The sequence below is a fragment of the Catharus ustulatus genome, chromosome 3 (assembly GCF_009819885.2).
Source record: "Catharus ustulatus isolate bCatUst1 chromosome 3, bCatUst1.pri.v2, whole genome shotgun sequence".
NCBI classification, from domain to species: Eukaryota; Metazoa; Chordata; class Aves; order Passeriformes; family Turdidae; genus Catharus; species Catharus ustulatus.
Window position 1 is genome coordinate 25,244,520 of NC_046223.1, and position 71,811 is coordinate 25,316,330.

Here is a 71,811-nt window from a genome sequence, read left to right on the forward strand (position 1 = left end):
CAAAAAAAAAGTTCACTCTCTGTTAGGCTGCACTGGGAACCAGATTTGCCTGGGACATGAAAGCATGACTGCTTTCCCAGACCTAGCAGAGATTTTATCTCTCTTCTGTCCAGCACTGCCATGGCAATGCTCTCAGGGCCACCAGCACACAGCCAGCCAGGACTGGCTCAGCAGTACAACACTTTGCTGCAGCAAGGTGGGGTCAGACTCCCCTCCCAGGTAGCAAGGGATAGAACAAGAGGAAATGGCCTCAGGTTGTGCCAGGGAGGTTAAAACTGGATATTAGGGAAATTTTCTTCCCCCAAACAGGTTTTCAGTGATTGGAACAGGCTGTGCAGGGAAGTGGTGGAGTCAACATCTCTGGAGGGATGTAAAACACATGTAGATGTTGCACTTAGGGACATGGTTTAGCGGGGGACTTAGCAGTGCTGGATTATTGGTTGGACTCAGTCTTAGAGATCTTTTCCAACCTTAACAATTCCATGGTTCCATGAAGCATCTCGGACTCCTTTGTGTACCAAAGGCAGAAAGAAGACTATTGAAAGCTGTCTTCCAGATTTCAACTAAAAGTACTGAGCCTGTTCTTAATATTTATTTAGTTGTATTTACTTGTATAAAAACATGCTATCTACTGAACTATCCCCTTTGGACCTGAATTATTTTTGCAGTTTGTCTTACATGTGTCTGTTTGATCAAATGCTACTGATTTGGTGACAAAAATCTGACAAAAATTCATCCTGGGGTAATATGGCTGGAGGATGCTCTGGCTGACTGATTTACAAATTAGGTAAGGGCTTGTTTTTTTCACTAAATACAGTTTAAAATTATTTTCTTCCTATATACACAACAGCCTTAGCAATTTCCCTTTTACCACTGGCCTTTATTGGCAGAAAAGTCAGCCCACTGCTGCAGTGCAGCCAAGGAGCACAGGAGCCTCATGGTAAAAGGTGCTCTGCCCATCAGCAGCCAGGGCCACAGCACTCCAGCACAAGGAGCAGGAAGGCTTGGATCTGCAGGCACCCAGCATGTGTGGGGCAGTCTCTTCCACCAGAACATACAGATTGCTTCCCAGCCGCGTATAGAACTCATTTTTTAAAAATTGTTTTGGCAGTTTCTATGTGCTTTATACCCCCAAAAGACTGAAATGATCCAGTCAGCTTATTCCAAAGGAAAATGTCTGAATTTCAGCTCCTATGAGCAATTGTCTTGTAAAGGCAGGCAGCTTAGTATTTCATCTTTTTGACTAAAGCAGCTTTTAACAATCTTGTTCTTGGCAGAAGGTTTTGGACTTAACCATGACTGAAATACATCATGTGCCTTAAGAGCAGGCTTTGTGTGAGCTGCCACCCTGCTTGGCAGAGGATGTAAAGAAACACTGGTTCTGGGGTGACCTGAACCCTCACAGTGTGTCTTCTGAGAGGTCAGCAGGGAGGAGTAAAAGAGTGCTGCATCACTCTTCATGGGACATCTGCTTGCTGGGCAGGGGAGATAGTTTACAGGGCTGTTCCTTCACTGGACACAAAAATGTCACTCCACAAATCCTTGGTCTCATCCTCTTCTCTGCCTGAGAAGAGGAACACCCTGAACACCCTGCCAAGCAAACCTTCCACAGTCCCTTCTGGGTGGATGTGGATGGAAAACACGAATGCAACAACCCCGTGTTCCTCACCACCTTAAAAGGCACAGCGACATCAGCAGAATTAAACATGAAGCAACAAGACCTCTGGGTACATGCTCAGTCTAAGAGTGTGCTAATAAACCTCCCCAGCCATGGAATTCATGCTTTCTTCTGCCTGCCACTTGCTTCAGCTGAGCTGCTTGGGTTTGAGGCTCCATGGTATTTTTAATTATGTTGCCCTTGGTTAATGGGTGCCACTGTGATCCTGGGGTGTCTCAGCACAAACTGTGTGATGGAAGTGGTGTGTTGGGGCCAGAGGGGTCAGTACCCAGCCTCAGGGCTGGGAAGGCCTCCTGCACCCCCCTGCCCTGCAAAGGGTGTACTGGCCCAGCCTGAGACTGGTCTCTGCTTTTTCCCAGTGCATGGTACCTCACTGTGGTGGTAGTGCCCTGGGTCAGCAATTGACATATTCTTCAAGCTAAGCAGGTTCATGCTTTTCTGACAGTGTAGGAGATCTTGGGTCTTTTATGAGAGTACTTTTATCAGATGCTGGCCAAGAGAGGTCATTACATAAGCAAGAAGTGGACCCAGTCTGTGCAGAAAGGGCAAAAGTCTGTCCATAGATCAACTTTCAATAAGCAATGGAACTAATTTAAGCCTGCTTAACTGTGTTACCTTGAAGTTCTAAAAAGTTGCAAGAGGCCTCTTAGTTTCAGATGGGATAAAAAGAGAGAGTGGAAAGCGTTATTTCAAGGCTAAATCCTCTATGCCTGTCTCTGAAAAACCAGATCTGAAGAGCTCTCAGATGGAGTATTAACCCTGAGATGTTCACTGGGCACACTGGGCCAGTCTGGTGCCCTGTCAGCCCCCCAGAACACACACATTGAGAGTTTGTATTATCCAGACTAACAAGAATTTGCTGCCTTTATGAGTGTCTGCCATCTCACCAACTTTACAGAAGCCTGGCACAGGGGAGCTTTTGACTTGCAGACACTTCAGGCTAAGCTGGGGCCACCAGCCCTGGTTGGTATTTGCCAGTGCTGGCTCCATGTGGCCCCACCAGTGCTTGTGCTGGTGGAGAGAGCAGCAGGGAGGTGGGGTGGCTGGGGCAGGGGAAGGAGTCGCTGCCTCAGTGGCTGCTGGGCTCACCTGTGCTCATTCACAGAGCACAGCATTACAAACATGCTGCCTTGATGCAACTTGGTGCAACTTTTCCATTGACAGATTTTTGGAGCAGATCTTTGTCCAGGATGAGCAGGGAAAATGCCAATTTACTTGTGATGCCTTACTGCCCATTGCATGAATCCTGCATACAAAAAAGAGCTTACATCTGAGTGAGCAGTGGTTTCCTCCTCTTGTTTAAGTGAATTCAAGTGCTCAGCTTCCATTTCCCCATCAGCCAGCCCTGTTTGTGCAAAAGCCAGCAAAGATGTTCCAGCCAGTGTGGGGTATTAATGCAGGAAGCCAGCACTGGGTTGGTTCTCCTTGCTCCTCTTGCTATAGAGTTTCACAGCCTGGGATATTAGTAAATATTTATGTTTAATTACTTAAGAAAAACAACCACAGCCAAGAAAACTACAGAGCAATTTAATGGGTTTTAACTTGCCACACTAAACTGCCTTCTTAAACATAATGAATTATATGAAGTCATCCGGTTTCAGACTCTCTTAAAGAGGTAATTTAATTCAAATAAGGTTGCATGTTACCAGCTTCAGAGCCTGAAAACATTTACAGTGCCAGTAACTGTTCCATTGCTCTGACTTACTCTGCAGACTGAGAGACAATAACAAGCTAAACTTAGAAAAGTGTGCTGTGGTTTGGTGTAACTGAGAGATGAAACTGCTGTGTTCATTGCCTCAGGTGAGAAGCGCCAGGTGAGTGTGCTGGAGTCTCCTTTTACATAAGACAACCTGTGTTAAAACAGAAACAGGAAAAGAAATATGACATTAGCTGCTCAACAGCATTTAAAAAAAATCTTTTCCATGACTGAACATCTTATGAAAGGGCTTCTTCCTTCTGGTTACCACATACCAGGTTGCCTTTCTCACATATGGCATTTAGATTCAGGTACATGTACTTTGGTCCATTGTTGCAATACAACATAAAGATGTTTCTGTTCTCTGGCAGCACTGCAGAGCTCATATTCAGGGAGAAAAGAAGGGGAATGTTTGGTTACCTACACAACTCGTTTTTTTTCCCTGACAGGTACCTAACAGAAGGAACTAACGACATACCTGAACCATTCCACCCATAGATCCCCAGCTGCTGAATGATGTGTAGGATTAGAAACATCCATCAGGGCATTTTTTCCTCTGAGAAGACAAATGGTTATCATTGGATTGCGTATGGCAGTTAAGAGTCAGAAGGTCTTGCCACAAAAGCTATAAAACTTTGTGAGGCTTTCAGTGTCCTTTAAATGGTCTTCCTTTAAAGTAATTGCATACTCTAAAAGCTCCTTATGGGGCTTAAGGGCTTTATTTGCCAGGACAATTGCACACCTTGTGAAAAAAACCGTAATCCAAATCCCTGCCAACTTTCCAGATGTGGATAGTTAAACTTGCAAAGCTGCTGGATGTTGATTACTAAGTATGTAGCCTGCATGTATGCCTGTCAACATGGTAGACAAAAGATACTCAGGGAGAGCCCTTCTATTCCAGATATATCTCTAAAGTTGGATACACAACTCACACTTCACAACTTTGCTCCTCTGTTAGAAGCCCATGCAATGACTGCAACACTGAGCAAAGATTACTGTACTAGAAAGTGCTGCAAGTGCAACAGTCCCCACGCAAAAGCATTGCCATCATCCTTTAGCTGCCCACCATGGCCAGCTGTGGAGATAATATTTTCCAGATTTTAAATAGGACTTGTGAGAACTTCAGAGCTCATGAGGTCCCAGTGAAATCACAGCCCAAGGTTATTTAACACTATGTTTTCCAGTCATCTCCTAGTTTAGACACCATTTCCCATCAATTATCTGAGAATACACTAATTCCTCTTGATTCATACTCCTGCCTTGGAGCAATTCAATGCCTTTCAAGCCAACTGATTGAACTGAGTGAACTACTGATCAGTCTTTGTATGGGTAAAAATCTCAGCTTTTGGATTGCCTGAAATCCTTGAAGATCACAGAATGGTGAAGGGTTTCCTTCCCATACTCTTGGAATAGGGACTCTATCCTTCCTGGAACTGTAAGTGTGCAGGCACTGCAAACTACGTGACTGCTAACTTGTTCTGATTGCAAGCTCTTCATGTCCATTCACATTCACCTAGCTCTGACTGCTGATTAATTATGTGCTTAAAGTTTTACTCTCATAATACAAAAGTCACCCCTGGGAGAACATTGCTGAACATGCTTGGTGAATGTACAATCTCTTCTTTAAAAGAAACCATGTATGAAGTTGCTCGGGTGTTCTTACAGAAGATTTCTGATAGGATTATACGTGAACATACAGCAATGGAAAAAAATTCATTAGAAGGGATTACATTTAAACTTTTCAAGATGACTGATGTATTTTCCCTTTTAACTCTGACTTGAGTGAGCTGCTGAATGGAGCTCAGAGATTATTTCTTGTCAGAACCTATCAAAAAACCTTGAGCTTACTAACGCATTTGAGCATGTTGAGCATGAAATTTTCATTGCCCTCTATGGTGAATTTTAACTATGTCTAAAAACCAGTATTCACTGCTAAGGGTACTTAGTAATCTTTTAGGAGAACTAATTTAATTTAAGTTCATGGTCAGTAATCAGTCTGGAAATGAAACCATTAATTTTAATGCAGTAAGTGCATGTATACATTAAATTTTATTGCTTTGTCTGAATTTAAAAGGGCAAAAGTAGGGCAATTTCAGGTCAGTGTAAAGTTGCAGGTGCCTGTAATTTACTGCTCACTTCTTAAGAAAGGAGACCTCAGTGTTTCAAACTTTTAGTCCTGCATATCAGTGAAATAAATTTCCATGCTGTATATTTCAGGAAGATTTGGATGAAGCTTTTGGATGATACCATTGATGTGTGGGGACCCTCTCACCTAAAGACACAAAGTACACAACAGACTCAACCGTGTGCTGCCATTACAGCCAGGAACAGCACAGATTTCATGAGTCCTGAAACTTGCTACCCAAGCTTGATATACGTAGAGATCTATTGAGCCAACTATAAATACGTTAAAGAAAGCATAATAATAAGAGTGCAAGCAAAGCCAAGAATATTTCCGTTTTTTCAAAGGCTTCCAAACATTTTATACGCCGCAAGATCATGTGCAGACTCAAGGCATCACATTTCAAGTTAAAGTCAGGCATTCATCTGTAACTTTGAATATATGGGTTGGAATCAAACACAATATTTTCACGTTACTTGAGTTTAGGCTTTCTTTGTGTTTTTATGTTCCTGTTCAAAAGAAAGGAAATCCCTGATACCAAGACAAGTAATCTGTGTTCTGAGCCAATAAATCCTCAGGGAATTTGAAACAGGTAGATTGTAAGAGGCCCTTTTTGGAGTCTGAAAAGCAATGGGTGACATTAGGCCAATCTTAATGAGAGTTGCAGGTGCTCGGCTTTTAGGAAGAGGTCATTTCCTGTGTGTTGGCACAATGACAAAGATGGGAGATTGAATGGTTCTTCTGATTCACAACTCAGTAATACAGACTCCTTAACTGGAAATGCCTGAAAAGATACCCTTGGAATGCTCTCGGTGCCCTAACACATCCTAAACACCTAAGGCACATCTCAACATCATTAAAATAATAGATGAAAATAAGAACCTGCTAGCTGGTAATCAACAACAGCTCCTCTCCCAGTCCTTATTGTTTGGTTTCATGTTCAACACACATATCCCGTGGCTTTGTTGTCATCCTGACTGCAGGAAAAAAAAGAAACAAACCCAAAAACCCCAACCACCAGTGCCAATGCATGTCTTTGTATCTGATTTTAACAAGAGCAATTGATCAGGTGGAGACTGGAGAGCCTGACATATTTCTCTTAGCCTGCTGGGAAAGCACAATTTTGACAACATGTTCAGCCTTGGGCTGGGCCTAAAACCTCATCTAAAATCACCTAAATTTTCTTGTTTGTCTCTTGACCTCTAATTTCAGTCACAGCCAAGTGATTCAATGCAAATTCCCTTGTATAAACATGCAAGTAAAACCAGATATTTACATTTGAAGTGGATCATCATTAAGGTTTCAAGCTGTCAATAGGACCAGCACAGGAAAATGTTATTATTAGACCCTTAAAGTCTTCAAGGGAATGTGTGAGAAGAAAAGCTAATATCAGGGGACCAGTAATCTGTTCCTAGCTGGCTTTTAATTCCACTTAGCAAACATGAATGATTTTGAGTGTTGAATGAAGAAGCAAGCCACAGAACCTGCACCAGGCATTTAAACTACAGCTGGCTGGAACACGATTTGCCTGAAGGCAACATTTTTAAGTTCAAAGGTAAACATTTGGCTTTTTATAGAGAAAATTAGTTGTACAACATATTTGATTTAGTATACTGCTACCCAGTCCAACCTTTAATTGAAATGTATTAAAAAAATAACCCTTCCTTCACTGACAGTGTGCAGTTTCCTAGAGAGCTGCATACTTGCTAGTAAACATTGGTCCTCTGGGCCAGGTCTAGAAGACAGAGGTCAGAACTTCTATAACTTAATATTTTCCAAGGCGCCCTAAAGGCTTCCTATTACCTTCCCATGTAAATTGTTTACAGCCAGCTCCAAAGAGGAGCTCTCCTGCAGGACTTTGACCATGCCCGTAAACTGATAAAAAACCTCCCCCTGGAAAATTCCCCTGGCGAATCTCATCATAATATTTTATTCTCTTCAATCTTAAGCATATGCACAGGGATCCTTTCTGGCAAAAACACAGGCAATAAATAATGCTGAGAAGGAGAGGTCTATACATTGAACTTATTAAACAGTGATGGTGGCATTTTGTAGCTTTTCTTGCTGTTGGACTAAATGGAACTTTCTAAGGCTGCTCCAATGTCAGCACACACTTTCCTGCAAAGCTGTCACATAGCATTTGCATGCAATTTTGGACATTTTGGTCTGACCTGTTTAGGTTTTATTTCTCATAATTGTGGGCTTTTTTTTGTTTAAGTAAACCTTTTTAAAGTGAGGAAAGCCTATTCTGTACAATGAGGTATTGAGAACCATGTGTTCCATGGTACAGAAAGATATGTTATGATTCTTATCTTTGTGAGACTGTGAAAAAATAGTTCTTTGTCCTCAAACTCATTAAAAAGTTATTGAATAAAGAACTTGAAACCATTATCAATATTTACAAAAGAAATGCTTGAGAGCTGAGTTATGTGTTTTGAAATTCACAGAAGGCTCAGTGCATTGAAGCAACAATATATATGATAGGAAGTATAGCTGACATTTTCCAAATATAAAAACCAGATGATGGAAGGTTTAATTTCTGTAAATTGGAGCAGTAGCTGAGAGCCTAATAATCTCTCAGGAATATTTTCAACCCATTGGGGTGCTCAAAGAATATAAAGTTCTCAGCACTTCTGTCAAAGCAGATGAGATCAGTGTGATTTTACTAGATTCAGAGGTGGCTCCAGAATTATCCTAGATTTGAGAATTAAAACAATTTTTAAGTTTTTTTGGGGGGTGGGGGTGTGTGGTTTTATTTTTCCCCTGAATAACAGCCTGTGTATGATGTGAAGAATCTTCAGAAATCCCTTTAACCCTTTGACCCAGGGGTGCCCAATGCTATTGGCAGCTCAGTCTCCACCAGCCAAGGTGCTCCTGTCCCTGTGCTGAGCCATGCAGGTGTGAGCAGCCTGACTCTGCAGCCAGAAACCCACTGGGCATCTTCCCCCAACTGTGTGCATTAAATGTCCTAAAGTCAACACCAGCAAAATGGGCTTTAAAGCCACCTTCTGTGTTATATCTGCCCCAGCTGCTGGAAATGCCAGTGTTGTGTGTCTGTTTCTTTCATACATATCTGAATCAGGGAATGACTAAATGCTTCTGTGCAGCAACTGATAAAAAGTATTGCAGTACAGAATAATTTCTGCAATAATATTTAATACTCAGCCCATTGTGACTATTCATGGTGGAGGGAAACTCATCATATGGTCTCCTGCCAGCATACTCCAGTAAGAAATGAGGGACAAGGGATAACTCTGGTCCCTCTGGGATTCAGATATGTAGGTCTCCTGGATTGCAGGACAATCCTAACCACCAGGCTTGGAACCAGGACCAAAAGTTTGTCAGTAATAACTACAGCCTCGGGCATCAGGTTTGTACATGTGATTCCTTCTACCCACATACTCACTGTTAATGAAGGCATACTTATGTCTGAGAAATTCCCATCTGGGGTCCAACCACACACAGAAATAATCAATTCGTAAAAGCAGTTTTGTGGGATATTCATCCACATGATGTATGAAAATCCCAAACTGTTTGTGAGGTTGTTTAACATGATGCAAGTGGTTTTTATCAATGATGCAGTGTTCATGTGAGTGGACTTCACTGCTCATGCTAACAGGGCTATAAGTTCCCTAAACTATGTAAACAGTTGATTTAAAAATATTCAGGCAAAAGACAAAAAAAACCCCAAGTAATTTATTTCTTACTTTTAATTACATACCAGGGACTTTAAATTTATACTTTAGCAGGCTTGAAAGTGGTCTAATTGGAATGAAGAGATGGCAAAAGGGTCATGAAGCAGATGAAGTGACCAGTATCATATTAAAGGCAGGAGCCTGACCACTTTAGTTTCCCCAGAAGTTTCCAACTTGGTCCATGCATAGTCTCAGGCTGAGCTGTAAGCAGTAGTTGGATGAAATCTAATCCATACATCTGGAAACAGCCTGTGTATCACAGCGAATACGTGCAGAGGGGGCTGCTCTTGTATTTGTGTCCCATGTGTTTGCTTTTATTTGATTTTGTATTTGGGTGGGAAAGGGAAAGAGGAAATTCTCTGACATTTTCACATGCCTTTTTTTTTTAAGTGACTCTGAGAAACAATTCAAACATCTTGTCTATTCAAAGGAAAGGCTGTAAAGGGACCTGACATCTTTCCTTTTCTCTCACAGAAAGTACCACATTCCCATCTCTTGAAACCACTACTGCAATTATCCTGCCTGCCAGCATCCTTGGAGGTAGATACCAAAGGCACAGGAATAAATTACAGATCTAGGCCTTCCCCTTTGCTCTGTCTTTATGAACTGGTTGATAGCAAGAAATCACCTCCTGAGTAAAAAATTCTCTGCTTCTGCTCCTTTCCATTGTTCTGTGTTGCTGGAACAACTAAGATTCAGACAGCCTCCTTCTCTACCTCTCCAGTCTGACCCTTCTATATCTGTGCTGATTTCAATCCAAAATTCTTTAAGTCCCCTAAAAAACTATTGCTGCTGCAAAAGATTTTATGGCATGGCAAAATATCTGCATCTGTATCTTCTACAATCATGCACAAAATCTCTCAGCTCCTAAACCTCTTCAACACTATGTAAACAGATGAATTAAAATAAAAACATTGGTGGTGATTAATTATGCCTGGATGAACAAAATGCCAGCCTTTGCTTAATGCTCTGGGAGTAAGGAGAAGAACCAGCACTGCCCTGCCAGAAGTGGAAGAATCAAAAGGGGCAGCTGGGGTGGCTTCATGGAGGAAAAAGGGGGTGTGCTGGGAGAAGCAGGCTCGGAGGTGAAGATGGGAATGACAAGAAGACCTCAAGCAGAGACTGAAGAGATGAGTGGTGAAGGCACAGTGGAGGCAGCCATACCTCTCCCCACTACAGGGCAGCGAGGCAGGCAGAGGGCAGTCACTTCCAAGGAATGCTAGGGCTCTGCCTCGGTGGTTTGGAGTCACATATTTGAGTTTTAGTCCTTCTTGCTTTAATTCTGCAGCTGCCCAGGGCCACAGGTTGCCCTAGACTCCAGCCTATCCCGATTCTCAGAACAAGCTCCCAAAGCTTATCTTTGCATGGAGAAAAGTGACAGTGCTGATCGTGAAATGTTCCAATTTTGAGCCATAAATTCCAAGACATTTAGTGACCTCTGTTTGCATGACTGCACACGATGCTCGTGTAGTATCCTAATTACTGCAAATATTACCATGGTGTTGCCTGAACATTTTCCCTCCTGTAAAAACTGTGTGAGCCATGGCCACAGAGAATTGTGTCTTATGAGCCAGAGGTTTAGGAGCACAGCACCCATCCCTGGCCTGTAAAATTGCTCCTTTCCTGCCTGATCCCCAGCAAAACCCCTGGTTCCACATGCTGAGTGATTAGACCAGTGCTTCTGAAGGTGTTTCCTCACTTCTGAGCAGGTCATCATTTGATGTCAATTCATAAAGCTTCACAAATGAAGCCTATTCACACTGGGAGCCCACTCCCTGCATTAAAGGATTAGGTTATTGTTTATTAGGCTGACCAGATGTTATGTGCATGTGTAGTGGTTTTCCATTTCAGACTATGAAAAAAAAGTAAAGATCAGAATCCCAAGAGTTCCTACCAGCCATGGAGAGAGCTTGGATTGAGCTACAAACATGGGGATAAGGCAAGGCAGTGTGATCAGTGAGAGGGGAGAGCCTTGGCTTGTCTCCTGGGTGCTGCAGAATCAGAGGTAAGGCACTTCCCACCTGCATGAGGACTTCCCGCCTGGGGTGTGACACCTTCCAGTTCCCCGTGGGTATAGAACCCCACCTACTCCTCTGGGGTTTCAATACTGGGGACACAGGGCATTTCCAATGTAATATAAATCATCAAACGAAAGAGGGGATTTAAAAACAATTTTTTTTGTTGCTTGTACTTCAAAATACTTTACAAGCCATATCAAGAGGATTTAAAAAAATCTTTCTTTATGAGTTGCTCTCTTTTCCAGAATAGTATCCTTGGAAATGACCCACTGGGTAAAAACAAAACGCTACATACTAAATCCCTGTGAAAACCAGCCATTCAGATTTCCATGGATGTCATTACCTTCAAAAGCCTGCACTGTGTTTGGGTGGCACTGTGGGGACAGAAGGGTTGGGGCTGAGGACTGGCAGCACTGAGATTCCAGGAGGTGCCATGGATCACCATGCAGAGTGCTGTGGGTGCATTTGTCTGTGCAGCAGGCTCAAACACAGACCTTGCAGTGTGAGCCCAGGCCTGGGCCAGCTCAAGGTGCCACAGGTCACATCAGCACAGCCCAGGTAAGGCACAGCCACACCACAAAAGAGAAATCAGTGGGAAGAAGAAGCCACAGAGTAAAGAACTCCTCCAAACAACTCACCCAGTTGTCCAGGTAGCTGCTGGTGGCTTTACCCCTTATTTTATGCACTAGATAATGTGACCATTATGTTCACATAGATTTTTGCACCCCAGCTATGCTGGCAGGTTTTGTTTTTCCAGGTACCAGGCACCACTCAGCAGCTTACATCCTCAGACGAAGTGGACTTGAGGCTTGTTACCATGTCATGCTCGTCAGACCGAACATGTAATTTTTAAAATGTCTGTGAGAGGTGACCTCCAGAGTTTTTGGCATGTCCTTAGGGAATGATCAGCCATAGAAATTCACAATGGGTTTTTTTTAAACAATTACTGGGAGAGCTGTGGAGACACTACTCAGAAACCGGTAGAGGGGCCATGTGGGTGCTCGCTCTTTGTTCCTGACATAACTAACTAGGGGAGCTGAACAGCGACTGAGAAGAGACAAAAAGTACTTGAGATGCTTTGTAATATCTGCCTGTCCTCTGCCTACCCACCCCCAGCTTTGCTGAGAAACACCCTCATGCCAGAAGGAGCAAGAGAGCTGCTATAGGTTTTGAAGGCACTTCCCAAGCTGCCCTCATACTTCTACATATGGTCCTGCCATTTTATTAAATTCTTCTGGAGTTGCTCCTGACCTAAGCTAAGTACTTTTCTATTGACATCAACTTTTGCCACTTCACTATTCACCCCCAGGTTATTAATAAAGCATTAAACAATATTGGTCTGAGTCTCGCTCTCTAGGGCACCTCATTATTAATCTCTTTCCCTACTAGAATTGGCCATTTATTCTACACCCATTTATAACCAGATTTTAATCCATGACAGGACTTTACCTCTCACTTTGTGGTTACCAAGTTTCCTTAACAGTTTCTTGTATGGGTGTTTATCAGAAGGCTTTTGAATGTCCAAATAAATTATTTTTTTTCTGGTTGTTCTTTACTCACTGTTTTATTAACTCTTAAAAGTGTAAAAGGTCTGACTGGCAAGATTTATTCTTCTAGCAGCTATGTTTCTTTTTCTCTTTTGCCTGAGACTTGATATTTCCCTGCAGATTGTAAAATATTTAAAAGAGTGACCCTCTGAATCTAGTGGCTTGAAGCAGTACCAGATGTGTTGTCAATGTTTAATTAAAAAAAAAAGCAAATGTAATATACTGCTGACTTTCTCAACTACTTCCTTCTAATGAAGTTAAGCTAATAATGTAAAATTTCCATGAGCTCGTCTGTCTGTGTAAATATTTACAGGGTCTTTATCGCTGCAGTACCAGATTTCCACATACATTAACAGAGTTATCCTTATAACACCTCTCTGATACAGGGAAGCTTTAATCCCAATTGCCTGAAGAATCAGGACACACTGACATCTGGCACATAAAACCTGAACTGCTGTGCTTTGAGAATAACAGGTTAGGAGATAAAACACTTTCTCCCACTTACAGATGCTGTATTCATGAAAAATGCAAGAATCATCACAATTCACAAATGTAATCAAAAAGGCTCAGTGCCCCAGCATCTCTTCCCAAGCTCTCTAAATCCCAAAGTTCATTTTTCCCTTTGGAAAAATTCACAGCACTGCAGGTAAAATTCAAGCTGTTTTTTTTTTTTTTTTTTTTCACAAGCTATCTGAGCTCGTAGGTTTTTGCTGGCTCTGCTAGTGACCATTTATTTTGGACTCATACCCCTCATCCAGTGTTTCATTACGCATTTTTGCTCCAGCCAGAACTAATACAATTGGCTGCAATCTCAGCTCGCTTCAAATATACAAGGAAGTGAGTTTCCTCAGAGAAAAGAAAGAACATCAGAAAAAGAGATCCTGTTTAAAGTAAAAAACACTATAGAGATTGTAAGAAAACTATAAAAAGGCTACAAAATGTACATGTGTGCAAGGGTCCACTGCTGGCCCCACATCCCTGAGGAAAGAGAGGATTTCCACCCTGCCCTGCAAGCTGACAAGTCCTTGGCAAAGCAGGGAATGACGGAGAGGTTGCCCATGGGAGACCCCTCAGTGAAAAGGCATGCAGTCCTCAGACTCTGTTTTCTAGAGACTTCTGGCCTCACGTCTGCAGATGGACTTTCCAAGAAAGCTCTTCTTCCACATAAGCAGCCAGAATAGATGGCCAGGAATTCAAAAGGTTATGATGTAATCTAAAATTTAAAATTAAATTAATTCTTTAAGTGTCAAAGAGGAATTGTGTGAGCACAGGACGGTTCTGGAAGAACAAACTTCTTCAGCACAAACTCTGAATTATTCCAGCTGCAAGCTTCCATTCGTGTTTTTTAAAATGAGGTCTTGAAGCTACCTGTGTTTGAAAATGTGGGGGTTCTCTTTTGGGGCCTGGAGTGAAAATCCCTTGAGGCCATCAGTGGGACTCACTTGAAGATGCCTGCTGGTGAGAGTGAAACAGGGATAATGGAGCTCAGCATAGCAAATTTCACTGATTCCATGGAGAAGTGATGCCCAAGCAGCTGGGCTGGGAGCAGAAGGGCACAGGAGCACGGGCACTTGAAGTGGCTCCTGGTTGGGTTTGGAGGCCAACTCCCAACCGTCTTTCCCATCACTCATTCCTGAAACACAAGCTTTGCCTCCGGGATGGCCATGGCTCCTGTAGCAACAAAATTATTTCCCTAAGGAGCAGCCAATGTATTGCCACAATCTTAATCTTATTTAGTGTGGTAGCATGGTTTTAATTTTTCCTTGTTTGATCTCTCAGCTTTAGGAATATTGATAGAAATAGGGGCTGTGAGGATTAAATAAAGAGCAGCTTGTTGCATATGAAAAAATACCCCTCAGTCCTCACTTTCTCCGCGGTGATTCAGCTTTTCCAACAGCGCTGCCGAGATAAAAGGCTCGCATGTGAGCAGAAGTGTTAGCAAGGGCTGTAATGCTTTCAGCGCAGCCTCTTGCAGAAGGGCTTTGGCTGCGGGAGCAGATCCCGCCTGCTCCCAAACCTCCTCCAGCGGCGGGGAGGCGCTGGGGATGCAGCAAAGGCGGCTGCCCCTTCTCGTGCCGGGGCTCGCTTCAGGGCAGCTCTGCTGATGCACCCGTGCCGTTCTCTCTGGCCGGCGGCTGCAGGAGGCGGATCCGCCCTCCACGAAACCGGACCGGGCCGTGCCGGGCCGAGCCCCCGCGGGCCGCCCGCCTCGGCATCACCCCGGCACCGCCGCCCTAATCAGTGGCAGGCCGCGGCCGCGGGGTAATTAGAAACATCGAAGGGACTCTCTATCTTTTGAAATCTGTCTCTCAACATCAAAGTGCTCCGCGCAAGTCGTCCTCCAGAGGCCGGCTCCCATATCTAAATGAGTGATGTATTTCATGGTATCTGTCGGGAAGGATATAATGAAGAAAACCGGCTTTGAGACGGGGCATGATGTGAAAAACAGGTGGCCCGCTGTTGCGGAGCATCTGTTTTGCAGTCCGGTTGTGTTCCTGTAAACTGCGCGAACACGGCGGGCGCGCAACCTGCGGGGCGCCGGGGATGCTCTCGGGAGAGCCCCGTGTCGCTGCCGTCCCGCTTCCTCCCGGCCTGCAAGAGAAGCAGGCACTGCCCCCGCCTCGGGGAGATGTGCACCTTCCCCAAACACCCAGGGCTGCCACACTCCGCTCCCGGCCCCTCGGAGCAGCCCGCTCCCCGCTCCATCGGGTCACCCCCGGCCTGCCTGCACACCGCATTCCGCTGAGCTCGCCCCGCTCGCTGGGAACCATTCGTCTATGGGCTCGCACAACGGAGCGTGGCTATATTCTGACTCTTATCTGCGCAATAATAAAAAGTGTTGGCTCGTATCAACCAAGCCGTAAATCCAGCCGAGCGTGCACGCTTCAAAGGCACGGACAAATCGCGGTGATTTCCCCGGAGGACGCGCAGGACGGCGGGCAGCGGGAGGAGCGCACCGCTGGTCCCTCCGCGCTGGCCTGGCCTGCAGCGCTGGGAATGGGCTGGGAAAGAATGCCCCGAGTCTCTCCAAGAGCCCCGTGCCCTGCCAGGGGCCGGCGGAGGAAGGGCTCGGCAGCGGGGGAGGTCCGGGGCGTTCAGATCTCCCGTTCTGACCGCGGGAAGGCAATCCGAGAGGGATGGGGGGATCCCTCTCAAAATATGGAGGGCTGCAGGTGCCACAATATCTTTGGAAATGCATTTCCTACCGTTATGAACGTCCTTACTTTGGGGGGAAAAAAATAAATAAAACCAGCTTGCTACCCGTCCTCTACACGCGTGAAAATCCCACTTATTGGAGCGGGAATGGGCCGCCTCTGGAGGGTAAAACGCTGCTCCCGATAGGTAAGAACAGAAACGATGAAGGAAAAGAAAATAAAAAATTTAAAAAGCCACCCCACAAAAAGAAACAAAAGAAGACCCGGACCCCCAACCAACCAAAAAACCCAGCCCATCCGTAAAAGCTTTTTGCCCCGCGGTAAAGCCCCGTGCCCAGAGCCGTGGGCAGGTGGCACCGCCCCGGCGGGCGGAGCGAGCACCGCGGGGCTGCGCGCAGCGGGATGCGGAGCGCCCGCGGAGGCTGGGCTGGGCGCCCGGGAGCCCGTGTCCCTGCGGGGCAGACAGCCCCCCTCGCTACAGTTGTTATTTTTATTTTAATTGGTGATTACGCTCCCTCCCGTCATTTTTCTGCGGAGGTTGGTGCCAGGCTCGGGAGTCCCGCGGGGATGGTCCGGCAGCAGTGCGAGCCTGTGCCCGCCCCGTGTGCGGGGCCGCGGGCGGGCCGTGCTCCCGCTGCCTGCCGAGGGCTCTCGGCAAGCGGCCACTGAAAGGCTCCGAGGCTGCTGGGAGGGACGGTCGGTCTCCACATGCCCTGCCAAGGCTGCCTCCTCCCGGTCTCGCCGCTGCCTCCGGTCCCCGGGCGCTTCCCGCGGGTCTGGGCGCCGGCAGCGGACGGGCGGGGTCTGGGGCCTGAGTTTCCCCGAGCTCCGTTTTTGTCAGTGCTGGAGGAAAAGCTGACGATCACTGATCGCTAGTTCCCGGGAGCCGCGGCGGCTGGATTTTATTTATTTATTTATTTATTGTTAGTTTTTTTTTTTCTTGGTGTTGTTTTTTTTCCCCTACGGTCTGTCCGATGTGTATTAGCGAAATGTCCCGTCCCTTTCCCTCATTGGAAATGATTTCCCACTTCCATTGTGGTGAACTTTGCCTCGCCTGACTCTTTACGTCTTTTCTCTTGCTGATGGTCTCTCCTTTGTGGAAGTTTCGCGGGCTGATTGTATTTGTTAATTAGTTGCTAACAGCATCGTAATGTGGGTTTGATGGATAACCATGTCATTAGCGCTCACCCCTGCAATTCACATTTCCAGCAGGGCAGGGGCTACCCCCTGCCGAGCCCGTGATTTGTGGCTGCTCTTTCCCGTGGGTGACACGCAGCCCCATCCCCTCCGTGCTCTGCTCTCCTCCGCGCTGTGCCGCGGCTGGAGGGGGCGCGACCGCTGCAATTTTCACTCCGAATGACGAACCCACAGCTCCGGGCTGCTGCAGCCGCCTCCTTTCTCTTTACTTTGGTGTGGAAAAGACATCGAACCCCTCTCCTTTGTGTGGCTCTGTGGGTGCTCGTACAACACGCCCCCCCCCCCAAACCCCTTGGCTGCCGGGGAGTGGGATAAGAGCATCCCTGCCAAGCCGCTGCCGGCGCGATTTTCCCCGGGAAAGAACCACATCCACCCAGCTCCCTCCCCGCCCGGCGGCAGCGCCCGGGGCCCGCCCTGCCCGGTAGCGCCGTCGAGGGGGTCCGCCCGCCCGTCCCGCCCCTCTCCGCGCCTTCCCCGCCGGGGGGCTCGGCCGAGCCTGGGAGATGTAGTCCCGGCTCCCGGGCTCGCCGGCGGCCGGCGGGGCTCCTGCGGGGGACTACGTTTCCCAGGCCCCCCTGCTGCTCGGCCGGGCCGCGGGAAGGGCCGGGCTGTCAATCAGCGCGCGTCGGCGGGGGCAGCGGGACGGGGATCCCCCCCGCCCGCCCCGTGTCCCGCTAATAATAAGTGCTTCAGAGCCTTAAAAGCAGGGAGGCAAGTGTCATGCGGGCGCGCCGCAAGGGGCTGAGCTCCGGCTGAGCGCCCGGGGCCGTTCTGCCGCCGGCATAGCCGGGAGGGGGGAAAAAAGGGGGGAGAAAAAAAGGAGGAAAAAAACCCCCTCGGAGCTGGTTCCCGGGGACGGGGCGAGAGGAGAGAAGCCCGAAAGGCTGGACCAGCCGCCAGCGAAGTGGCGATGAGGCGCAGGAAGACTGCGGTGGCGGCCGGCTGCTGCCTCGCCTTCCTCCTGGGCACCCTGCTCAACCTCCTCTTCATGCCCGGCTCCGAGCACCCGCCGCCGCCCCGCGAGGAGCTGCCCCCGTCCCCGCCCGGCGCCCCCCTCTACCCGCCGGAGGAGGAGATCGGCGGCGGCCCGGCCGCCCTGGCGCGGCAGATCCGCGAGCGCTACGAGGAGGTGCTGCGCTACCGGCAGCACCGGGCGGCGGCGGGGCGGCGGCCGCTGCGGCCGCGGGAGCGGCGCCTGATGGACCTGGCGCCGCCGCGCACCTCGGCGGAGCAGCCGCGGCCGCCGGGGCCGCGGGGCCGAGCGGCGGCGGGGCCGTGGGCCGGCGCCTCGGCCGAGCTCTCGCTGGAGCCGCCGCTGCTGGGCTGCCGCGACATCCGCGATGTCAGCGGCGTGCAGTACCTGGGCTCGGGCTACACCAAGGCGGTCTACAAGGCGGTGCTCAACCGCACGCTGGCCGTGGCGCTGAAGGCGGTGGACTTCGGCGGGCACGACATCGCCCACTGCGTGCGGCAGTTCTCCGCCCTGGGCGACTGCTACCGCCTGGCCGCCTACAAGATCGTCAAAGAGATGATCCTGCTGCAGCGGCTGCGCCACGCCAATGTCCTGCAGGTACGGACGGGGCGGGTGGGTCGCGCCGCTTCTCCCCGGCTCTCTCAGTCCCGCCGCGGGCAACCTGTCGGAGCTACCGCCGAGCGGGCCGGACCGCGCACAGACCCCCGTGTTCCGTGGGGATCCGCACCCTCTCCGGCAGGCGCGGTTGGGCTGGCGGTCCCGGGACAGATGTCCCTGTCCCTGGCACTCTGGTTCCGTTCCTCCCGTGCCCATCGCGGTCCGCAGGAAGGCACGCCGATGGGCGCTTTCCGCTGGCAGCGGCGGTGCTCGCCCCCCGGTGACAAGTGAATGGCCCCGGCGGGGCGCCCGGGCCCGCGGCAGGGCCGGGAGCGGTGCGGGATGCGGTGCGTTCCCCTCCTGCGCGGCATCCTCCCGCTGCGGCCGGCCCTGCGGCTTGCGCTCTCATCCTGCTTCCTCGTAAACAAAACGAATAGTGAGGTGAGGAAGGAGGCGAGGGGGAGGCTGAGGAAGGAGGACTCGGAAATCCAAAAACACTCCCCAAATGGGGGAAATAGAGGCCGGCTTGAATGCAAGCACCGAAGGCTCCGGTGCCCCCGGAAAGAAGGCAGCGGTGGGGTCACCGCTGGCAGCCTCTGCTGGGACTCCTGGCGGGCTCAGCTGGATCCGCGCAGCCCCGGCACACGGGTCAGCCCGGGGGGCTCACCCAGGACAGGCCGGGTGGGAATCCTGCTGGCCGGTGTGCCGGCACCGCGGCACTTGCCAGAAGGGGCTGCATTGTAGGGCTGTTACACATCAGCATGAATCTCAGCGGGTCCATTTGGATGTAAATGCTGGTATGGAAATTCCTATTGCGTTTCGCATAGCATGAGCGTTGCAGTAGAATAAAAAATGAACGTTAGACCAGACGGTCTCACAGTAGGTGCTTTTTGAACTGAACCGGGTAAAGGAGTTTTGTGTTTCTTCTTCAGCAGCTGCAGCAGGAGTACCAGCTCCCCCACGAGAACTTCAGATCCCAGCGATCAAAGCTCTCGAGTTTCATATGCTGTTCAAAGAAAGGCTAGGCATGATTTATCCACGACAAGAAAATAGATATTTTCCTTCCTTCCTTCCTTCCTTCCTTCCTTCCTTCCTTCCTTCCTTCCTTCCTTCCTTCCTTCCTTCCTTCCTTTTTCCATACTTTTTCCTCGGTGCGGCCAGGTCTAACTATAATGCATGGGGAGAACAGTGTCTTGCAAACCACAAAACCCTGTGCTCCTAGGAAAGATATTAGTTGCTCCTCTGAAGCTCTGATGAATTCTGTTTGGAAAAGGCATGCTTGGGTGCAACCATCGTTACTGGTTGCTCTTAGAAGACTTTGTTTTCCCCCCCTCCCCCTAAAGGTTGGTTTGGTTTTGTTTTGTTTATCCCAGTGTAAGTGAGTTGGCCAGAGTGTATTTTTTGTAGTTGAGTCATTTTGGTAGGCACCAGCATTTCTTTCCCGTGTTTCTCGTGTGTAATTTTCTTTGAAAGGATTAATTTGGCAATAATTTGGAGCCTTCCCTCTTATGGAAAGCAAGGGGGTTGTGCTGTCTGTCCCTGCAGATGAGGGCAGGGGGTCCTCTGGCAGCACTGCTGAAGTTGCCCAGCGCTCCTCTTCCCGCCAGAGCAAACCTTGGAGGAGCCGCAGGAATTCACTTCTCTGGTTCGGGATGTCAGGTAGACTCTGAAGGGGGAAGCACAGGCGAGGTGTGGGGTGTCCCACGGCGGGGACCGGGGCAGGAGCAGCTGGAGGATGAGCAGGCACTTCCACCAGCGCCAGGAGAAACACGCCCAGCCTCCGTGCTGGGAAAATGCTCTCATGGGCAGAAATCCCGTCTGTTAGCTAGGGCTTCGTATTTACATGCCACCCCATTTAAAAATAGATTACACTTAAATCAGAAACATGTTTTCAGATTCATTCCGATCTTGTCACTGCGTTTCCTTTCGCCTGCCCTCCTTCTGCACCAGCCCCAGGGTGCTGCCAGGAGGGAGGGGAGCCCCACCGCCCCGGACGTGCCCCCTTTGTTGTTCGTGGCGTTGTGGGGGCGCACGGGGCCAGGGAGTGAGGGCCAAACGTGGGACGGGGCATTGCCTTGAAAGGAGAGGTCAATACCGACCTGACAGGCGCTCTCTGGGCACTGTCGGGACAGCGCTGTGGGCCAGGAGCGAGTCTCCGGTGTCAGGCAGGAGCCGTGGAAGCGATGCGGAAAATGAACACCAGGGAACAACATGAAATATATTGGTTATGCCTCTGTTAAAATCTCACACAGGACAGGATCGGCTGACTTCATGATTTTTAACTTGTTTTCAGCAAAAGCCAGCCCCGGGCTTAGAATTCACTGTCCAGGATTTGCTGCCGAGGCAGAGGAATCAGTCTTCCTCTGGCTTTTGACAGGCACTTCGGCTCCCATTGGAGCAGGAGGACCGCACCGGCTCCAGACGCCAAAGGCACGATGCCACATCCACGGGGCCAGCGGGGGCCGGGAGCGTCCCTGCCTTTGCTTCTTACCTCGGTTCTGCTCCTTTCCCCCGTCCCCGGCAGCTCCCGGCATACCCGAATAGGAGCCGGCTGATATAAATAGCAGGAAGGACGTGCCACCCTCCTGTCACCGTGCCGGGGGAGGGCAGGGCTGGCGGCATCCCCGGCCGGGGGAGCGGGCAGGGATGGGGCAGGGATTGGAGGGACGGGCGGCTCTCACCCGGGCTCTCCGGGGCTGGAGGCGAAGCGGGGCCGCTTGGGACCAGCGGGAGCGCTTCCTCAGCATCCCCACGCCGCGGGTGTGGGAGGGAGCGACCCCAGGGATGCGGCCACGCCGGCGGCCGGGCAGCCGCCCTGCTCCGCTGGAAGCCTCCTGGGCATCCCCAGTCAGGGGCTGGTGGCGGTTCATGAGTTTCTTTTGCTGAAAATAGAGTTTCGTGTCGGTTCAGTCCTAGGAAAGGGGGCTTTCCTGTAAATCTCTGGCAGCTGACAGCCTGAAGTGTAGTTTGTAAGATAACAGGCTTGTTCTTTACTGTCTCAGCAGTTCTCATTCTGGCCTGTCTCTTGTCAAAATCAGCTTTTTTTTTTTTTTTTTTTTTTTTTTAAAGCCATCCTTTAAAAGAGACTTGATTGTTGTACAATATATGATAGAGGGGAAAAGAGCTCTTTCCAGAAAGTACCAGTGCCTTCAGACAGCGTGCTGACATATCCACCATACCCTCCGCCCGGGAAGGAGCCAGATGTGTCAGCTCTGGCAGATGTGGTGAATCAAGCCTAGCAAAAGAAACACGGAAAAGCAGCAAGAGGGAGAGTGGTTTCCCATTAGGCAATGCTGAGGTGAAGGCAGCTTGCCTTCCTGTTTTTATTTCCATGCTCTGCCCGTCCCTTGCACAATGGCCAGCGCTGGGCCACCGCCGCCCCTTGCCCCCGCCGTCTGGGGCTGCCCGAGGCTCCCTGGGGCAGCAGCCGCTGGGAAGGGCAGGTGCAGGCTGCCGTGGAAATGTATTTGCTTTGGAGTGGCCAAGAGAGGGGTAGTTCATTAAAGTTGATTTTATAATGAAGGGCACCGGGATAGAGGGGGAACTGGGTCACTGGTTTGTTGTAACAGAGGATTTAGCGGCTCGCTAATTGCTTTGCAGTCGCTCTGTGTCAAATGTGGTGCCCGATCTCTTCCTTTCACTCCGTGCTGCTTTTTCTTTTCTTGCAGAGTTCAAATGCTGCTGTCTGAATCCTGGCTTTCTGTGCATTTTAGTGGGGAAGATGATTTAGTGTGCTTTAATTCCTCCCTGCCCATATTTGAGGAAGAAAAGAAAATCAAACCATTTGCAGTTAATTTCAAACAACGAGCACAATTGTAGTGACACAAAGGGTTTGTTTGATTTACTGTAATAATGTAATTACAGCCCTGGAATATCAGAATTAAGGGTGGTGCTGTTCTTTCTTCATTTGCATTGCTGAAGAGAAGGGAGGGAAGGTCTGAAACTGCAGATGTTTGGAAAAGTGCAAGCTTATTTCTGTGACATCTATTTATCAGCACTTCCAGTGTGAGTTCACAATGATTCATTTAAGAAGGAGCTACCACTCTCTTTTTGAAAACACACACAAAAGGGTTGGCTTTGTCTGATGCTGATGGAAGACACTCGCTGCTAACAGCACCAATGGCTTGCTGGCTGCCCAGACGAGGCCAGTTCATTTGGATTTTTTAGCTTTAGTGTGAAGTTAAAATGTGTAATTGAAATACTGAGATGGCATCTGCCATCTAGAAAAGGTACTCTTCAATTATCAAAGCAGTTTCTATATTAATTGAGTCTATACTGTATTGTATTTGTGACTGATTTTTTTAAGGTGGTCATGATTATGGGGAGAATATTTGTCTCTTGCAAAATTAATTGATTAAAATGGACTGCAAATAATCCATCACTTACTGCTTACAAGCAGACTTAAGATGTGCTAGCCGATCACAATATTTTTAAATACCCATTTTTAAACAGGATTTTCTTTTCTTTACATGTGATAATTAAGAGGTTTTTTTACCCTGATGGTTTCCCTATACATATGCATAGCCAACAGGATAGGGCAGTTTTAATTTTAATGTGAGAATTAAAATAATAAAGCTTTGTATATGGTTTGCGTATTCCAGGTGGAAGTAGATAATCTTTCCAAGTCTGAAGAGAGTCAATATACAATTAATTTCCCGTGCAAACTTATTTGCATAGGGATTGCATGGACTCTTGGAGGTCTGGTCCTTCACCATCCTTTTTGCAGGAATCCCCTGTTGTTTTCACAGAAGGCAGGGGGGAAGGACTGTAGTGGGTACAGCTACTCAGGGACCTCTTCCCTGTTGCCAGCGGGTGGGCATTGAATCGCCTTTGTGGTGGCAGTGGTGCGGAATTCCCAGCAACAAGTCTTACCCATGTCTGGCTGGAGTTTGGCCATCGGAGCTCTGGGAACTACTGACCTGAAGAAAGCTGCTGATAGCAGCTGGTGGGAGTCTATATGGAGAATTTGTCACTCTTAATCTTTGGATGGGACAGCAGAGGTTCCCAGTTCTTGGGGATCAAATCTTTCAAAACCAAGTGCCTAATGAGAATTAACCTATGAGGCTGGAGCTGGGTGGGCTCTGGCTGTGCACCTCAGATACAGGATTGCTGCACTTAGAAAGGTCATGTCACACTGGGAGTGTTTTGTAATGTTTTTCTAAATTGCCTCAGTTGAGCTGCTCTTGGGACAGGTTTGTTAAAGATGAATGAGGCCTCCACGTGGTGCAAGACCAGGCTGACGGTGGCTGTTTAAGTGGTGTTGGGATCAGAGGAACCTCAGCCTCCAGACAGGTGAGCCTGCCATCTCTTGTCAGTGGCAGGGGAGGTTGGCACCTCTTGGTGCCACCTCCTTCCTCTGGAAATTGCTGCCGCCACCAAGCACTGCCTGGCGAACCGTGATAGAGCAGCTTCTTTGCCCCAGTCAATCCATTGCTTGGCATTACCGTGGGTGCACCTTGAGGGAGATGAGGCATTGACATCTCTTGGGCTCCCTGAGAGATGGTTGCTGGTGGTTGGCACAAGGTGTTGGGGATGGACATTGATGTGGTGAGTGAGAAAAGCAGGCAGTGCCACCTACTGATGGCTCGGCAGAGACAGCCTGCTGCTGCTAGCAGATGTCCCCACAGCCCCAAGGAGCTCGGGCTGGAGTGGAGAAGGGCAGGGAGAGCAGACAGATGCGGTTTGGCGAGGAAAGAAGAATTACACAAAGTGCTTCTTTATTGTGAGGCTGCTTCCCCAAAGGCCCAGATGTTATCCTGCACTTTTAAGAGTGAAGAAAGGATCTGTTAACAAGAACTCCAGAGCTGCTGGAAGCATAGAACTGATACAATTGCAAACCCACTCTTAACTGTTCCTGTCCCTGGAAGGCAAGCTGCACATCTTGATGCTGAAGTCACCAAATAATGTTTTTTTCCCATTGAATTCCTTGGGATGGCAGAGGGTGTTCAACTTGCAAAGCTGCTGGCAGGAATGACTTTCCATGAGGCATATGTCATCACATAAGTTAGAAGGGCTACATTGTCCCTCCTTTTGAAAGTAGCATTCATAAAACTAATCCCAGTCATTTGTTGAATGATTTCTATGGTTGTTTCTCAGTTTTATGTGCCACATAAATCACTGCGCAAGACTGGTTTGAATTTCTGCCTCCTTTATGGGAGTTGATGACTTGCAACCTCATCCAGTTTCTTTGAGGAGAGCCCAGCACTGCTTCTTCTGCTTGGTGGCTTTGGAGAGATCAGTGGTCACCACAGGATGCTGTGGGTACGATCGAGTTGTCCCTTGCTGCTTGCTGTTTTTCATGGGAGCAACAATGAATGAACAGGGTCATTCTGGGCCGTCAATATCCTGGCCTGGAATTAGTTATGACCAGGACAGAATTGCAGAGGGAAGCACATGGTTTTTATAACTTATCCTTTCATTCTCCCTGTCCCCCCGTGTGGGATAGCTAGGTAATTCTCTTCTCCCTGGTGTCCAGTGATAAGGCACGTGGGAATTGTTGAAAGCTGCTCTGGGGAAGGTTGAGACCTGACATTAGGAAGGGTGGTCAAAGACTGGAACAGGCTGCCTTGAGAGGTGGTCAATGCCCCAAACCCATCAGTGTTAAGGATGCATTTGAAAAATGCCCTCAATGGCATCCTTTGACTTTTAGTCAGCCCTGAAATGGTCAGGAAGTTGGACTACATGTTCATTTCCCTTCCAGCTGAGATATCCTATCCAGTCCTATCCCTGAACTGGATCACTGTGGGCCTTTTGCATGTGCTCTGTCCTCTAGATGCAGCATGCTCAGAAGGGCAGGCAGGGAGGAGGAGAGGACCCCTGGAGTGGGACACCAGGGCTGGCATAGCTCTGCTCCTGTGTCTTTCTGCTCTCTGCATGAACACAGTGTTGGTGGATTCATGCATCAGCTCAGGCTGTGCTTGGAAGTGTTGCAGCCCTGGTTTGTGAAGTGTCTGTGTCAAATGTGCAAGCTGGGTTTTTTTAAAGATGTTTTTTATGGATTTTTGTGTCAACGTAGTTGTCTGATGGTTCAGGTAGATGCCCCATAACATCTAACTTCTGTTGCCATTTTTCATTTGAGTGAAGGCTGTGAAAAACTTGACAAGAACTGGTTCTCACAGGCACTGTGCTAATACTAATATTGACTCTAGACTAATTTTAAAGGAGTTGTTCTTTTTCATCACACTCAGCTGAACTGCTCAGTTTAGGTAACAGACACCAAACATGGGTATTTTATATTGTTTAAGGCCAAATTTGGAACAACTTAGTCTGGATAGACTTGCCTTTTTCTTGGACTATGTAACTGCAGATAGATTTCAAGCTTATTTTAAAGCTTGCTGTGAAAAAGTTCAAAATTATATGACTCATACAGGTGGATTTATTATAATGAATCCAAGACAAACATTTCTGTACATGTGATGCACAAAGTATTTGACACTTTTGTAATTCAAAATCATGTCTTGACAGAGGGTTAAACTTGTGGTGCAGTGGAACTGAATGCTGTGGCTGGGGATGGAGGTCAGGGGAGCTTCTGATCTGGGTATTTACAAGATAATGAACTATGTCTCCAGTGATATCAGCCTGTTTCCACTGAAATCATGGTTGTATGAGTGATCCATTTGTCTTCACTGGAAGGCTTTACAAGAGCAGGCTGCTTGAGTGACTAAATATTTGCAGGGCTGGGCCTTGAGCTTGTGCAGTGCAATGCAAATTCAAAGTGCTGTAAATGCTTTTAGTAGAAGAATTTTCCACTTCAGAGTATAAGGAAAGCAGGGAGAGTAAAAGGGAGATAACATTACTAAATCATAAGATTATAGCAACATAATATGTGTCAGAACAGCAGGTATGTATGGATATGTATACACACATATACCTCTAAAATATATGGAGATATCTGTGGACCTTTATGGATATAGCAACAGATATGGGTAAATATACATAGTGTCAGTTTCTGAGTTCTACATTCCAGTTTTTCTATTAATGAAAATATTTAGTAACATGTTTAGTAACAGTGCCAGGAATGAGATTCTTGTACCTTTTAGTTCTCCTGGAGTTTAGTGCTAATCATAATAATACATTAATAAACAAAACCTCGGCAGAGCTGTGAATTTAGAGTTTAGTATTTGAATTACCCACTACTTGCTCTTGGTTCCAAAATCCAGCAGCAGACAAAATTCTGCCTCACAGCTGCCAGCACACAGTTTGGATTCCACTCTCAAAAGGTTCTGCATGCTGCTGGGGATGTTCTGTGTGAGTCTTTTTCCAGTAAAACTCAGCACTTTGATGGGCTCGATTGCCAGATTTCAGTGGGAGAAAATCAATTTACTTGATATATTCTATAACAGGAAAGTTGGCATTGAATTGATCTTTAGTAAATTTTGGCATTGGGTTCCCTGCATTTTCCAGGTTCCCTGTATGCTAAAGGTTTGCATGTGCTTTTGGGCTGATTGGCAGTATATAAAAATATTTTAATATGTATTTTAAAAATATATAAATCTTTCAAAATACACATGCAAGTGTTGCATGCACACATTAGGTATCAGAACAGTCATACACATATGTCATATATACAAAAATACATGTGTATATATGTGCTTGTATATATATGTATGTATATTTATCTGTGTATGTACCATCAGCAATGAAAGTAAATTTTTAAAATACAAGTGATTAATAAACTTTAAAGTGACAGAAATGTCTCAAATAATGTTCTGGTAAACTGTAGCTGTATCAGGCTGTGATAGGATTTCTGCTCTTGCAGGCATGGACTGAGTGCTTCAAGGATGAAAGGTGAATCCAAGGACTGGTTGCCTAAAAATATTACATTAACTTAGCAATAAAGTAGAAAAGCTTCTGAAATACCCTCTTCTGGTTTTGAAACATAGGAGCTCAAGCAAATGGCTCATCAAAAGGCCAGTAGGAGCTTTTTATTTCCCCTGGGCACCAAAACACTACAAAACATAATCTCAACACAACCAGTTTTGATTAAGCAATTCAGTGTCCGTGTATTTCTGAAAAGAAAGGCTGTGTGAAGTGTTGAGTACTGTCACTCTTCATACATGTGAGATTGTATTTCATTGCCCTTTTCTATTGTGCGCAGAAGTTGGGTCCTACTGTAGTCAAAATTAAAAGAGAATAGCAGTCCAAACTGAAAGAGAAGAGAGGTTTCTGAAATTTCCTTCTGGTGTAATGCAGTTGAGCCTGTCACTTGTATTACAGCTGGTAACGGGGTGCTTGAAGTTCACATCCCAGGACTCACAGAAATACCATGTTCATTAAAGAAAAAAGGGGGAAATTGCCAGTTTTTGCAGTTCTAGAGAAAGAAGAATACTCACAATGAGATGTGATTTTTTAGGAAGTGGCATGATCTGTACAGGGTCATTTTGCCCTCAGCAATCCTGCACAACCTGGCAGCAGAGCCCCAACTGCGGAAAGTGACTGGAGACCTGTTTGGAAAAGGTGGTTCCTACTGTTTGTGACTGAGCAACCTCCATAAAGGAAACACAACACTTTGGCAATGGTTCAGGTTTGACATTGATTTTTCTGAAAGTCCAGCCAGGGTGTCTACAGCAATGCAGGAGGGGTCATCGTTTGAACAGTCTTACGCTGCTGATGACAGCTTAATAAGCTTCTTTATTTTGTGTTTTTATTCAGTAAGCTTGTTGGCTTTTGTGTGGAGGCTGACCTCTGCTTTTGCCCTCCCCTGCTGCCCCAGCTGCTCTGAAAGGGGCACCTCTGTCTCCATAATTTGTAGTAAAAGGGAATTGTAAAGGGAGGTGAACTGGCTGGCTGTAGGGACGTGGGCTCCTACAATGCAATGTAACTTTCACAGGGACCGACCCTGTATGCCCAGCATGCCTAAAATCTGTTGGGAGTCAGTGGGAATTTTGGGTGCAGGAAGACCAGAGCAGGACTGAGCCTTTATGACTGAGAAAATCCAAAAGGCGAGGGAATAATTTGGTGAACGGGGCTACTCGAAAGAAATGAATTATGACACATGATGTGAGAACAGGTCAACATTTCATATCTGGCATGCATTTTTCTAAACAGCAGAAAGGCATCCCAGTATTGTGACTGTTTGTTATTAGATTCTACACAAAAATATATTGGGGTGGCATTTAAATGCAGTGACTCGAGATAGCAAAAAGATGTGGGATTGTATTTCTTTCCATTCGTTTAATTGGAACCATACTGAAAAAGCGTATGAAAACCATCACTCTTCAATATGTCTGAAGTGTAGCTTTGTGACGCTGAGAATGATGTCCAACCTAATAGAATTTCAGATAGAGGAGATATTTTGGCTCATCTTTTGCTTCCAGCTATATTCAGTTTCCCCGTGTGGTTATTTTTCTTGTTATTGTATGCACCAGCTATCTGTTTCTTACTTCACTGTCTGGGAATACAAACCATTCTGTCTCATTTCTGACCTTAAAATGGATTGGACAAAAACAAAAGGAAGTTAAAAAAATGTTTTGGGTAGTACCCTTGTTCTTGTTTCTTGTGTTGTGTAAGCTCTTTAAACGAAAGGCCTCAGTATTTCTGCCTGGGAATATTTTACATCTATATGTATTTTGTATTTTGTAACATCTGTGCTCTGGGTGGTGGTTCATCAGGAGGGGATGAATGTAACCATTTCAGATGCTTAACTGGCTGTTGAGACTTGCCCAGTTTGTAATCATGGTAATTGCACATACAAATATGGCCATGTAATTACATGTGCATTTTTGCATTTAGTTTCAGGAGTTCATTTAGAAAAGTATAAATGCGGCCCAATAAATCCTTTATATCTCAGACTTCTGTGCTTTTATAACTCTATATAATTATGTATCTGGAGAGGTTTCACTTATGTAAAATCAATAAAGAGCTCAGGTTAGTTTATGGATCTAGTCAGTTATTTGGGCAGTGAAGACTTCTGCCAAGGTACAAACTGGACGCTAAAATGAAAGAATTATGGGCAAAATTCCAACTGAGAGCAAACTTAACTTTTTGTTATTACTATTGATCGAGATACAATAGACATAAATAGGTACTGTAATTAATTTCTACTCCTGTGATCATATGCACATAGGTAGTAAGACTCATTTTTCAAATTCTTTTGTGTAAATATGTATGTGTATTATGTTTGTATTATCAGAAGGAATGGATAATTGTTGTTTGTCTTGTGTGTTTCTATTCCCAGAGCTGTTTTCACAAATGTTGACAGTGTCTGATGGAGACTGATACCTTTTTTGTATTCAGTGTGACTGAGAACCAACAGTTACTGCAATACTGTCATTTCCCAGTCCCAGTGCTAATTGCACTTCTGACTTTTTTTCCTAGTGGATAATATTGCTAAAGACAAGAGCTCAATTCTGCAGATGATACAGAAACAGATGCTAGGTTTTGACATTCAGAAGTGAAGGTTTTCAAACCTGCTGATCTTCATCCCATCTCCTCAGTGTGCCCACACACACGAGGGGTGGGAAGTAGCTGGTAAGGAGTGCAGAATCCAACCTTCCCTGAGAAAATAGTATGTGTTGTAGTAAATATTTTCATTTAATTCAACTTTTGGTTAACGTTGATAGCTTAAACAGTTGTGCTGATGTGGTCCTCTAAGATTTAACTGCTGGCATTAAACTGCACTAGAGTGGTGTCACAGATGATAAGGAACAAACCCAAGTCTGGTCTGAATGGCTTTAGATGGAGAAATTACTGCTGTTAGTGTCTTTGTCATGGTTGTGGCAGCAAAGACAAACGTCCGTTTTCCTACTTCAAATGTTCATATCGGCATCTATCACAAATCCTCTTTTTGGCATGTTTTAAAATAAAATCCTCTAGCTCTTTTTTTTTTGTTTAAGTTAATGTCCGTGTTTAAGCAGCTGTTTTGAAATACAGTGCCATTTTTACACCAAAAAGAAAAATTGTTTACTTCTTTTACATTTTTTGGCACCCTTTTTTCCTTTAAATGTAGACAGCTACAGTCAAAACTAGCAGCATGGCTCATAACAAATCCTGTATTTGCTGACTTTAGCCTGGTCTTTGCTTTTCTGCCTGGGGAGGTCACAAGTTCTAAGAATGTGCTGGATGCTGGGATCTGCTTGCAGGGGCTGTGTGCAGCCTCAGCCACTCCCTCTGCTCAAGGCACTCTGCTTTCCTCATGATTTGGGATCACTCCCTGTCCTGTCTGCCCCGGCCTGGCTTCCTCTGCAGGGCTGTATCCGAGTGCCCTCAGCACTGAGGAACCTCCCCTGGCATCTTCCCTGAGCTTTTTAAAACTCAGAGAGGTTTGGAAAATCAAATTGCTCAGGACAATGCAGCAAAGGAGTAGCAACAGGGCTTTTTTTTAATGCTGCATTTTCACACCAACCCTTTTACTGTATGTTTTATTTGACTGGGGCCAGAGATTACATTTAATTTTATTTCATGTGCATGCTGTTCTGGCTGGAAAGTTGTGATCAGATCCTTATCTGGCTCATTTAATATCCTCTCTGCCAGGGCTTGGCAGGGAGTTCATAAAAGCCTGTCCCCCAGCCTGTCAGACATTGTCCCGCTCCATATAAAGCAAGACAGTCTCTCTTCCACAGTCTTTAAATATTCTTCTAGTGCAATTATTTGTGCAAGTGGAAATCATTCAAATATCTTTGGAAAGCAAATAGAAGAAGAAGCTGGAGTATGGCTGAAATTGCCATTTAAATGCATTTGAATTGTAGAAGCTACTGGCAAATAGTATTTTGGAGTATTTTTTCTACTTTAATGATACTGTACACAGAAATTCATCAAGTATAATGAGAGGCAATTTCTGGCTGGGAAAAGATAAATGTTGGCTTTTCAATTGCTTTTCAAGGTGCTGTGTCATTGAAATACACGTTGCCACTCAAGGCACAAACAGTAATCCTATGGAAAATGTCATTAAAATATTTTACAATGTTTTTAAGCATAAAATCAATATTATTTAGTCAGATATTGCATGGGTTTAATTACCTTTCCTCAGATAGTTTTCTCTTTCTGCATTCATAGAAAATGTTATATTATTGTTATTATTATTTTTTATCTTATATATTTGTCATGGGTTTACCCTATCTGGGTGCAAGGTACCCATGAAAGCCACTCTCTCACTCCCCTCCTCAGCTGGAGAGGGGACAGAAAATATTTTAAAAATATATTTAAACTCATGGATTGAGTTAATGAGAGGGAGAAAACTCATCAATTAATGTCATGGGCAAAATACTCAACTTGGGGAAAAATTAGTTCGGTTTTTCAAATCATAGTGGGGTAATGAAAGATAAAACCAAATCTTAAAAAACACCTTCCCCCTGCTCCTCTCTTCTTCCTGGGCCAAGATGTTGATGTTGCCTGCTTGTGTTGTTTCCAGCTCTATGGCTATTGCTACCAAGACAGCAATGACATCCCAGACACGCTGACGACCATCACTGAGCTGGGCTCGCCTTTAGAGATGATTCAGCTTTTACAGACTTCCTGGGAAGACAGATTCCGGGTGAGTAGCAGCTGTTTTATAAGGACTTTTAGGAGAGTGGGAAATAAATAATATTGTGAAGCAGGGGTTGTGTACTCTTCAGTGTAATTCACATTTATTAAATGTTTGTTTTGCCTGTGATTGCATCTTGGTTTAGAAGCAGCATTTAGCACTCCCCTTCTGCAGTGTTAAAGATGCTGCTTTTTTTTGTTATTTTTGTCTGTCGATGTTATCTAATTGTAACCAGTTCTATGGTTTTTACATGATATCTTGAAACATTTCTGACTTGCTAAAGCTTGAGGCCCAGGAGTTTTGGCATTGTGCTCTACGACTGGGATTTAAGCAATACAAGGATGTTACATTTCTCTCCTGATCCTTATCATAGGTTTGTTTTATAATTGTTTTCTACTGCTTCCTGCTCTGTTCATTTTTTCCTGGGGAGAGAGTGAAATAAATGTACACAAATCTCAAACCCAGTTTGTCCTCCGCACTGGCAATTTACCAGGAGCACGAAGGTCACACTTAATTTGTCCAAAATGAAGCCAGACTGCAGCAATGCTTTGATCAAGACAGTGCTGTCTCACTTGGTGTATATGGGGAGGTGTTGTTGTCTGAGGTTCACTCCCTAGGATGTTGAAAAGCAGCAGCAGTCTCCAGCTGAAACCCTTTGGATTGCTCGGCTACATCTGGGCCAGAAAATTAAAAGTGCGCCTGAGTGAGCTCCGAGTGGAAAGAGCAAGGTGCAGGCCACGGCTGTGCTGCTGCACTCCTGCACTCCCTGAAGGCTGGGAGCAGGATTGGAACCTGTTGGAAATGAGCCCTGGGCCATGCTGTCTTCTGGATCCTCCCTGTGTGGAAGAGCAGCCTCGGTGCTGCTCAGACCTGGCCAGAGACCATGCTGGCCAGTGTGCGTGTGGGATTAAGTTTCTGTGCCCAGGAATGTTCCCTGGCAGAGTTTATTTTACTCATACAGCTGTGAGCAAGTGTGCTCCCTGCACTAAGCTTCAGCTCCCTTTTCCTGAAAGAAGCAGAGGTACTCAGCAAGCTTCCCAATACACAGGACCACCTGCCTTTAGCTCTTCTCATCCAGGGAATGCAAATAATGGACTGGGACAGTAATTATGTGCAAAATAAATGACCAAGAGATATGTGAGATTATGGCTAATAAACAGAGAAGTTTCTTTCCAGTGTGGATATTTCTGAGTGAGCAGTTGCAAAGGGAGATGAAGGAGAATTAGATGAAAACCCTCACAGAGTTACAGGTGAAACATTGCTGTGACCACTGTAATGAAGTCCTAAACAATGTCAAGCTCATTCGTTTGTCTAGGACGCAACTAACACAGAAAGAAAGGAAATAAAATTGTCTTCTTGATATGTGAGACTTGTTTGTGGTCCAGTCCTGAAAATGACTGCATAAATCCATGAGGTCATTCCTACAATTGATAATTTCCTTGTGTGGACGGACTCAGCAGTAAGATGAGTAAGCCAGAGGTGTGTGACACAACAAAGCCTTCACCAGTGTGCTTAAAGCTTATTGTGAGGGGGCATTTGCAGTCCCAGCCTGCAGCCTGTTGGGCACAGAGGTTGCTGGTGCAGGAGCAGGTGGTTTTTTAGCATTTGAGGAAAGACAATAATTTTGGGTGACAACCTGTGGGTTTGTTCAAGCTAAATTCTGCGTTTGTTGGCATTTGAAGATACCTATATCATAGATTATCTTGGGCTGGATGGGTTTTTTCTCTACAGTGTGTTGCAGGATAACACAGACATGAGTTCTGTGCTCTTCTAAGGGCGGTCAAGTTTAGCATCCCATAACCAGGCTTATACACACCTACAAACATCTCCGTACGAACTATGGTATCCTGTAAGTAGGAGAAAAATGTTCTTGTCTGGTCTACCAGTAGAAGGATTATGTAGAAGCATGAGATGGTTCTAATGTCGTACAAGTGAAGGGTCTGTGAGGGATAATTTCAGCTATGCTCAGCCTTCTTATCAAGGTTGCATTGAGGTGTACCCTTGAGTGTTTGCTTAAGCTCCTAGACTGAATTTGGATTTGACTGCTTCAATTCACATGCCTTTAACATTGTATTTTAATAGAAAACAAAGATTATATAAGCAGTAAAAAGCCTGCTAAACTGAATAAGACCTGTTATTTATTTAATACATAAAATAAAAATTCCAGTATTTAACTGTGTTCATATTACTGCTACATTTGGATTAATAGGTTACATAGTGGATTCTAAAGAAATGCATGAATTGAAAACAGGACTTTGGTAAAGGGGCTGAATTCAATGTCCATCAGGGTTGCTGTCTAGTAAGAGTTACTCAAGTTTCTAACCTGCAGTGAAAAAGTGAAACGTCAGCACAGAGCTCCCACCTCAGGCTCAAAGTGGTGCATGAGGGTCCTCCAAGGCAGACTCATCAAGGCAGACAGACGTATTCATTTACCTGAGGCATGGTGGAGAGTTACATTGGACCTGTGGAGCTCTTCTTCCTGAGAGGAAGAAGGAAAAAGGAAAAAGAAATCAGAGGAAATAGTGGAAAAAAGTTATAAAAACAGTCAAGAGGCAGGATCAGTACAGAGGCAATACAGACACTGTCTGCAGTTGGGGCTCCAGGCATGGGTGCAGGGCGGTCCAGCCAAAATTTCCAGACCTGGAGTTTGTAAAAGAGCGGGATCAGACTGTGTGGTCAATGCCTGTGCATAATGAGTTATTAAAAGTTAATGCTTTTATTTCTGTTAAAAGTAAGAATAGCAGCAATGAGCCCTGCTTCAAGAATAGTGTGGGAAAGTACTTGTAAAGAAGCTTATTTTTGTTTCAAGTCTCTCAGGGTTTTACAATCAGCTATGTTAATCCTGTGAAAAATACCTTGGTTGCAACATTCAGTTTTGAGGCTAAGTTATAATGCTTGTAATAAGTAATAAATTTATGAACATGTCTTCAGCTAAAGTGGTTTTGTTGAATACTTTGCAGTGAGAAAACAATGCGAGGTACCCCTGCTTTTGTGTTTCAGATATGTCTCAGCTTAGTTCGACTTCTGCATTACTTGGCTCACTCTCCTCTTGGCTCGGTGACGTTACTGGATTTTCGCCCTCGGCAGTTTGTGATCGTGGATGGGGAGCTGAAGGTGACAGATCTGGATGATGCCAGCGTTGAGGAGAGCTCTTGCACCAGTAACAGTGACTGCTTCATGGAATTCCCTGCGAGAAACTTCACCCTGCCCTGCTCAGTTGAGGGACGGTGCCAGAACATGAATGAAAAGAGGAATCTCTACAATGCCTACAGGTCTGTGATGAAATAAAATCACGTAGAATTAAGAGTGGGCCTAGAGCTCCAGCATCCTTTATAGTTATTCACATCAATGAGCACAAACTGTCTCAGAACCAATGCCCAGGACTAAGTGAAGCCATGAATAATTGTTTCATTTGTGAAAGTACGTGGCATTTATAACGTTTTAAATGTTTTGCGTACTCTGAGTGTGATTCACCACTCAGTCTAATTCTGTATTGGTTGAAGCCCACTGAATTCTTCACTCAAGTAGAGATTTTCATAGGAGTGAAGCATAAGCACTTTTGGAGCTGGGGGCCCACAAGCTCTGTGGTGAAATGATTCCAGCAGCCCTTTGGTGTGAGTTAAGAGGGGTCATCACGTGTTTTGTATCACCAGCTGAGCAAAGGGCTGGCTTCAGAGGGAGGCTTAGAGCTCAGTTCATATCCTGCCCTCTGGCTCAGTGCTCCCTGCATTCCTGGGTCCTGCTGTGATAGGGTGACAACAGCCCCAGTGTGTCCCTGGAGCTGCTAGGACCACCCTCAGTTGCTCAGTGACAATCTGGGGTCTAAGCACAAACCTTTTAAAGCAAGGGTGATTTTTTCAGCCTTCCCTCCCAATGGGGTCTGATTGTCAGTGCCATTCCCACAGTGGGGGACATGTGGATGATGGACCATGCTGGACCAGTTTGCCACGCTGAAGGAAGCATTCAGCTATTGCAACATCTTCCAAATTTGATTCTAAAGGTGGGTCCAGTTTTACAGCTGGGTCCTTCTGAGTGATGGCTTTGTGTTTGTGGTCTTGGCTCTCCCCCACTGGCCATCACAGCCCTGGAGGGTGTGTGGGATGCTGGGAGAGCCAAGTCACTGCTTTCCAGGGAGCCAGTAATGGATGCTCAGTGCTGTACTCATCCTGCCATTGCTGCTCCGTCTGATGGGCGCTACTGGGAGAGGGCTTGGCTGATCCAGATAGGAGGATGGAGATCTCAGAGCAGTGCCATAATGGTGTGCTCATTTCTTAGGCTTCCCTTTCAAGTACCATGCCATTCACTGCCTTCCAGACCACACCAAGGAGAGGCTGCTCCAAAGAGCTCCTTCTACTTTGGTCGCAGGGCGCTCAGCAGCATGTGTGTCGCATTAGCTGACCACACTGAAATGGGCTGCACCACATGACAACCATCTGCAGTGGTGCAGCACTCTGTTTAGTGTGTCCTGCAAGATTTTCCATTTCCATTTTCTTGGCTTGAGGATCTTGCTTAGCTTGCTAGCTTTTGGTTAAGGCTGTTTGGCTGTTTCTGGGTAAGAAGCCTTTAATAGGTGCCCATCCATCTCGGTCGTAAGTGGGGACACGTCTGTGGCGTGGTGGCTTGTGGCAGGTTGCTGGTCACACTGAAGGAAGTGGTCTTTTTCTACTGCAGTTTTTGGTATTGCCTTTGAACTGCTCTCAAGTGTGTATTTCATGCACAGTGCCCCAGTGTTCTCAGACCCTGTTTTGCCTTAATTCCATAGAGACATGGGGTTTTGTTGAACAGTGGATTCACAGCGTGGGAGGCTGTGACCACCCATGCTAAGGCATTACAACAAACCCTAGGCACTTGTCTCAGAAGGTGAAATCCTCACTTCACTAGAGATAGGCTGCTAAATTTGTTATTTTCATAGGTGCACTCTGTTGCTGTAGGCTTAGAGGTTGCCCTGTGATGCTGTTAGGTAGGAGTCAAAAGCAGCAATATGTCAAACAATGCATAAACCCCTTGTAATTTTAAAACATAGCACACCCTAACCTTGAAAGCATACTTAAGTCTATCTCGCTGGTTTCTTTATGAGGTAAATAATTAAAGGAGAGAAAACATTTGGGAGAAACCTTTACAAGAGCTGGCCCATCTTGACTTTCAGATGGTTACCTCCTGTCACAAATGTGCCTCACTGTGTTTTCCTCCAAATATTTGGGGGAACAGTTTTCAGAGCACTGGACAGTTTTAAAAGTAAAGATAATTAATATTTTGAACTATTAACCAATAGCTGAGATGAATTCTCCATCACTGAGAGTTCTTAAATTAGGATCAGATACTTCTCAAAAAGAAACACTTTGTAGGAAGGAATGTGAAAGGATCTGACAGTCAGTGTTAGGCAGATCACAGAGGATACCACTGGCCCTGCAATCGATGAATAACAAATGTTCCTGCAATTAAGTTGTGCAGACTCCAGTGTCTGTACATGTCAGGATTTCACATGTGGGTGTTTGCAGTAGAACAGTCACATGTTTCTGTAGCCCTGTGGCTACAGAAAAACAATAACCTCCGTGACTTGCTTCCAGCCAGCACTGAGCAAACTTAGTGACAACTACTGAATTTCTGCAAAGAACTATTCACCATCAGTTGGACTCTGCTTTAGGGATAGTCTCTCAGCAAAAACAATGAGCTAAAATTTACCAGACAAATTATTTGTTACAAATGTTGCACTGCTCTTCAGATTTCTGTATGTATTTACATTAGCTGTTTCATACTCATCATCAGGAAAACCTACCAGTGGATTATCCCACTTGGGAAAACCAAAACCATGATTTTTGTTTGGGATGGAAAAAGGAGTTACATTCTGAAAGAAATACAAACTGTGTAAATAGAGTGTCAGCTCAATAATACCTACCTCTATGATCAATTTTTGGTATCAGTAACTGAATTTTCTAATTTGTGCTTATATAAAGCATCTGCTGGTCTCCCTCTGGAGCCTGAGTCCCTGGGGGTTTCCATCAGATAATGTGGTCTCTGCATGAAAAATTGTTTACTTTGCTTTGCAAGTTAGATGTGAAGCAGGGCAATTTCCCAGTTGTGTTCCTGTTCTTTTGACTAGCTAGTATTTCTGTCCAGTAGTACTGTTTATATTGTCAGATCCTGACTGTCCATCTCCATCTTAGGTTTCTGTGACACTGAGTTAGATGCAATAGGTAGTAGTATTGGCAGAGTAGTAGAACTCTAAAGGTAGAATATGAAAATTAAATGTACTTCAAGGGACGGTAATGGCACATTCTTTTTTCTTTCGTAATAAAAAACATTAAAATGCAGTTGTGGAATCTCCTTCTCTGTAGGTATTTAAAAGCCATGAGGACACAATGCTAAGTAACTTGTTCTGGGAAGCCCTGCTTGAGCAGGGAGGCTGGACTAGCTGACCTCCAGTGGTACTTTCCAACCTCCCCTTTTCTGTGATTCTACTTCCATCAATGAACACCTGCATGAATTAAATGCATCTTGATTGTAGATAAATGATAGGAACAGAGAGGACATTCTCTATTCCAGCAGCATTAAAACAACAGAAGGCAGATTCCTCCTGGCAATTAATTTGAAAGTCTAAGAAAACTGTACTAAAGGAGTAATTTCATTTATAAGAAATGAACAGAAATATAATTTATGCACTTTAAAGGTTTGGAAAAAACCAAGCCCAAGACTTACAGGGTTGATGGCATCCTTTCAGTTTGTTAAAGTGCAGACAGCTTTGCAAATAGTCACAATCCATGGGGCTTCACAGCAAATTGCTGTATTAATGGAACATTTACATGTAGGTACAAGGCAACCTTGTATGTAGCAGTGTGGTCTAGGTTTGCCAGACAGCTGTGTGTGAATAGTCTCAGCTATGCATTTATTTGAGTATAGAATACCATTATATTTCCTGAATAGGTCAGTGGCATATAAGCAATATGAATTTTATTCCTTACGATCAGGAGTTACCAGATGTTTGTAAACACTTGTAAAAAAAAAAAAAAAGTCAATATTGGTTACTTTTCTATTGCAGGTTTTTTTTTACCTATCTTCTTCCACACAGTGCTCCATCCTCACTGAGACCATTACTGGATAAGATAGTCAATGCAACAGGTAATCACAATAAACATGATAATGCCTAGTACTTGCTTTTTTAGTGTAACTATTATGGTTGGGAGGGGAGGGTGCTGCTTTTGTGCTCACTGCAATAGAACTAGATTGTTTTTCTATTCAGGATAAAATTTCTCCTATACCAAGATGGCAAGAATGGGCCCATACACCAGAGAAATCCCATTTTTAGATTTCATCTAGGCTTCACAGAAGTGTGTGTTTCATCCTGTCACCTCAGCACTGGGGTGAACTGCATCAGAATGTAATTCCTGGTGGAGTCTGGAAGAACTTCTGTCCCTGGAAAGGGAAATTTTAATGATAAAACCCAGGATATTTTCTAATTGTCAATGATACCAATGGTGTTTTTCACCTCAGAAGCCAGAGGCACGAATGACATTTCCATAGATCTTCACTGATTACCAAGGCAGTGGCTTTGAGACAAGAGTAGTTGCCTATAACACTGATTTGAGGGTTTTGCAGTTCTTTGCTCCAGCGTGCATCCGAAGGGAAAATAAATGATGCCGGGCTATAGCTAATGAGCAAGCACAGCTTTGGAATTCCCTGTATTGGCTGATGTTGATCTCTTGTGGGGGGCTCTCCTCAGTCTTTTGTGCCTGCAGACCTGGGGTTTTGAGCTGGAATGCCTGGGTTGTGTCAGGTGTGAAACCTGACTTGAAGGAGCTCAGGAATTTCCTGCCCACATCACATCCCTGCCCTGGAACAGGGCACCACGGGGCTCCCATGCTTAGGGCTCCATTCAAGTGAAACTTTGTTTTGTCCTGTGCAGAATGCTCCTCATCTAAGTCATTCTTTTCCTCTGCTTTTAAAGGAGAACTTCACTGGGGAATAGATGAGACAGCTGCTCAGCTGGAGAGAGTTTTGAATCTGTATAAGAGTGGGGAGTACCTGCAGAACACAACCCGGGTGCCGAAAGCTGGTAATCATCTTTCTTGAAACCTAAAATCCGAGATTTTGTCATTGTTGTGAGGTTTGCAAGGGCTAGTGTGCAGAAAACAAAGCTCAGTGGTGCTCGAAATCATGCATGTGATAGTATTTTATCTGCTTTTTGCTTTCTGGGAGCCTCCTGCAACTCTTCTCATTTTGTGGTGTAACTGGACATCCGTAAGTGTGAGCAGGCTGTAATGGGAATAAGGAAACCCAAAGGGAGTTCTCCATGACAGATTTATGGAAAATGTCTCATCACATCCACACACTGTTGTTGCAGTATCAGAACCTGCCTGAACATATACTGGGGAGAATCCATTCATGAGGCTGCAACCCCCCCATGGGTTTCCTGGGACTTAAAAGGTGTGTGTAGATTGGAAGAATAAAAATTTTTACTTCCTTTGCAAGGAAAAAATAGAGTGTCCCTCAACTTCTGCTAGCAACAGAATAAAAAACCAGAAAAAGAGGCAGGATAAAAACAAAGGCTGAATAACAGTACTTTCTTCACAATCTGTCTGTATGCTATACAAGCTGTGGTACAAAGTGGTGCATGTTCTTCCTAGAAGGATAGCTGTGGAATTGTACATGTCAAAGAATATTATGTGTGCTGGAAATGACTGTTAAGCCCAACAATTGTAAAAACTGTTTTGCAAATTATTTTTGTGTACGTACAACGTTCATGTCAAACTGTCAACATAATTGACTGCAAGTTGATAGGAAAATTATGGCTTTGCTGCAAAAGCTCAGTATAGAGGGAAAGATGGGTTCTAAATGAAGATGAATGCTGGCACAGGGGGTTTGAAAAGTTCAGTGAAGCATTTGCTCAGTGAAAGAGAAACGGGAGCCAAATTCATTCTGGTTGTAGCTCTGTTAACCCCAAAGGGCCATGATACCAGGGATGAATTTGACCCACTTATCAGAAGAATTCAATATTTATTTTGTTGTAAAATTGGCAGGAAAATTGTTGCAGGTGTTCATTTAACTTTCTAATTTTCAGCTTTTCATCACAATCTGTGCTGAGTGATACCTGTCAACACAGCAAAATTATTTTCAGCAGTACAATCAATAGTACAAACATGTCCTTTGTTGAAGAAGTGCCAGGAGAGCTGAAGTTGTTCTGTGATGCTGGTTGATTCCAGGTTTCATTGCTTTATCAGGCTGAGGTGAAGTTTTGAATTTTAGAGGTCTCTCACGTTTATAAAGACTCTGAAGGAGAGAAGCTTTGGACAGCAGTAGTCAATGTGTCAGTGTAGGTTTCCACTGATATTAGCTACTGTAATAATTACACATTTTTGTGTTCATTTAGTTCTGTAGAGTCCTGGATAACATAACACAGACTCCACTACACCCATGTTCATGGTTGGTAATGTCCTGCTCTACAAGAGCCTATTTTGTTTGCAGGACACAGCTAATGGAGTTAGGCACTTCAGTGTGACCAAAGATGTTGAAAATCTGTAGATGCTTTGTGTAATGTATTGGATAATGTACATTAAATACCATGAGTGTAATATTGAATTCTGTGACAGGAAAATGTTCTCAACCAGGGACAAGCCTGAGGAATTGAGTATCTTACTAGAAACTACACTTAGAATAGATGTGTTCTCAGACTTAGCTGCCATGCCTTTAAGAAGTGCAGGCCTGTTTCTAGTTTGTTCTAAGGCCACTACTATGAAACAGAAAAGGTGGTGTAATTTATTTCTATTTTAAGACTCCCTTTCCTTACCAGGCAAATATGAAGAAGTCATATCACGAGGGTTAAAATGTGCCTACACAGCCACTTTATTAATTTTAATTCCAACCATAATCTTTCCTCAACTGATATTTGACTGATATTTGATACTAATACCATGTTGGAATTAATTTCTAAAATTTTCAATCCAGGGATTATGGAATTAGAAATTATTAATTAGAATTTGTCCAGAGGTAATGGAATGAGGAATTCTCCTGTGGTACAGTGGAGTTGCAGGAGAGGGTGACAGGTGTTCTGGAAGGGAGTGGTGTCCAGGGAATCAGCCTCTTCTACTGCCAGGATGTTCCCAGCTGAGATTGCATCCTCACCGCTGAAACCAAGGCTGAACAGCTGAGCAGATGGAATATTTTGTACAGATCTTGGTAGAGGGGTAGACAGGGATGAAAAGGAACAACTGTGATATTTTCCTAAGCTGTCAGTTGCGATCCTGCTTTGGCCCTGTTTGGACAAAAAAATATTTTTGAGATTGCGTGGTTTTATAAAATGTTTTTTGTTTTGCTCCTCAGCATAGAGAAAGTTCAGGAAGGATGTTTTTCAACTCAGTGCTAAGTTAAGATAAAATCAGAGATGATTCTCAGGCCAGATTGGAGTTAATCAGCTTTCCATTCATACCCCAACGGGTGCCAAGATGGGGGAGGCACAAGCTTGCATCCAGATGATAGAAATCTCACAGTGTGACTCAGTTCTGGGACTTTTGCTCTCACAAATAGTAGAAATGACCAGAATTTATGATGCCAGTCTCCTGGCATCTAAAGATTTGTGACAAAATAAGGCCTTTCTGGTCCACAGTCTGTTTTGAAATCCTAAAAGAACTCAAGGAGAATTCAGATCCAAGAATTGTAAGGTTTTCATTTGGTTTAGTTTTGAAAAGAAACTACAGAAGGTTCAGGTAATGGTGCTTCAGAATTTGTCTTAGGTCTTAAATGCTTGGAATTATGCATTATCTTGGATAGAGGATTGTAAATTCATACTAGGAAAGACAAGATCATGGTCTTGGGTAAGTCGTGTAAGGCCATAACTAAAACATTAACGTTGAGGAAACAGTGTGTTATCTGTGTGAAGTTATGTTTTTGAGAGGAAGGCCTCCTCCTATGAACACCACACAGTGAGAAAGGTGATATTGATAAGCAGTAGGGAAGCGACTCAAGGAAAGTTCTTGTCAGCCCTAGGGTTCCCATAAATAAAGTTTAACAAGATGACATAGTCATACTACAGAAGGTCTTGGATATTAAGCTTTCACTGTGCTTCAGTTGTAAAGATTTTATAGTGCTGTAAATTATATTATGCTCTGGACTTTGGTTTAGTATCCTAGAGTAGAGGCGTGGGAGACATTCGATAGCTGTGTATGTGTTCTGCAGTCATAAATCACACTGCTGTTCATGTTGATATGGGAACATTGCAGCGTTTAAAACAACACCAGGAACAAATGCTTTTATATTCCATTGGCTGTTGGCCTGTCTTGCTGGAATCCGGAAGAATGTGAATTAAAACAGGAACCATGTATTTCTTCTGACATAAGTTATCTAAAAAAGATTAGATCATTCCATTAATTATCCAGATTAAGGAGACTATAAAAAAACTACTGATGTTCATCAGTAAAGTCATGCCTCGGTATCAACGTTTTTATTACTTCAATCAAGTGACAGTGATTTGTACCAACTGAGTATCTGGCCCTTGAGCTAAGCCCCAACCCTTCAGCTAGCTCAGAATTTACTCAGAAATGCGTGAAATCAGCTAACACTCGTAAATCGGATAGCTTTGTTATTCATTAAAGCTAATAAATGACCCATTATTAGGTCTGGGGGTGTGCAAGCCCACAGAAAGCTGTAATTAGCTGCTGTTGTTAGCTGAAGGCGCATTCTCAAAGCTAAAAAAGCTGGAAGGCTGGACACAGAGCAAAGACACGTTGTGTTTTCCTTTGTCTCAAGACACTTTGGCAGAATTATGCTGTATGTAAATATTTACAGTACAACAGTGTTTTGAAAAAAATATTCTGCAGGGTCACTATAGCAACCTGCTTAGGAAATTGTAAATCCACCCAAGAATTACTGAAATAAGGAACAAACCGCAGCCCAGATTCCTGCTCTATAGTAATATATTATAATAAATCTTACCAGCTTTTTATTTTTTAAAAATCATTTTTATACATGTGCATTTGGTGTTCCTTTCCCAGAACCCTCAGGGCTGAAGGGGAAAGGTGCACAGGGCAGAAAGCCTCCCTTTGCACCCTGTCCCATCAGGAGCCAGGCAATCCCAGCACACAGGAGAAGAGGAGCAGGTTCCTCTGCACCCTTGTGGCACGGGCAGCTCAGTGGGTCTGTGCAGCTCTGCAGTGAGCACAGCCAGTTGCTTGTTGCTCACTTGTGTCTCCACCACCGTGCAAACCGTTTACCCTGTTCCCTGAGCAATGTGTTCTGTTGTTGCTAAACTTCTGCCTGTCCAACTTGGCATCATTGCACAACAACATACTTTCTGCTGAGGTCCTCAGTTCCCTGCCAGAACGCTAAAAAAGTCACTGAGTGTCTTTTATAAATGCTGTGGGCATCTATCTTCACGCTTAAGTGCCCCAACACATGACCCTAGGCAACTTCTGGCTTGTCCATCATCACTATCGTTGTTTTGATGATCGACTGGAGCATGTGCAATGTTTAGCATCTGTAGGATGTTTTGGGCTCGTTGCATTTGGTAAATTGGTGTGCACCACAGAGGTGGCTGTGGGTATGGAACAGCTCCCTGGGATGTGGGGCACAAGGCAGGAAAAATGCTCCAGCTGTGTCACGTTAATAGGAATAAAACATAAGGGAACACGTCGTTCCTCTGGTTATTTATTTGTGTTTCGGTGACAGCCTGCATGCCGATTTAAATACGGCTCCACTGCGAGCACAATGGAAGTGCACAAAAGCGACAGCCTCGCTCCCAGCCTGTGCAGGAAGCTGCCAGAGGACGGAAACACTCCCCAAAGGAGCAGGGCTATCTCCTGTCTGACGGCAGAGCCGTGTCCTGCCAGGCCAGCCTGCCTTTCCCAACGGTTGGGATGCGTCAGGACTGATTGAAAGCAGAGCCCGCAGAATGGGGTAGGGCTGCCCTCTCCTTCCCTCAGACATCCCAAAAAGTAGCAAACAGTGCAGGGTGTTTTCTGGGGCCTGTTGGAAGTGCACTTACATGGGAGGTATTGGAACATGAGGAAAAGTTCAGTGTAAAATGAAGCGTACTAGAAACATCAGTGTATTATTGTCTATTTTGGATCCAATACTCTTCTCCAAAAGCTCCCTGGGAATCAGAGGGGACTGTTTGCAGAGCAAAACACTGCTCAATACCACTTTTTGCTGATATTGGCAAGATCAGGCTCTTTCTGCTTCCTTGTGAGCAAAGCAATTAAAAGCAATGCCAGAGTCGACTGCCAGTATTCCTCTCGAGACTGAAGGAAAAAAAGAGGGAGAAAAAGGAGCAACATGGCTTTTCTCTCAAGGATGAACGTAGCTGTGTCTCTGTCATTGACCTACAGTGTATTGGCAGGTGATAAGAGAACTGGGCAAATCTCCAACAAGTAGCTGTAGTTGGTAGTAAAAATGCAGTTTGGCTGCTGTGGCTGAAATAAACGGTCATTAGGACTGATTAAAGTCAGATTTAGGGTGATTCAGACAGGCTAAAAGGGGGAAACCACAGGCGGTTTCACATAGTTTATTATATACTTGTGGAGCTCTTTATATGATTCAGTCTAGTACAGTGAAAATGAGTATGTTTATAGATTGTAGTCGGCTTTGGGACAATGCAGGTGGTTTTTGATGGGAAAATAATAGAATAAGAATTTAAAACTTTGAGGGTTTTTTTTAATAGCTCTTGCACTGGTCAGTGATGCTGCAGATTGCTTTTAAAGATGCCTCTCTTACTTGTCACAACAAGTCAGTGATCTTGGTTTGAAGATCACTGTGGCCATCATGGGGATGTGGCTAACATGCTAAGGAACTTCTAAGAATTTGGCCTGGTCAAAGCAGCATGTTTTGATTGATCAGAACAACCACGTAAAAATATTTAAAACTATAAAAGCTATCACAAAACAAAAGTTTTGAGGTTAACCTGAGTTCAGCATAGCAAGGTATCTTGAAGTTCCAAAATGTTTGCAAGAAAAAATGCTTTGGAGTAGATTCTATCTGTGTAATTGTGAGGTCTTGTATTACCTCCCCTGTGTTAAACTCTGGAATAAATGCAATTTTAGTGACATCAAGATCAGGCTTACTGCATTGCATTTATTTGCTTCACGCAAAATTAGTAGATGGAGGAAAGGATTCTTTTTCTGCTGATACCAGTAGGGATGCCTTGCATTTCTCTGATCTATTCCTTGCCATTACCTTGATAGACTTTATGTACTCTCTGTCAAGCTATGTGTATGTACGCAAAAGTGTAAATTTATGGCTGCATTTATAGTATTAGGCAAGCATTTATTGGTTTTAAACACCATTAGTCTGGAAATCGACCAGAACTTTGACCTTTTTATGATGTGATTTACTGCTGTGAGCCTTCAAATTCCAAAGACTCCATTTAAGCAAGTTTCAGGTCTTGGCAGGACAAAACCTTAAGCTGGAGCTGTCTTTAAGCCATTGGGGTACAGCTTAATTGGGTAACTGCACTGTGGTGTCCAAGATGATAATTTAAAGGTGTAGGGGACATGCAGCTCTCCTGAGGGCTGGACCTGATGTCATTGCTGGGACACATCTCAGTGGAGGAGCATCCTTCAGGAAAACCTTTCTAGTTCATGTAAGAGGAGTTCATTTTTTCACAACTCATACAAATGAGGACTGAAAGGTGAACTCCCTAAATGACACTATGCAAGTTAGAGATTCCAGGGATATTTGCCTTTACCATGCAAATGGACAAGGCAGCTGCCTTGCTCTGCTGGAGATGGAGTGAGTTTTGAAGAGATATGCAGTTTGCTTAGCCACACCACTTGGTTGGTGTTGCAATGAGTTTCTGATCAGTTCTGACTGTAATAGTTTAGAAGGAGGTCCCGTGTTGGCTTCCCAGGGCAAGCCTGGCTGGTGTGGACCCATCACACGTCCTGCTCTCTACTTGTGGTTGCCCTCCCATTGGGATGCTCCTAAGGGAAGGCAATCCCAGGCAGCAATCACTGCTGCTTGCCATCCTGGGGGAGAGGGGCTGCCTTTCTGCCTTTCCCCCTCACTGCATCCTCCCCTCCCTGTGGGCAGCATATGCTCAGTCCCCAGATTGCAGGTATCCAGTGGCCCATTCCAGCTGGATGCCCTGCCAGAGGCTGCCCTTGTGACTGTGTGCTTTCCCTTGGATTCCATGGGCTGTGTTTCCAGCTGTGTGGTGCTTGGAGGAAATGCTCTTTGCATCTGTGTCACACTGCCATGTTCCTGTTACCTGTCCCCATGGCTCACTGCAGAGGGTTGTGGCTTTCCCTCATGTCAGAGCTGGCAGGGAGCAGCAAGGAGGGAAGGGACAGCCACAGGGCTCTGCTGTGTGGTGAGACCACCCTGGCATGGCTGTTTCCATCCTCACTTGGACACTCAAACCAGGACCTTGCCATTGCAGTTACTGCTGGCCCAACCCTGTTGATTAATGTGTCTGAGCTGCCCAGATGATTTACCAGGCATGGTCACCTTGAAAAAGGCAATGGAAAGGGAGAACTTTACCTCCTGCCTCTGACAGATCCTCAGGTCATGTAAATCACTGCTGCTCTTTTGAAGCCTGTGCATGTAACCCCTGAGAGCTGTCTTGGGAGCAGTGCTGAGGAGAAGTGCTACAAGCCTGTTAAGAAGCATATCTGTGCTCAGAGGAGTTTAAATACTTAATGAGGGTCCTCAAGGTGGGCTTCTCCCTTGTATGAAGAAAAATACATGGTGTGATGTAGGGCTGGCTGCTCTCTTAGTGCTGGGGTAGTGTGCTGAGGGATGCTGCAGCTTCCTCCCAGCCCCAGCGTGGAGCCTGTCAGAGTCCCAAAGTTCCTTTGAGAAGGGCTGGGACATGCTCACTGCTGTCATGGAGATTCAGGCAGATGCTTCATCTCCTGCTGCCACAGCAAGGACCATCCTTCTGTTAATGCCTTGGGTTTTAGCTTTTCTGTTTTTCAGATTCTCTGCTGCCTGGTGTGTAACTCTGAAACTTCATGTTAGGTGTCAGTAAGTTCTCTTCACAGGGTGTTTAGACAATCCCTTCCCAGCTAGAGAATCAAGGACACCCAAAAAGCATAAACAATGGTGAAGGAAAGGGGGCAAGCCTGGGGACTGACACTTCATGGCCTGGGGCTGTGGTTGGGTAATTGACCCCAGTGTGTAGATGAACCAAAACTTAAGAAAGTATAAAAACTCGTGGCTGGGATCCACCTGGGATTGGATTTGGGTGTAGCTCTGGCCAGGCTCTTGCACTGCTCAAGGTGCATCCTTTCAATAAATACCTATTTTATTGCTTTTGCTCTGTTTGGTGTCTGTTCCAGGTCAACCTTTCCAGGTGCCACTGGAATGCCCTCTGTGGCCTGGGGCTTGGAACAGGGCAGTGTGAGGTGGACATTCTGTGGTGTGCAAAGAGGAGCTGTGGATAATCACATTTTGTAACCAGCCAGTATAGTATGTATGCTGATACAATATGGTGCTAACTACAGGGAATTGATTTTTTTTTAACTTTTAATTTGTGCTCATCATTTTACTGTCCTGGGCTGTGAGATACAAATCAATATTCAGCAATTGCCATGTAGAGACAAGAGAATATTCTGTTGCATTCAATTATTGTTACACTACAGTTGCTACAGAAGCTGGGAAAAAGGGGCTTTTAACCAGCCAACAGTTATGCTCTGACTTCTCTTCAGAAGAAATACATAAATATTTTTGATGGAGAAATGTCCAGTCTTAATGTGGAACTACATTTTGAATTTTTTTTCTTCTTGTGCATGAATCTGCATTTCCTGAATTAAGAAAACTTCTTTGCTTTTGATTTAACTGGGACGTTATCAGATCTGATTTTGCTTCTCGTTTGGGAATGTTTCATATGATACTTTTAATGAGCTGAGGCTTAAAATAGAACGTATTTACTACATTAGTTTCCCACTATTTCAGACTGTGTGGTGAGAATGAGCACTTGTGAATGTGCACTTCTTTTCCCAGTTGAAATACTGACAGTTTGGAGTAGCAGACACTTGCCTTTGACTCGGTGCTGTTCGTACAATGTGCTGTATGAAATATTAGCAGGCTGAATCAGCAGAGCCAGGCAGAAAATGCCTGAACCAAAGTGACTTAAGAATAGGCTGTGAGTCAGGGCAGGCAGCTCTGGTTTCCATAATAGACACAATTAGAAGAAATATAGAATGTATTTAGTTTTTTGAATAGGACGTGGGGAGGAGAGACAGGAGGGAACCATTAATTTGTGCGTCTGGAGGCTAAATAGAAATGTTTATAAATGATCAGTTGAATTTGCTGATGCATTCATTAGAGAAAGCTGCGCTAGTGGCTGGGAAAGTGAGAGGAGCTGTGAACAGAGAACAAGAGGCAGCTCATAAAGGCAAGTGAGACTGAACGGCAGCCAAGGGAGAGGAGCAGGCGGTGGGGCAGCGCGGAGGCGCTGGGCGAGGACCACGCTGACATGCTCCTGCTACTTCCCTCCCCCTTCTCTTCAGAGGCCCATCAAGCGACTCCTCTTTTGTCCTAATCTGAGCAAGCAAAAAAAGTTTGCTTAATTAAAAGCCTGTCTTTTCTTCATTCTCTAAAGGAGCCAGAGAAAAATAGCATGCTCTTCTGAGGGAGAGGGAGGGCTGGGAACGCCTGGTCAGGTCTCACCCCGACAATCCTGCTCACTGTTGAGAAGTAGGACAGTGAGTCAGTTCATTCAAGTGGATGCTGTTTATTCAATGGGACATTCTTCCTGTAAAACTCCTAATAAAACCAAAGCCTCGCCTCTGCAGTGGGGAAGGGGAAGGGGTTTTGTGCACAGACTGTTTATTTACAGACCTTTCTGGAGAAAAAGGTGAGAAGCAGAAAGGAGGAGAGGAAAAGGAAAGTAAGGTGCAGAGCTATAAACACATTTGGGAGTAAACCAGGCCTGGTACAGTCTAACCCGTCAGCTTTTCCGTCGTATATCCTGCTCCTAAGCTGTTCCAATAAACCTTGCCTGTTAAAAACAACCAGTTTGCTGGAGCTTTCAAACCACTGCTTTGCTCTGATTTGCAGAGTACAGACGGGTGCCTGAAGCCTTCATTCCTGATGAGAACTACAGATGCTGGCCATCCTACCATCACAAGGGCTGCCTCCTCTCTGTGTTTGATGTCAATGAAGCCATTGAGATCTGTGACAGCTACTCCCAGTGCAAAGCGTTTGTCCTCACTAACCAGACGACTTGGACAGGTAGGTCCTGGACACTGTGGAGCAAAACCAGCAACTGAGTCACCTATTCTGGCTGCTCTAAGTGTTTTAATACAGCTTGGGAAGTGTGTTGTGCTGGGTTGTGGGAGCCACGAGCAGCATCTAGAAGTGAGGTAGTTTCTGAAGGTTGAGCTGAGGCAGCTCCCTTTTTGGTGAGGCTTCTCTTTGCCAGGTGTCAGGGGAGCAGAAACTACAGACAGGCTCACAGGAGTTGGCACTAGAGGGCTGAGCACATGGACCACTGGTTACCAAACCACAGGATCTGAAATGCTATTTTTTTGCATTTTTGTGCTTCTGGGAAGTGTAGACAAACACTTCTGTAGAACCAAGAAAAAACTAATTTCTGTTAACCTTGCCTACGGCTAACCAGTGCCTATTAGGTCATCATGTCAGACTATCTGTAGTTGGAATGTTGAAGTTATATGATATACTAAAAAAAGTATTCTGGCACAGGGAAATTCATAAGAAGTTTGGAGCAGCTCCTATCTCGTGTTACAATATTAAAAGCAAACAGGAATTAGCGGCAATATTTGTAGTTTTATTTGTAATTCCCTTTGCCATATCATTCCTGAGGCATGAGCACTTGAGTCCCTGAAACCTGCAGCTTGGAAATTTGCTCAGTAGTTGAGGGATTCTGTTTGCCATGTAATACTTTTAAGGAAAATAGTGTTATGGGAGCCCCCTAGAGAGGCAGGCTGGGAGCAAATAGCATTTGATTTTCTCAGGCTTAGAGAGAGAAGGCAGAAGTACAGCAGATAGGGAGTGTATCTCTGTGGTCTTTGCTGCAAGGAGAGGCAATGATTTTGCAGTTCTGTGGGGCAGCAGGAGCTCTTTGGGAGGCAGGAATGTGAATAAGGTGCCAGGTCAGTGAGTGTGGGGAGATAGAAGAGCTGTGCTGTGGCTCCCACAGATACCAAACAAAGAAACCTTGCCAAATTCGGCCCCCACTGGCCTTGGATATATGTGCAGCAGGTGCCTTATGCTACCCAGGCTGTTGTCACTTGCTGCTGCTTTTTGTCTGAGGACTAGAAATCTTGTTCCAGCTTGTTTAAAGCCCAGAGCTACAAAGTGATCAGCAAGAGCTGTTTCAGGGAAAGTCATGTTTAATATACATCGCACTGATCAGTTTTGTAAAGATTCAAGTGTGCAAATACGATTCTGCTTCTGTACAGTCAAACAAATGTCCTTCATTTAAACCTGAACTCAAGCCTGTTTTTATCAGTGGGAGTCTCAAAATACTATTTTAAAATACTATTTTAAAGACCACATGGAATTTGTATTGAAATCTTCAGACCCTTCCTTCATTTACTGTGCTAGCTGTGCACAGCTCTGTCTTGACTATAATTAGGTAAGAGTAAAGATACTGAAACCAGGGGAGTTTTGGTGTCATTTTAGACAAAAACAGTTCAGGTTTACACCAGCTGAAGTTGAGAGAGAGGTCAGCCTTGTGTGGCCTGAAGAATGCATAGGTTGCAGTAGAATTTGAAATGTCAGTATTTTAAGGTAGGCAACCTTTTGCTCATCATTTCTAAATATTTCCCCTTCCCCCCTTTCCTATTCAACGCAGGTCGGCAGCTTGTCTTCTTCAAGATGGCCTCAAATCATATTGTGCCTGATCCTGACAAGATAACATATGTGAAGGTGACAGACTGACACCTAAAGTGGCTCAGTCTGACATGTGAGTGATAAGAGCTGTTTGTGTATAAATATAGGCAGCTGGTAGGTAGAAGGCGGCCGCGGCCGGAGAAATAATTGCACTATTACTCATTCTAATCTATAGAGTGCTAAAGGAAACTTTAAAGAAATAACCTGCATGACCAGGATGAATGTGCAATAAAACAAGATTTTGAAAATGTGATTTCAAAACAAAGCAAAACAACCCAAAGCAAAGTACAAGAGATGATACACTGTTAGAGTGTAATTTTGGTTATAAATCAGCTGGCAGCTCTGGCTTTTCTAACCAAGGTTAGCATAACATTTCTGACCTATACATGTGTGTCCAGGGATGAAAGCTGATCATTTCTCTGGGAAGCCTGTATCCTCCTCACTGATATTTATTTGGGCATGTACAATCACAACAGAGGAACTGAAGCGCATCAGTTTGTCTGCTGAATAGCAAACATTGCTGAGGACAATCAGCATTTGTGTTAAAGCTATGGAATATGCAATGCCGGCATATTTGTCCAACGGAAGGAACTGCTTATGTTTAGAATTGCAAGACTGCAACTAATTTTCATTTTTGCTTCCAGTGTTATCATAAAGTTTCATTTTTAATTTGAGAGAGCCATTTTGTGGATCTAGCAAATCACATAAGCATATGAATAGTCCCACTGAAAGGGCAGGGACTTACCCAAGTGCCGAGTGCTTTGCTGGATAGGCCTAAGCATATGCTTACAATTAAGCCTGTGCTTAAGACTTTTGTTGAATCAGTTTGAATTGTTCAGGAAGCCACATCTTTGACAGACTGGCAAAGCAGTCCAGCTGGTTGAGCAGTACTAATTTAACGACTATCTTGCAGTTATTCATACCTTTTATCATCAGGTCCTTGGTTTTCTAAGGCATCGCTTGCTGATTCTTAGAGTGAATGAAGTAAATGACCTTAATGATGTCAAATGAATGCTAGCCTTAATTCTATATAAAATGCATCTTAAAGGCAGGGTGTGTCTAGAGAATTTGCTTTCAGTGAAAGCAATGAAGTAAATGCTAAAGTGACCAATGTCATATTGTTTTGTAGTTTGTACAGTCAGGAAAAAATGTGCTTTTGTTTCTCAAATTGTTTATTTTTGTAAAAAAAGAAAAATAAAAGATAAATAAAATTTCTTTTATTCTTGATTTTTGTGTGTTTGTGTTTCAAATAAATGCCTAAATTCAGTGGATTGTATGTAAACTTAAGCTTGGGATATTTTTTCCAGGAAAGACTGAGGTTGTTCCAGTGTCTCCCAGGTAAGGGAGCGTGGAGTACTTGGTGGCTTTGTCTGTGTAGTTGCCTGTCACAAAGTGAGTCATGGCAAGCAGACAGTGGTGGAGCAGCCTTTGTTGCTCTGCATTTTGCCTTATGCTGGTATCAGCCTTTTAGCACCTGGAAGGGGCAATGGTGAGAGCAGGACTCGATGAAATTGCTGGTTGGGCCAGAAGGAGGTGGAGCAACAGCCCCTGCCAGGGAGGGGCAGGGAAAGAGAGCAGGAGGAGCAGGGAAGTGGGGCAGCAGCGTGGCTGGAGAGGTCTGACAGTGACACACCAGCAGTGTGGTTCCTCTGGGGTCACCGATGCCCTAATGGCTCTGGCAATCGGCTGAAGTGACGTCCTGTAATGGCTGTAACTCACAAATTATCAAACTCCCAGCCGTAATAGCTCAGCTGATTCTGTCACCGTGCACTTAGGAACCCATCAATCACGCTGTGGTAATAAACAAACACTATGGATTCTTTTAAAATTGCTGCATAAATCACGCCAACACATACTGCACAGTTCATTGAAGTGATATGGGTTGTTGGCACTGAGGTGCTGGTATGTATTTTGAAAGTCTTTAACCTCCTGTGATTTCCTTCCCATTAAGCACTGCACAGTTCCAAAAATACTCAGCATTTAAAAATGTTCTTTAAATTCTTTAGTTGCATTCCTATGTAAAAAATACCAACGTTTAAAAGAAAAAAAAGACATCCAGGGTAATACTTTAAAGTTGTAGTAGGTAACTTCAATAATTTCATTCCATCACTTTCTGCACACTGGAAAAAAATGCCTCTTAAGTCAGGAATTGTTTATCCCCAGAATTAAACAAAGTTGCCAAACCAATTTATATCAACTTTTGCAAACAGAGATCATGTAAGCAAGAAAGAAACATAGCTGTGAGCCAAGAAGCTGGATTTTAAATTTCAGTGGTAATCAACTTTATAAAGGCAGGTTTTATGACTCTGAGAGTAAGGCTTTCCAGTGGAAATGCTGATTAAAATCTTAGTAAGAGAGGTGTGATACTACAATAAGAGAATTTAACAGCTGTAATAAGCATTGGCAAAACTCTGAATTTATGTGGAGAAGGTGATTTTTGCAGCAGTGGGTCTGATTCAGCAGTGCCTCACTGGCACATGTGGCATGGAAACCCTTGAGAAACCACAGAGGAGGAGGAAGATGAGGAAGCAAGGCACAAAGCGAGTTGGAAGGTCTGGGCCAGTCAGCCTGGGATCTGCTTCGTGTTTTCTGTGGAAAAGGCATTTCTATCTGTTTTCTCCCCTAAATTTTGGACTGCTTTTTACATTTCCTGGTTTCCTCAAGCCACAAGGTAGAAATATGAAAGAAGACACCCACAGGGCTTTAAAGGGCTGCTGTCTGTGTGTGCACATGCACGTGTGTGTATGTGTATACGTATTTATGTACGTGTCATGCTGAACAGGGGGAGCTTATTTCCTCAGTGAAAAACCAATTGCCTGTGCACAAAATGAAGTGCTAAACAGGATGTTGAGTTCATCTGGAGAAGTGAGAGCTGTGTGAGGCAATGGGTGCTACAGCTCTGTGAGGGGCTGTGCTGAATGTTTGACCCAGTCCAGCACCACGTTGCCCTGGCTGGTCTGAGGCTCAGAGCATCTCCAAGAAGTGCCCACTGTCTCCTGATGGTTTGATGAGGAGGTTGTTCTAGCCTCACCAATGGGAACAGGCTCCAGGCAATAAAACAGGCACTGGCCAGCATCGCCTTTGGCCTGATGTCCTGAGGGTTACAAGGGAGACATGCTGAGAGCTTTCATCTTTGCTTAGACCAAAATAAAAATGTGTTCTTCTATTTTCTCTGTCTTGCCTGAACCTACTGCTTTATCTCAGCTAATTTTTCAGAGCTTTCTCCCCAACTTCAGTGTGTCTTTTTAAATAGAAAGCTAAGGTCTCCTGTAATCAGCTTCAAACAGGTGGTCACAACTCACATCACATCTGGGAGGAATCTATAATGGAATTAGTAATACTGCCATGAGCATTCATTGTCATGAGACAAAGCCTGAAAACAAGTGGGCCCTGTTTCCAGCTGAGTTCAGGTAAGTTTGTATAAGGAGTGAAGGGGCTTGGATGGGCAGTGAGATGCTGGCAAAGAATGCCAGAGGTACTCTTTCAACATGAGATAAAGGACTTCAATGTAGTACAAATATTTGTGATTTGCCCTGCCTCTCACTGCTCCACTGAGGCATTTTGCTTAGTCCTTCTGCCAGCCATGATCAAGTTCCCCATAGGATTTGTGAGATTTGTGGGAATGGTGGAGTGGGGTGCAGGGAGGTCAGCAGCTTGGCCTGAAGGCAGCTCCTCCTGTTGCAGTTACTGTCTGTGGTGTGGCAACAGCAGGGGACATTCGCATGGAGCAGGACCTGAGCATGGTAGATGCACAGTGAAGACCTTGTCCCTGCCTCTGAAATTCACCTTACCAACTTGTACCAAGAGGATTTGTAATTCAAAGCATATGGAAGGTGGTAGTGAATATCCAGAGATCATATTATGTTGCCTGTCAGGAAGTAATAATATGAACAATGATGATGTGAACAGTGATGTTCAGATTTAGTAGGGAGAGCCTTATTTTGTATTCTTTAGCACTAAATTCTGTGAGGGCTTAACTACAACCTACTTTCAGAGGGAGGGAATAAAAGAAAAAATTGAGTGGCAAGACTGTTCACAGGTTTTTTTGAAGAAAACATATCCCTAACCTTTTGGTCAAAATGTTAAATGGTGTTGAAAGAAGTCAAACAGATATGAGGGCAAAGACTCATCTGAAGTTTTCATCAATTGACTGTAAAAACCAAAAAATGAGACTCAAGGAAGAAGAGGAACATTGGTGGAAAGCAGGCAGTATATAAAGACTTCATACTCTGCTTAATGTTTTTTGAGGTGTGATCATTGAATCCTTTTTTTTTTTTTTTTTTGTTTATAAAAATTTATTTTTTCCTCTCTCTGTGTTTTAAGCAGGAGCAAAACATGTTGGGCTGCCCTCCTCTTGAGCTCCCAGGGCATGCAGAGTCCCTGTCCTTCCTTCAACACAGACATGGGCCTCGGCATTTGGACCCTAATGAGTAAGTTTCTTGCAAGTAAGTACAAGTGTTTTTTTTTAATTGGAATGGATGCTTTTAAGAGGTGTGTTATAAAATGTGAAGGAAATGATGTTGTGTCACTTCCCTTTGTGGCTGTTTACAGTCAACAATTGCCTTTGTAATAGGTGCCCCACTTCTTTGCAAACTGATGGGAAATAAAATTCAGTAGGAGCCACCCTCATTATGAAGCTGTCTTTGATGTCAAGCCAGAGAGCAAGCAACACATTTATTGGAAATTGTGGCTTTTAAACAAAAAATCCCTGCTAACCACAGTTTTTCAGCAAATGACTGGGAGGCTGAGAAGGAAGACTAAACTATCCAGTGCCTACTTGAAATGATAAAATCAGAATCTGATCTTACTTAGCATGGTTTTACCAGTGTAGATCAGTTAATCCTTGATTCACGTGAAACAGTATCAGACTGTTAGATTTTTGAGTATCTACAGAGAAGGGACTCAGTAAAACCTACCTCTTGAACCTAAATATTTGAGCCATATAAGTGAGGAAAAATACACTGATTTTCCCATATCTACATGACCATGTGAGCATGTGTAGGTTCCTGTGAATTTAATCAATGACAACATGAAGACTTGCCTTTCTTTTAGATGGAAGCTTTAACAAGATATAGAAAATTAAAGACCTGTTATTTAATAAGTAATGCCAGGAAGGTAATATGAATTCTACACATTTACACACAGTGTTTAATAGGTATAATGCCATTCCTATTTAACATCCTTCTGCCAACTTCAAGTATGCCCTAAGAACAAGTTACTGTATTCAATACTACAAGTACCTGGCTGTATGAAGATAACGGTTCAAATTGGTATTTACGAATTACAGCTCTCCATAAATAGAGTAGAAGGAATGCAGAGCAGCCAGTTGGACAAATAGATGACCAGGGGCACAGTGGCACTTTTAGAAGTGGGTGTATTTAATGCTTTATACAAGTCCTTGGCTTTGTGCAAGGTCACGACCTATGAAAAACCTCATATGACTTACTGGCAGGTACTGCCTCATTCTTGGGCACAAGTTGTTGATCAGCATGTGTGCTGCTATTTCTACATGTTTTACCATCCTGTCCTTTAACCCCCAGGAGATACAAACCTAAAGCCTATTTAAAGAATGGAAATGCTTCAATTAAACGTCAGGTTTTGTTTAGTACATGGCTCTGACTTGTGATTCATTATAGAATTTTGGTCAATGACATCTCTTAAGCAGAAGAGTATTACAGAGGCAAAAAGTAGTGCACATTCATGAAGTGAATTTGTGAACAGATTCCACACTTTCTGCCTGGAAAATTGAAAAGTTTAATGACTTGGATTATGGGTCAAAGTGACAGATGTGAAAAGAAATCACCATTTTCCTACCTTCCATTGCAACATATGTTCCATGGTCTATAATTATTCTGATATACAGTCCATTTCTTAGAGACTGAGCTTCTGGAATTGTGTATTCATAGGTCAACAAACTCCTCTTTGCCTTTTTTTTTGCCAACTGCTAAAGAGTAGGAGTAAAAGAGAGCTCTATGAGTATAATAATACTGTTGCAATTCAGAAACCAGGGTAGTTGTGGTGCAGTTGATTCTGCATGGCTCCTGTGCAGTAACAATCAATGGACAAGAATCGGTGGCTAAAGTTAGTAGTAATTCCAAAGTGGACGTTGAAGCTAACAAAAAATATCACTGGATGGCAAACATGTCTCATTCTAAAAGTAATAGGAAAGGGACATGAGAACTATATAGTAAAAAAGGTGTAAGAAAAACAGAAATACCATTTTTATAATAATTGTATAATTTGCTGTGGGGAAAAAACAAATACACAGTCAAAAATTTCCACCCTACATCTCAGGGGGAGATTAAATCTTACCTCTCTGAAGTCACCAGTCCATGTAATATCAGTTCACAGTTTCTTCAGTAACCTTTGCAATTTATTTCTCCTCAGATTTCAGTCCTCCCATTCTTGCTCAGAGGTGGTGGACTCCTTGTGTGTGACAGAAGGGAACTGCAGTAATGCTGGAACTGCTCAGCCAACCTTGGTTCTTGCCTCATGTTGCAATTCCCTCACCACAGAACATGCCTTCAGCTTGCCTGGGATAAATTCAGTGTGTAAACTTAGTGTTCCTAATAAAAATTACTATAGACTGTTTTCTTACGATGAGATAAGTCACCCTCCAATGCCATCTAGTGATACTGATAGAATCTTATTTAAAAGCCCAGATCTTTAACACAAGTAAATATTGTGTGTGTATACTATGAAATATAGTTATGCTTTCAGACCAAACCTAGAACATGTCTTTCTTCAATTAATTTCAGCAGGTTTTACTAATTTACTTAGGTAATTTCCTATACACTTGTATATGGCCTTTTTTTTCCCCTTCTAAATTACTTGGTGATGTAAGAGGCAGCTGAATCTGCTCCAGCTATCACCTGGGACCTTGGTGCCATATGCCATGTTGATTGCCCTTTATTCAAACTCTACCACAGGGCAATGTGAAGCTGCCTGTTTAGTACTTTCCAAGGGGCACAAAGCTCACTTTAAAGCAGAGCTCCAAATGCAGAATCCTACAGAAAAATGCTAATAATTAAAAAAATGCACATTGTTTATTGCAGCAAACCATATATGAATGGCATCAAATTTCTGTTGCCATGTCCTCTCTGAGCTGTTGAGGCTGATAAGATTTCATACAGCCACAGAAAATCTGGGGAAGGGAACACAGAGGGGATGGAGAAGGGAATGGCAAATTTGCTGTGTTTAATGTATTGGACACCATCTGTATTTTATTCAAATAGGGTTATATATTTTGTGAAAATAAAAACCAGCCTCATGAGTCAGTGTGTGCAAGGCAGTCACTTGAATATATATAATGGGAAACATGTTTTAGGCTGGAAGTTGCAAAGGGAAATCAAATGTTTGAAGTGTCAAAGTTGGAAAAATATAAAATACGCCTGACACCGTAGCTATTGAAGCCAAAATGAATAAATCATCATCTCAGGAAAGAAAACCCCACCAAGTTCTTGGCTATAACCTTCATTTTCCTACACTCAAATAAAATTACATACAACCTGATAATTTAACCAGACTTGTCAATAAGAGCTGATGGCTTCAGCAGACACTATCACTTCATGCTTCAATGTAGACTTCAGAAGCATCCAGTAATTTATCCAAGAAATAAATTTAATGTCAAACTTGTCTCTTCAAGTTGATAGATAGAAGAACCTTACGCAGTGGAGTTGATGTGAAATATGCCATATTGCAGAACACTAGAGTAAAATTAAATTAATGCCAGCTCAGTAGTTTACTCCCCATGTATAGCTTTTCCTGAGCAGTTATATAAGAAGTATTTTAGTATCTTTCTAAGTAGTGCAAGCATGACTTCCAAGAAGGAATTTGAGAGAAACTCTGAGGTTACAATATTAGGAGCCTGAGTTTACACTCCCAGTTTCTGTTGCAGTCTCAGTATTGATTCTGGTCAAATTTTAAGCCATTTTCTCTCCACAATAGGCTCAGTGTCAGAAATGTGATTTGCAAATGTAGTAAGATCTATCTGTGCCTGTCTGGGGAGAATTACTGAGACATGGTGTTTTCTGGCTTTGTGTGATTCAAAGTTTTATTTATAACAAACAAAGCAGCCTGATGGAGAGATAAGAGATATTTTAGCTGCAATTTGGCATGCAATTATTTGGGCAAACTGAGGCCATTAATTTACTGTTTTAGATGTGTTCATACCTGTTTATGTATTTGTCTGAAGGAATAGTGTCTGAAAATTGCAAATCAAACTAATGATTAATTTTTATTTGCTGAAAGTAACCTAGCTGGCCTTTTACTTGCTAAAAATATGTAAGTTGGCCTAAAGCTTCTGCTGAACTGGATGTGCCAGCAAGGGAGTGGATACAGCATCCCAAATCTCCCTTTCCCTTGTGTAGACAGAAGACTATTCTTACCTGTGTAGGCTCCACATAGCTCGCAGAGCTGTCACAGTGCTCCACCTACTCTGTTCTCTCAAATTTCTGTCCCTTTCCCAGATGTGACCCACAGTGAGCAGTGCAGCTGAAGAGAACAGCCCAGCTCTGCCTCATTGATTGCATGTAGGTGTGTATTAGACTTGTCCTGAGTGGAGCCAGGAAAGCAAACTGGGCAGGTGACACAAACTCCAGCTCCTTTCCCTGCACTGAGCAGCAGCTGGATTTCAATAAGTCAAAGCTGTGAGACACTGAGGGTCTGTCATGCAGGCAACTTTCATCTGCTCCAAAATGGCCTTGCTGGGGTGACTAATCAGCCAGTAACCCCGGCTGCGGTGTCTGACGGCGCCCAGCAATTGACCTCAAGGGGAAGAGTAAGTACAGAGCTGACCTTTCCTCTCACAGTCTCCTCCTCTCTGTCAAGCAGCTGATCAGCATTTCCACAAGCTTAAATTATTAAACCACCTCCAGACATTGTTTGTAAGAATGTTATATCACTTGGCAGCTCTGGCAGGACCGGTATCTCCTACTTTGAAAATAAACTCTTCAGCTTAGTCTTGATGCATACACAGCAGCAGAAAATTGTTCTGTGATTAAGTGCTTTTCTATTGGCATGATATCTTAATTAAATCTACAAATGAAGCACTTCTTTGGTGTTTTCAGCAATTTTTTCCTTTGTGAATTACTTTCAAAATTTGTTTGTTTATCAGCCAGAGGTGCTGTCCAAGGGAAATTGGAAGCCATGCTCAGCTTAGAATCTTAATATTAGTAGGTACAGTCCACAGAAGTCCATTTAAAACATTTGTTTAGCAAAACCTCATCACCCCCAAAAGAAGGTAGGGTTTTTCACCATCCTGGAAGATTAATGTCTAGCAGTGGATATTCCTACCTGCAGATTGGAATTGCCCATTGCTTCCCCCAACAGTCAGTTCAGAAAGTTTCTGAAAGCACCTCTGCTAATGGAATTAAAAAGGGTGCAATACTGCAATCTTTTTTGGCATATATTACTATTATATAGACCTGGAGTAAGCAGTGAGTTTCTGAGTTTCCTGGGCATAGTTTGTAAAAACACCAGAGGCAGATTCAATGTGATCAGATACTGTAGTGCAGGATCTTCAATCTCGGTTTTTGAGCTCTTGTCCACAATTACCTTGTTGAACGCATGGCTTATAGGTTGAAATAACTCAGGAATTATGGTGAGGTAACTGAACTCTTAATTTGGACTGTTAACTTCAGGTGGCTGTGTGGAAATGAAATATCTGCTGTGTATAAGTTTTTTACAATAATGCTGTAAAATTCCCTGTTTGGAAGGCTGAGTTTTAAAGCATGGCCAAAAATTTCTCTTTTGAGGTCACCTGTTATTTAAATGTACTTACTGGAAGACATTTATATGCATGAAATTGTTTTCCAGTCTCTAGTTGCACTTTAATGTGATAAACTTGAGAAGCTCAGCAATCAAAGGTATTAGTTACCCTGCTTCTTATGCTGAATACCTTTGCTGTAAATTAACATAAGAGATCTGATTCTCTTTTCAATCTGGGTAAAGATTTTCTAAACAATACTTTATCTCTGAATGTCTAAGTTTCACAGATATAGTTATCCAGCTTTCTGGTAAATGTAGAAGACTACTAAGAGCTACATACAAAGAAATTGGACAAGATGAGATACCCTTACTCCTGAAAGCAACCCTTGAGAACAACTTGCATCCCATATCCAAACCAGAAAAATACTTGTGACAGACTACAGGAGTGCAGAAAACAGATGAGGAGGAAAGAGCAAAACCTGCCTACTTTCCCTAAACTGTTGTGTTCTCTTGTGGAATTCAACTCAAAAATCTTACCTCTGTCAACTGAGGTGCATGAGAGGCAAAGGAGGTATAAGACATTTACACTCCAGCTTCTTTAACTTGCCTTTTTTCCTCTTTTCAGTTTCTTGCTCTCTATCAAATTAACACTGTCATTTTTATACAACGGTTGTATGTGAATTGAAGACCTAAATTGGAGTTGCATGTGAATTGATGACTTAAATTGGTTTTGTCATAGAAAGGTCAAATTCCTCCTGCAGCCCATCCTTTCTGAACAGGACTGCAAAATGCGGCTCCTCATGCAGCCTTTGCTCTCAGGCGAGCCCCAGCCCAATACAAACAAAGCTTTTGACTTCAGCGTGCCTGCTCTTATGAATAAGGCCTGTAAGATACAGCCTGTACATTCCAAATTGCCTCTTTTTTTGTGCCATTCACACCAGGGATTAATATCTATGGGAGGCTTTTGTGAAGCTTTCACCCTCTTGCCCTTCCACAGCCCAGCAGTAGCTATGATTTCAAGGATGCAGATAGATTTTTTTTCCCTCCCTACTGCCCTTTGTAAAACAGCCCTTTAGTTGAGCTTGGGGAAACTGAAAATTTGCTTCCAGCCTATAATTTAAAGTCCTGAATTGCCTTTATTGGAATTCTGATGGAAGGTCTGAGAGCCAGTGCTTTTCAGTTCCCACTGCCTGTTGATACTTCTCTGCCCTCTGTCAAAATTTCAAAATTAGAGAATGGCAGTGGCTGCAGAATACAAGCTGTCCATTAGCTCACCTAAGAAATGATGCATTGAATATTCATTGTTCCCTCTTGCAAAATGTCATTTTTCCATGAGTACAGCTTAAAGCAGTTCAGAGAATACATTTGCATAAACCATTTGTCAGAAACAGAAGACTCTTTGTGAAGAACTATTAAGAAACCACATAATCTACTTTTCTGTTCTTATGCAAGTTCCAGGGAGAAGACAGAGCTCCTTTGTAAACAGAATCTAAATACAAGTGCTGAGTATGTTTTTTCTGCAATCAAAATTCCATAAATAATAAAATTGGAGTTCAAAACCAGAAGTACCTGAAATTGTTAAATGTAATGTTAATGATTTCCTGGCAGTATATGAGATTCAGAAAGTTTAACACTATTAACACCCATGCTATTTTGACTGAACCGAACTCTCCCTCTGCAGTTCTGCTAAATAAAGCTGTAATTAATCTGCAATACAAATTTGGATATCTCCAGTTCCTGGGGCAAAGCATTTTTATAACACATCAGGGGAAGCCGATTCTGTAAATTCAGTTGTGGGTTTTAATAGCCTTCATAATTCATTGCTGTCTCAATGATTTTCTGCATTTATTGCCTGTCTGAGCCCTTTTGTCGAGATAGGTGGCCTTTGAAGGTTGCTTTTTTAATGGTACCACCTTTCCTCCTTAACATTTCATAGCCCCTCTCCAGTAGCTGATCCCGTGCACACTTAAAGAGGCCCTCCAGCACCTCCCTGATCACACGGATTGGGGTAAGTAAGCCAGATAAGTAAAGGCAAACAAAGCCCAAGTGTGGCACACTGAGCAGCCAAAGAGATTACTGCTCATGCGATTAACATCTTTTCATGCCCCTTCTCCCACCGCAAGATGGTCTTGTTTCCTTTTCACTGGACAACACAGTTCAAGTATTTACTTGTTGCATTTCCCCACAGTGAATTACTCAGGCGTTTCTGCCATTCCCTGGGAGCCCCTCCCGCGCCTGTGCCTGGCTGGGCTGCAGAGGGAGGCACAGGGGCAGTGCTGCTCAGCGGGGAGGCACTGCCAAAAAAGCTCTGCATGTGCTCTGCTAGGCAGTCTTGGCAGACAGCACGTTTGTGTAATCGCCTTCTGTTTTTATTAATGGATAACTCCTTGCTTGAAATGAAATATGAAACCTTTGCAGATAACGGGTGCCCCCGGCGCATGGTGACAGTCATTTGGCCTAGCAGAATGCAGCCAGTTACCTGCAATTATTATCAACAGAAGTCATATGGACTAATTATGTGTCACCTTTGCTCCCAGAATGCTGGCTCTGCTGCCAGCATTCATTTACACTGGCCAGCCGTGCAGGTGCTGAGTGCCTCCTGATACCAGGCAAAGTCACGGTGCCCTGGTGTTTCCCAGGGCGCTGCTGGGCCTGGCTGGAAGCCCCACAGCGCTGTTCTCTCTGTGCCTGCTTTTCCAGCTGATTACATTCCAGAAGCCAAGGAGAAAATAAATATATTGATAAAGTTAAAAAAAAAGAAAAAAGAAGGAAAAAATATTGGAAGCACCCAGTGCAGGAGGTTTAGTTTGAATCCCCCACATTTAAATGATTGTATGATATTTTATAATTGTGTAACAGTTCTAGATCCAGCATAGCTCTCATACAGCAAATGCTCTGTGGGACTGCACTGCCCTGCAGGCTAAGCCCAAGCTTAAGTAGATAGAAATATTCCTAACTATTCACCCCTTACAGTATATGCCAGATTTGAGTCTCAAATCCTTGATCCATCAACTTCTTAGTTAATTGCACCAAATAGTACAGATTCAGAAGGAGAAACAGAGATCCGTTTTCCTTGAGAGCTAAGGGTAGTGGTTCCTAATGAATTCTGCAAATGTCCTCTCTGGATTTGATATTGATTTATTTGGCTCACAGCTGTTTGGTGTTTGCTTTCCATAATGTTTGTATGATCAGACTTGACCATCTGAAATATCTGCAGAAAGTGGATAACTGGAAAACTTGAGGAAGCACATTTTGACTTACACTTTAAATGTTACCTTATGGATGTATTGGTTCACAGATCTGGTGCTGAATCAGAGCCAAACCAACCCTAGGCCTTTTCACCAGTCTCTGTGCAGCACAACCCAAATGCCCTTGTCAGTGACCCCAGTCAAAAATTAAAAGTGTATCTGAGAGAGTGGAATGAATTGTGATTGAAATGCATGCATTGAGAAAAGAGGCAAATTTCATCCAATCCTTATGGGCTTGCTGCAATCCTGAATGAGGCTGCAGGTAATTTTTCCTGTAGGATTTTGCACTCCGAGATGTAGTGTGGATTCCATGCCATTTTCTTTCTCTATCCCCAATTTCCTGTTCTCCTTCACTTTGCTACTGCCCCTGGTGAGATGTGCCAGCATGTGGTGAGAACAGACTTAAAACTGTCACCCAACCTCCTTTGCCAGGCCAACCAAGGAACAAATGAATGCAAATCAGAATAACATTTGGTGGAAATAGGAATTCATTAATTTTAGCTTATGTAGTTTAACATCTTTGTTGGGAACATGGAGAGCGGGGTTGAGTGTACCCTCAGCAAGTTTCCCAACACTGCCAAGCTGTGGTGTGGTCAGCATGCTGGAGGAAAGGGATGCCATCGAGAGAGACCCAAACAGGCTTGAGAGGAACTCCAGGAAGTTCAGCAAGACCCAGTGCAATGTCCTGCCCCTGGGAGGGCAACAATCCCAAGCACAGATAGAGGCTGGGCAGAGAATGGATTAAGAACAAGCCCTGAGGAGAAGGTTGTTGGTTGTGTTGGTTGATAAGAAGCTCAACACCACCCAGCAATGTGCACTTGCAGCCCAGAAAGTCAGCTGTGTTTGGGACCACACCAAATGTAGTGTGGGCAGCAGTGTGAGGGAGGGAGGGAGGGAGGAGATTCACCTTGTGCTCTGAGGGCTTTCAACAGCAGATGAGTCTTAAACACACATTTTCTCTTATCAGCATCCCACTCTTTTGGGCTCTGGTACATAACAGCTCATCCAGTACTAATCAACAAAGTCGGTTTGATAACTGTTGGTGCAGGTAGAAAACTGAACAATTAACTCAGAGGTTAATAATAGAAGTATATCTCACATACCTATTCTATCTATAAATCTGAGAGCTTGAAAACAGCTGTGGGTTTTAAGCAGATTATTTACTTTTGATTAGAAACAATGTTTAGCTTAGCATCCATGGATTCAAGAGTTAGCATCCTTGCTGGAATGCAGAATTGTGCCAAATAATCTTTTCTTGTACAGTGTTAATGCTCATGACTGGGGTGGATCAGGTGGCTTCAAACTGGGTTGCTCTGTGGTGGTGTGTGAGCTTTATGTTTGAAAAGTTTATGAAATAAACTGGCTGGACATCAGAGTACTCACTTTCGTCAACAGCAATGTTTTGTTCTCTTTTTAACTGTTCTCTAACTGTGGTTTTCTGGCTGCCTCTGCAAAGTCCCATCAAGAATACAATTTTTCTGCTAGATTCTTGAGCTGATAGGTATCACATGGGATTTTCAGGATGTCATTTTTTGAAGAGATTATTGCAGCCAGACAATAACTGTCACCTATATTTAGCTAAAGTCAGTCCTTAAACTCTTCTGAAAATCTCAGCCTTTCCAATGAAGCTGAAATTCGGGTTTCTGAACCATCCAGCTGCAATTATTTTACAGAGTAACTGTGCATGACAATGTATAAAGGGCAAATCTATGTGCATTTTGTGCACTGTTGGTCTTCTGGCTGCAGAAGCATGGCATTGGTGCAAAGAATTTGAGCAGCCAGCTGGAAAATTTAATCCTGTATATTTTTCTAAAAATAAATGTTTGTTCTTTAGAGGCATGGAATGAAACAGTATGAAAATGATTCTAATATGGAAAGTATGTCCAACCATGCCCCTTTTCAGGGATTTTCTTCTGATTTTTACATTCCTTATAGTCCATATTTCTATTAATTTAAAATTGTACTTGCATATTCCTCCTCTCATAAATATGTTAATTATTTCACAGAGAACCAACACTCCAAATGAATGGTCTGTTTTGTGTCTTGCTGCAGGAAGGGTGATTAATATGGCCCCCAAATACAAGAGGTTGTGTCAGATAGGATTACAAAATCCAAACAGGGTGCATTGAAGTTTTTTACCCAGAACCACAGGTTTTTGCAAGCTCTTGCACCCATTCTCTCCTTCTAGTCTGACTTGTGTCCAAAATAAGGTGCCAGCAGTCAGCAAGTTCTGTGTATCTTGCAGAAGCACTAACTTGTTGGCTGAGTGATGACTCCAGACTCAGCATTCCCTCAGCTCTCACTTGTGACAGGGATTGCCAAAGCTAGTAGGGAACCAGATAAGGGTGGAGGAACAAGCACCAAGTACTCCTTTGGATTCCTTTTGAATTTTTGAACAGTGACACATCATATGGCCTTGTGTTCCTTAGATAGGCTAAGGCTGTGCCTCTGCTGAGGGAGAATGCAGAGTCATTATTTCTCACTCTGCATTCAAGCATGAAATTAAAAACTCCCATGTTGTGCCAGTATTTAAGAGTCTGTTACTGCAGCAGGAATCATGAGTACCAAGATTACCTTTTTTCAGGATGTGGTGGAATACTAGGTGAGCAGAGTGGCTATAGCCTTGGGATCTTCTGGATTTTAAAGGAAAAGGCAGGATGAGAGCAGCAGGATTGAGGTTCTGTTTTTTAGAGAAGGTTAAGACAGTGCTCTTGCAAAAAGGGAGGGAGCATGATCTCCTGGAGACATCTCTGCCCAAGCACTTAGGGGGGCAATTCCTTAGGTGTTGCCTGAGCCTCCCCATTTCTGCTGGCTCTGCTGTGTTTATGCTGGTGCCACAGGGGAGTGTGTAAAGCTGCATCCAAACCAGCCTGGTCAGCTGGGGTTGCAGATGAAGGCTTGGGAAAAAGCAACCCACTTTAAACAAATTCCTCCATGACAGATGCAGGGTGGGTGGAAGCAGCCCAGGAAAGTGGTGGATATGTTTATTTGACAAGAATTCATTCTAATAGTCCCAAGATACCCAAGGTACTTAAAACCCAAACAGAAGAGTAACTGTCACGTGTAATCCCATCACCTTGATTTTAGGACATCCCCCCAAACTGCTAAATTTACTACTTTTCCAGTCATTGATCTATCTGGGAATCCTTTTCAAATTCATGTGAGTTTTATTAAATGTTGGGTAATATGTGACCCCATCAAGTGAATGCAGTGTCCACTTGGGAGACTTTTGTTCTATTCAAACCTTTGTTGACAACGCAGCGAGCTCTGCTCCGGGCTGCCAGGGGGGCGGGCAGCCGGGGCCCAGTGCGCTTTGATTGATTTGCACAATAGGAACGAAAATATTCCCGAAACTCTTGAGATCACTCAACCCTTCCTGCCAGACTTCCATGAAATATAACATGCAATCAATTTAGCTTACAGCCAAATTCTCCCCTTTCGGCCCCCTCTTTCCTTTGGTGTGTCAGCGAAGATAAATGAAAGAAGCAATAAGGAGTACAAACAGCAGTAGCCACGAAAGCAGCAATTGCTTGTGTAGAGGGGACTCATGGTGCCAGGCCAGAGCAGAACCCACAACAACTTGACCAAACACAGGAATGAATGAAAGGTCCTTTTGAAAGGGCAAAAGAAAGACCGCGTTGACCTCTTTGCAGAAAGAGGAAACTTCAAAGGCTTTACAAGAGTTAAAAGACCCAGTTACATGCAGCAAAAATGACTTGCATTGGATGCTAACACAGCGAAACTAAACAACCTCACAGTAAGAGATAGAGCAGAAGGTGGGGTGGAGGGGCCGTATTTCCCCTAGTCACTGGAAAAATGTGGAAAAGGCTAATTCTGTGTCTTTGGTGTTAGGTGTAAGGTTCATTTGAGAGCCATACATGAGAGGAAAACAGTTTAGACAGAACTGTTAACAGGCTTTGGAAAAGTCAGGCATGTGTTTTGTTTTCATTTTTCTCATCAAGAGTTGTTCTCATCATGTGCTTCTTTTGGAAACATTTGGCAGTTTCTTAGGTATGACAGAAAATGTGTCTGAGGAAGTTAGAACTAATGAAACTGTGTATTTAACAGAGGAAGCTTCTGAATGATCCAAGCATTGCATATGATTTATGAAAACTGCATTGAAAGGGGCAAAAAAATGCCAATAGCCTGAGACAGTTGCATTCTGCTGGTTTTTTTCACACAAGGTTTTTTACTTGCTCAACACAGCTTGGAAGGTATTGGGGCACACATGTAGTTTTCAGGGAGAGAGAGGGGGCTGTTTGCAGGGACATTGTGCTGGGGTTAAGCAAGTGCATAAAACCTCTTGCTAGACAGCAAGGTCTGTCTCTGAATTCCAAGGGTTTGAGAGCAAGTAAGTCACAGCACTTCAATGAACAAAGACTTTCCTCTTTAATCTGCTCGAGTTGGGAAAGATAAGACCTCAAATGGAATCTACTTCAAGACTAGATTACACATTAAGATAAGCATGATATGATAAGCACCAACTGACACAGCTTCTGTAAGGGCAAATTGTGCTGCTCTATCTTTCAAGAATTCCATGCGAAAAGTGAATGAAGTGAGAGATGAAATGTATCTTTTGAACATAATTTACGTGGAATTTCAAGAGACTTCTGACAGGACCCTTTGTGAGAAGTTTTGAAATAAAATAAGTAGCAAGCCATGTTGCTTGCACCTATAAGATGCTTGAAATTGATAGCAAATAGCCAATTTTAAATTAAAAGAGTAATGAGAAAACACATTTGATTTCTATTTATTATTTGAATTACTTTGAAAAAAGAGTTTTAATGCAATTTGTTAACAAATTATTGGATCAGTAACAACTAAAAAGGACCATTAGGCACTCCTAAAAATACTTGTATTTGCCCAAAACATTCATCCTTCCACCCATCTATCAACATTCTGGCAGCTGAAAAGTACTATGTATTAGAAAATATAATAAAATTCTCATTATTGTAATGGACTTTGATCTAACATGGTTCCCTGAGGAACCAGATATGAATCATTGAAAATATTACAGCTTAATGAATATGCCTTTCCAAAATAAACTAACAAAGAGACAGATTAGAGAAATACTTCATAAAAGTAATACCTCACTGTAATAATGATTTAATAGAAAACTACAAATGATACATTCCCTGTTGCACCACAGTTCAGTTTTGGATACCTCAATTAAATGAAGATGCTATGCAGAGAAAGCCTCTGGAGAAGAATGACAAACCCTGTCAAAGTTATGTGAAGACTTGTTTTGAATGATTACTCCAGCTATGGGCATCTGACATATAAAGACAAAGTTAGCAAAACAGCAGGCAAAATACACTTTCGTAAATTAAGCTTTGGAGTGCCCACATTCAGGATTGTGGGTTACCAGATGCAGCATGAGAGATGGGAGCCTATTTTCTTGAGAGCCATTGATGTTGTCTTTTGCAGCTACTTTCTACAGACTTTTTACAAAGTAGTCCAGGTATCCATTTATCCAATGCCCATGTGCTGAAAACAACTGGCTTAATGAGATTAAAATGTGATTTCAAACACAAAATAATGAATGCCAATGAGGAGAGTAGCCATCCATTCCTTCCTTCTTTGCCCCACTGTATAAACATTTTAAGGCATCTGATTGAACTCAGACTCAATATATTCAGGATATCTCAGTTAAAGGAAATACTACCTGTGGTTCTTGTATAGAAGAAGGTTTTCAAATCTACATAGGAACTTTTCAATTTTAGGACAATTTCTCAGTTTGGTAAGGATTCAACCTTCTTTTTTTTTTTTTTTTTTTAGTGCCAAACAAAATCTTCTCTAAATCTATATATATGTAAAAAATCATTGGATAGTAATTCCATATAGTAATTCCATAATATTATTTAGCAGAACTTTGTCCTTTGGTCAGCAGTATTAATGCTCTGAGGAATTTATACTCCTGTCTTTACTGACATATAAGATGATATGTTTGGAATAAAATATTTGTTTATAAATCACCATTTTTCTAGAATGCTACTCATATCAAAGTCCAGAATGATTAAGACATTAATGGGATATTTTCTGTTGGGTTGGTTTCATTTTTCTCTGAATATATCAAATCAATAAAATGAGAGGAATATCTAAGGTAAAGGTTTGTGAATGCCCTGTATTAAACTGCTGTATTTGTATTAAGTATGGCAGGAAAATAAGAAGCTACTGCCTTCCATTCTGCCTTGGTGAGCTGTTATTTTGATACTTCCAAGTGGACAGGAATAAATGATACATGCTTCAGCCTGTTGGCTCACAGTCACTGACTATTCTTACATGGATAACTGCAGTAGCATGAAGATTGATTGCCCTGGTGCATAGGCAGCAGCTGCCATTTACAAATGCCAGCCAGTGCTCCTCATGGGGATTTGTGATAGAATACAGAAATAAGCCAGAATTACTTCCATTAGCTGAATACATGCCTTTTTTTCTTATTTTGCAGTCTCACTGTGTGTCCCCATAATCTTTTTTAAAACACTAGCTGATTTTAAGTAAATTTGACAGAGGTAGCTGATATTTAAAAGGCAATTAAGTTCTTACAAATAGTGTCAAAATCAGTGATCAAGTAGAAGACAAAGATATTTTTGAAGTGTCCTGTCTAAAAGAGAGGCTGTCACATATATCAAGGGACGTATGCAATCAAGAAATCTAAATGCTCAAAAACACCAAGTTTTTGTAATTGTCAGATGCAAGAAATGCTTTCTGTAGCCAGCCTGGCCCATCCATGTGTGTCAACTCCTGTCATGTATCATCCTGTGATCACAGAGTGCTATTTCTGTGGCAGCTTGGCACTGAAGAGGCGAGCCTTAAACAAGTTTCTCTCTTTTCATACAGTTGCAGTTCACTTGATTTAAAATTAACAGTGAAATAATGACTTGGTGTCTTATTTAACAAGGTGAGGTCATGCTGGAACCATCACCCAAGTAG

The 71,811-nt window shown here is 43.8% G+C and overlaps 1 protein-coding gene across 1 annotated transcript; it reads left to right on the forward strand.

Moving 5' to 3' along the window:
• Positions 1-17,695: 17,695 nt before the first annotated feature.
• PKDCC (protein kinase domain containing, cytoplasmic) lies at positions 17,696-53,147 on the forward strand. The gene is made up of 7 exons (XM_033056280.1): positions 17,696-18,678; positions 32,027-32,149; positions 35,141-35,412; positions 39,177-39,256; positions 40,083-40,190; positions 50,126-50,299; positions 51,885-53,147. Exons 1-7 carry the CDS (start codon positions 18,019-18,021, stop codon positions 51,968-51,970), a joined length of 1,503 nt encoding a protein of 500 aa, XP_032912171.1. The 5' UTR covers positions 17,696-18,018; the 3' UTR covers positions 51,971-53,147.
• The last annotated feature ends 18,664 nt before the right edge of the window (positions 53,148-71,811 follow it).

Excerpts from the sequence above, each read along its gene's own strand:
- PKDCC (XM_033056280.1), top strand. The coding sequence starts at position 18,019 with ATGAGGCGCAGGAAGACTGCGGTGGCGGCCGGCTGCTGCCTCGCCTTC. Across the intron at positions 40,191-50,125 it reads AACCCGGGTGCCGAAAGCTG|AGTACAGACGGGTGCCTGAA; the intron begins GTAATCATCTTT and ends TCTGATTTGCAG. Across the intron at positions 50,300-51,884 it reads TAACCAGACGACTTGGACAG|GTCGGCAGCTTGTCTTCTTC; the intron begins GTAGGTCCTGGA and ends TATTCAACGCAG.